The sequence below is a fragment of the Temnothorax nylanderi genome, unplaced genomic scaffold (genome assembly GCF_030848795.1).
Source record: "Temnothorax nylanderi isolate EJ_2023f unplaced genomic scaffold, tnyl_v1.0 TNYL_tig0850_pilon, whole genome shotgun sequence".
NCBI lineage: Eukaryota > Metazoa > Arthropoda > Insecta > Hymenoptera > Formicidae > Temnothorax > Temnothorax nylanderi.
Window position 1 is genome coordinate 1 of NW_027249912.1, and position 60,541 is coordinate 60,541.

The following is a 60,541-nucleotide window of genomic DNA, read 5'->3' on the forward strand; positions in this document are numbered from 1 at the left end:
TAAATTTATTAATAAAAAATTAATAACAATTAAAGGAAACCGCGTCCCCTCGCAAATACTTGCTGAATCGTTTTGTTATCGCAAGAACGTAATTCCATAAAATTTGGAGAGAATCGTTCTTTGCTATCGACCGCCAGATGAATAAATTATCAATAAAAATTTATAACAATTAAAGGAACCGCGTCCCCTCGCAAATACTTGCTGAATCGTTTTGTTATCGCAAGAACGTAATTCCATAAAAATTTGGAGAGAATCGTTCTTTGCTATCGACCGCCAGAGAATAAATTATCAATAAAAATTTATAACAATTAAAGAAACCGCGTTCCCCTCACAAATACTTGCTGAATCGTTTTGTTATCGCAAGAACGTAATTCCATAAAAATTTGGAGAGAATCGTCTTTGCTATCGGTCGCTACTGAATAAATTATTAATAAAAAATTTATAACAATTAAAGGAAACCGCGTCCCCTCCCAAATACTTGCTGAATTGTTTTGTTATCGCAAGAACGTAATTCCATAAAATTTGGAGAGAATCGTTTCTTTGCGATCGGTCGCCGCTGAATAAATTATTTAAAAAAATTAATAACATTAAGGGAAACCGCGTCCCCTCGCAAATACTTGCTGAATCGTTTTGTTATTGCAAGAACGTAATTCCATAAAAATTTGGAGAGAATCGTTCTTTGCTATCGGTCGCTGCTGGATAAATTTATTAATAAAAAATTAATAACAATTAAAGGAAACCGCGTCCCCTCCCAAATACTTGCTGAATCGTTTTGTTATCGCAAGAACGTAATTCCATAAAAATTTGGAGAGAATCGTTCTTTGCTATCGGTCGCTACTGAATAAATTATTAATAAAAAATTTATAACAATTAAAGGAAACCGCGTCCCCTCGCAAATACTTGCTGAATCGTTTTGTTATCGCAAGAACGTAATTCCATAAAAATTTGGAGAGAAACGTTCTTTGCGATCGGTCGCCGCTGAATAAATTATTAATAAAAAATTAATAACATTTAAGGGAAACCGCGTCCCCTCGCAAATACTTGCTGAATCGTTTTGTTATTGCAAGAACGTAATTCCATAAAAATTTGGAGAGAATCGTTCTTTGCTATCGGTCGCTGCTGGATAAATTTATTAATAAAAAATTAATAACAATTAAAGGAAACCGCGTCCCCTCCCAAATACTTGCTGAATCGTTTTGTTATCGCAAGAACGTAATTCCATAAAAATTTGGAGAGAATCGTTCTTTGCGATCGGTCGCCGCTGAATAAATTATTAATAAAAAATTAATAACATTTAAGGGAAACCGCGTCCCCTCGCAAATACTTGCTGAATCGTTTTGTTATTGCAAGAACGTAATTCCATAAAAATTTGGAGAGAATCGTTCTTTGCTATCGGTCGCTGCTGGATAAATTTATTAATAAAAAATTAATAACAATTAAAGGAAACCGCGTCCCCTCCCAAATACTTGCTGAATCGTTTTGTTATCGCAAGAACGTAATTCCATAAAAATTTGGAGAGAATCGTTCTTTGCGATCGGTCGCCGCTGAATAAATTATTAATAAAAAATTAATAACATTAAGGGAAACCGCGTCCCCTCGCAAATACTTGCTGAATCGTTTTGTTATTGCAAGAACGTAATTCCATAAAAATTTGGAGAGAATCGTTCTTTGCTATCGGTCGCTGCTGGATAAATTTATTAATAAAAAATTAATAACAATTAAAGGAAACCGCGTCCCCTCCCAAATACTTGCTGAATCGTTTTGTTATCGCAAGAACGTAATTCCATAAAAATTTGGAGAGAATCGTTCTTTGCGATCGGTCGCCGCTGAATAAATTATTAATAAAAAATTAATAACATTTAAGGGAAACCGCGTCCCCTCGCAAATACTTGCTGAATCGTTTTGTTATTGCAAGAACGTAATTCCATAAAAATTTGGAGAGAATCGTTCTTTGCTATCGGTCGCTGCTGGATAAATTTATTAATAAAAAATTAATAACAATTAAAGGAAACCGCGTCCCCTCCCAAATACTTGCTGAATCGTTTTGTTATCGCAAGAACGTAATTCCATAAAAATTTGGAGAGAATCGTTCTTTGCGATCAGTCGCCGCTGAATAAATTAGTAATAAAAAATTAATAACAATTAAAGGAAACCGCGTCCCCTCGGAAATACTTGCTGAATCGTTTTGTTATTGCAAGAACGTGATTCCCTAAAATTTGGAGAGAATCGCTCTTTGCTATGTTCTACAGTTATTTATCGAATAATCTATAACAATTAAAACATATTTTTATATCAATCCGATGAAAAAACAGTTTGAATATTGTCCAAAAATATATATATAGATATATTTAATCTTCATTAATTAATTATATCTAAGAAAAGCCCAGCGGCCGATAGTAATTAACCTACGATACGTTCGTACCCCCCGAGGAACCCACATGATATTCGGCCCTGTCCGCGAGACGTTCCGCTGCTAGCGCCCGCTGCTAGCTTCAGCGACATTCTCTCTTATTGTTAGTTCCTAAAATCCGCGTCAATTTCACAACGGAGATCGGAATTGCATCTCGCTTGTGCAATGGAAATTGCAGCGGTGTATCGAGATATGAAAGTAAACAAATATTTTCCTGTTTGTTTATACTATGTATGTGCAAAAGAATCGTTAACATTGGAGCAGCAAAATCAATCACTTACCAAGGAAACACTATATACGTAGATAAGACTATATACGTTCATTTTATATGCCTCTTTATCTACATTCAAGGCTTCGAGCATCATCTTTCCGGTTGTGTGCTCTGTGACTATAATTATAATGACATTATGAGTCATAATGGGGTTCACGACGCACCCCATGTAACGTGTGAAGATTGGGTGAAATCAAGAGTGAAAAAAACACCATCGAGCGGCGCGATAAAAACACCGTTGAGAGTCGCTGTACGGTTTTCGGTGGGGTGACCAGCGTGCGCCGCGCGATTAAAAATCATCGCGGCCGATGCCCTCTTCACGGCACGCTGGTCATCGCGTTGGGGCGCGGTACGTGTGTATACCGGGGCAGCGCATTACGTCGCGCGCGCGTTACGTTCTGCCGCCAGGAAGCAGGCGCAGCCGGTGACGATCTGCCCGTGCGCTTCCGCGCCGCTCGTTTGCTCGCGCCGGGAGCCGGGAGAACGTGCCCCTCGCGCGCGGGCGACGGAAGCGCGGGGGAGGATGCGGAACGACGGAAGGGATGTTCGAGAGGAACGGGGTGGCGCGGGTGGCGAGAGGGAAGCGGGCCGGTTATATACCGGCGGACACGTTCGTCGCGCTGAAGCAGCCTCTCTCATTTCGGGGGGGTGAATCCCGAATCCAACCCCCGCGAATATGTCTGCACGTGCCGTGGGGGGAGGGGACGGGGGAGGCGGCGGGGATCAGGACGACGAGCGGGGAAATGGAGTCAATGCGCAGTTTGTATTCCGCTCGGCAGAAAAGACTCGTTCGTTACACGCCGTAGCAGGCCGACGCACTCGCCGAAACTCACTCCTCGTCGCCGACGTCCGCGTCGTCGTCGTCGTCGTCGTCGTCGTCCTCGTTGGATTCACCCTCGCCGGCTTTATATTCATGACGACGCCGAGCGCGGAGAAATACGAACTGCGAGCGCGATGTATTAATTTCCCGTTAGAATCGCGACGATTTCTGAACCCGCCGTTTTATATATAAGTTCTTTCGGCTTCTCCTTTTTCATCGCTACGCTCTTCTCGTTACCGTCAGAGATTCTCCTTAATCACTTTTACGTTTACTTATCTGTTACCTTCGAGGTTATCCTGATGGTGGTTATTTCCGCTATTTTTATTGAGGTGGAAGAAATATGTATTAAGAGCGCTAAATGATTTTCGTTTTGAAGTTTACAAAGAACTGCGATCGCCGAAACAAATATTCCCCTTTGAAAATCAATGAAAAGCACAGATCGTCACGTGTTTGCGGCGTTATCGGAATTCACCCTTCGTTATTTAACACGGTCGTTCGGTTGTCATTTTACAACGTTGCGCGCGTTAAATGCCGGGCACGCGCTCTTCACGATTGGACGCATCGGCATAGGGGTTCGTTCTTTTTACCTTTTTCCCGTCGTTTTTCATTCGCTTCTCAGTCAATGAGCCACATGGGACAGAAAATAAAACACGACGGCGAAATACATACGGCACATCTCGACCGAGACAAGGTGGCACAAAAGCAGGGAAACGGGATTTCAATCGCTTCATTTGATTTTACGACGACGCCGACGACGTCGATCGCCACGTCGACGTCGTGGACGACGCGTGATTGCGGACCTGACGACGCGGTATCACGAATGCCAGAGAAGAAATGCAATTTCGTGTTTGATAGCTGAGTTTCCGCGAGTCAGCACTAGCTAGTATAATCCTTTCGATGGTGAATGTCATATCGGGAAGTGATAAAATGACGAGAGAATAGATTAGAAACAGATAGAAAAATATGTTATTAAATAATTCTCCGAGAAAGAGAGAGAGAGAGAGAGAGAGAGAAATTATTGATTTACATAATATATTTTTACTCTCTGGTTTTAATACACTGTTGCACTTTAATATTTTACTTTAACATTTACGTTGGTTTCGACGATAAAAGGACTTATCGATAACTTTTATCGTCGAAAATATCTGCACAAAGTGACAATGTTTTAAATTCATTGCTTTGTGACGCCAGTACGAATAATATGTAAAAATGTATTTGCATACGCTGGATACGGATAAGACAACACGTATGAAATCGTACGCTGTATTATTGCATCTAAATTTCCACAGTATGAAAATAATGCTAATGCGAGGATGTCCATGTATTTATTAGCAGAGGGCTTTATACACACAGAAGGGTTTTATCTCTTTTTCATTTCCTTCTTCAACAGAAGAATAAAAATGAGGAAGGAACGGGAGGAGGCGGAAGGAAGATTCTCTCGGATCATACACAGCTCTCTCCGACGCGGCGCGAACAGCACGATTGTTTATTTTCGTGCGAACGATAGGCGGCGGGCGATGCGGCTAATGTTAGGGTGACAGGACAAGTGGATACTTCCCTCTCCGTACGACCGGTCGCGGATGAAGAGGCGCAACGAGGGGTCTCGTCATCGTTATTGGCTGGACAAGGAGCGTGTGCGCACGGCGGCGACTTGGTGCTTCCGAACTCGGATCGACGAGAGAGAGAGAGAGAGAGACCAGACGCTTCCTGGATAAAGGCCCGGAGGGACGAGGATAAGCGAATAGCCCCCTTGGAATACCAATGGCGTACTCGCCAGAATCGAGTTTTCGAGAAAAACGGCTTTAAAGTTGAATGCGGTGGAACGAGGCGAGAGGAGTATCCCTCTCGACGGAAACTCCACACCCTCGGGGCATAGCGAGTCCCGATTTCTTCACAGACGGCATGGTCATGTTGTTAGAGGTAAAAAAACGTAATATACCAGAACTTCCTGTATTTGGAGCCCCCATATCATTCCTTGATATTTCACATCTGCCCGATTTTAATTCAAAAAGAAATTGGCCCTTGCAACAGTGGATCGCGCTACCTATGTAGTCAGGGATTTTCTATTGCTTTCCAAGAGACAGTTTCGCTTTTATTTTATTCTTTCTTTCTTTGATCGCGTCAAGTGTAAAGCATTACCGGCGGAACATTACAACAAGGAGAATAAACCGATGTAACGTGACGCGCACGCCATTGCCATTCTAATTTATTTCAACGAAATCGTATTTCTCACTATTTCTCCTTCTTTTCTCTCGCCGTTCGTTCGTCGAGAGGCAATCTTAGAAACAGCTGACGGCGGTTACGAAATTAAAGGAGATTACCATCGGCACGTCCCGAATACTTCACTCCGTCGTGTTCGTTCCACGGATTACCGGGGCGCTCGCTTCTTTTCCGGTCGTCGACCGAGTCATCGAAACGATCGGTCATCAAAATGATAGATGTTGCTCAACATTAGATATTCAAGATGCTTCGCGGAAACTTCACGGAAACTGAGATCGTGGTTCCCTTCCACGAGCACGCGCGCTTTATTATCAGAACTTTACTGTTACGGGTCAGAAAACGGATACCACGAACTACGAAGCAATTTACGATAATTAGGTGCTTCTCTCTCACCCCTTCTCGAGTTCGCTAAAGTCGTAATTGTCCCGCTCCAGTTGTTTTCACCACAAAGGTGTCCCAGATAGCATAATTCTGCACGTTTATATTATTTGAGAAACTTGAGATTGAATTTTCTTTGGCGAAAACTGCGCAAGAGATTAATTAATTCTGACTGTTTTTAATATACCGATATACATGTTTTTAACGGTGCTATACCGCTATGCTTGCTATTAACAAATTTCTCTTTTTCGTCAGCTTTCTTCTTTTTGTGCGACGCTTCTTGCTCGTGCGATTAAAGTCACCTTAAGATTAAGACTTCATTTATTCCAGGATCCACGCACACACCGTTAAGGCTCTATTCCGTTCGACCGTAATTTCCAATCGCTGACAGCTCGAGGACTATTCATTCCACGACTGTCGAACAACCGCCATTCTTTTTACCTCGAACTCCATTATCTACCGCTTGGAAATTTGCGCGATTGGTCGAAGGGGCATCCTGTACAATGCGAGCTTTCTATTGCTCTCGCTCCGGAATTTATCGTGTCGAGAACGTCTCGAAAGCGTTCGCGAAAAAGGGGGCAAGTGAAATAAACAGCCATTCGAACGAGAAGTCTGTCGGCGTGGTCCGTGGCCGACTCGTGGGCAAGTCGAAGTGCCTGTCGATTTGGGTCAAGCACCCGGTCCGCTTGACGAAGCCACTCTCGTAAACATCTGCGAGATATCGTCTTCCGAACGATAATGCTACACCCTGATCCGTCGCGGCGAGAAAGACGTCGGGCTTACGTCTGGCGTCGAAACAATAATCAAAGCGTCACTCTCATATTTGCTACGATAATAATCGAGATATCGCCCGTTTACGATTATTCCCTCGTAACTAGACAACGGATGTGTTTGATGATGAAATTCTTACCGAATGATTTTTTGTTGTCATTTGATTTTTTATCTCTCTATAAGAAACGGCTTAGTCATGCGATACGACACACCTCATTCTGTATTCATATGCTATTAAAACTTTCATTCGGTAATAAGAGAATATTTCGTACGGAAAATCGAATTCTTTATTCGAAATTGGAGACCCTTGACCGTCAAATTCTAGATAATATAGACGTTTTAGATCTATATTAATGTTCTTAGTTTTAATAATATAATTGATACTCTTCGATCAATTTTTCCTTGGAAAAAGTTAATAATAAATATCTAACTGATTTAAAGTTTAATTAAAAGTCTGAAATACAAAGCCGATTTTAATTTAAATGTGAATTATAAAATGAGATTTTATGCTCTGTAATTAAACACTTTGGAGTCTTTAACAAAAGTTTGATAAAAATTCTTGTCAGTTATTATCCATTGTCACTATCATATATTGATTTTTGTAGCAGTAATATAATTACACTGCGTCGTAACTATACGCTGTAATTCCATGTCTCTCTCTTGCTTGTAATTTCCAAAAGATAATTTAACATGCCGTAAGCTGTGAAGCTTCCTCGAACTGCTGCGACATGTCGCGGGGAAAGGTTTAAATATAAACGTGAGAGCTCTTCACGGAAGTTTCTTGAAAATGACGCGGACTTCGTGCGAGGAACAATTTCCCGAGTTTAGAAACGTGTCGGAACCAAAGGCGTATGTTGCATAGACATGCACACCCCGCGAGAGGATGTATAAGGGAATGCTCTTACACCTTGTTACATCTTGATAGGAGAAGAAAATTCGTTTTAAAACAATTTTGTGCTAAGGAGTCAGAAGGTCGAGAAGTTGATATAAAATATAAATTACATAAAAATTCTAAATTTACATTAATACAATTTAGTAACGTTCACGACGCGCGGTAAACATAAGAAACCGAAGCCAACTTTTCCGATATAAGAGACATATGTATAACAGTAGCTAGGATTTTCTCGCTCGCAAGCGAGCGAAGGTAGAAAGTAGAAAAATCGCGAGTCGCCGCCTCTGGTACGTCGTCAGAAGGGGTGAAAAGTTGTGCAGCTTTTTCGCATTATACGCGTTGCGCATAGTTTGTCGCGTCTCGCGCCAGGAATAGAAACTCGCGTGGCCTGGTCAGGCTCTATCTGGACGTCACGTTGCCGTATAACGTCGTCGCCTTTCGTCGCACGTTATCGCGAACGCGGGATCTGTGTTTCCCGTTGACGAGCGCGACCAGCCGTTATTCCGCCTATTAGTCACCACTCACCACCGCCTGTGTGCCACCTACTCGACGACGGGGTTAAATCGTCCAACGGGCAGTTTCTCTACGCAGACGTCGACGCGGTCACGATATAGAATTTTAGGCCGGAGAATTTAGATGAGAATTTTAGATAAGACTGAATGAATAGCTGTCGATGAGTTATCGGGCTTGCTAAATGGATGACTAAGAAAAATAATTAGTGGCAACATATGAATTAATGAATGATGACAGCTCCTAACGACGAGCGAGTAGATTGAGAATTATTATTAAATGTAACTATGAAGATTTTGCAAGAAATATTTGCCTGGAATATGGAGATTCCAGAGACACGGAAAAATGTAGAGAGATTTTTTTTCCTGTCTCATCTCCAATGAGAAATAATTTACGAGTCGCATTGCTTTAAATATCGCGTCGCGCGACATAAGGAATTCACGTTCTCTGCATTGGTGTCACATATCTGACATTTACCAGAAAGAATGACTTAAAAACATTCTGCACGAGAAAATACTGAGAGCATGTATGTATCGTTCGAACGTCATATTTCACGAGGATTTTAGAAAACGCATTTTCGTAGCTGCACGTCCGTCGCTTCGCAAGAACACGTACAGCTCGCATAAAAGTATCGTCGGCATGCGATTAATGCTCTTCCGCAAATTGCCGCGCACGGTGAAATTGCGACAAATAGGTCAATTTAACGTATATTACAATCCAGGCGATTCATCCATTACCGCAATTTATCACGCCAATTATTGATACAAGATTATTAATGCCAGAATTAACAATGTAACAGATTGGTTCTCAACCTCAGCCTTTTATTATTCTCCCGACACAATTATGTATATTGTGTTATGTCTGAACATTTATGTTCAAATATTACGGGTATTCTCATGAAATAGCGGTGTTCTTGCGTCTCTAAAAAATAAATAAAAGTAATGTCTTCATGTCTCTTGCTTTCTCTCGTCTGTCTTACGTATTTATTAACGTATTTGTATATACGGATATATACAAATATGATATATATATATTATGTTGTTTTACTTGATTAAAGTCGATGAAAAATGTTACGACTGTTTTCACTTCTCTTTACGAGCATTTCTCCCGGAGAATTATTTTTAGCACACGGCTTCTCCAAAAGTTCACGTCGACCCTGATCGAACTCCAGTAAAACTTTTAAAGATAGAATTTATTACAAATAATGTACTAACGATTGAACTAACTTTTTTTAGACGTAAAATCTCGTGATAAAATTTACTAGCGACCGAGCCAATCGCCTTTTCCGATTCTTCTCAACCGCGAGCATCGCCAAAGTATCTTTTTACATAAAAGTGCGTTACATCATAGTCGTGTAACGTGATGGTGAACATCAAAATATGACGGAACGAGCGTTGTCGATTTACTGCCAAACGAGAGAAACAAGAGAGAGAGAGAGAGAGAGAGTGAGAGAGAGAGAGGGGGGAGGGGGAGGGAGGGAGACTGGTTATCGCTTGTACCGTATCCGCGCGTTATCGATTCCGGTGCGAATTGGGTACCATATGGCGGCGCTTTGAAGACGACTTTATATCGGCACGTCGTCGTCCGTACGGTATGTTACACGTATGCACGTTGTGCACGATGCATCGCCTTTCCACATCGCCGCAGTGCCATTAGCCGGGAATTGCCGTGGCGATCGTTCGCCGCTGCACATCGGACGGCCGCGCGACGCTTTAAGTGGGTGGCACAGACGGCTCCGGCCTGAGTACTTTGTGCGAGAGCAAGGCGGAATTGGTTTAAGCCCCATTACACGTGGACATGTACGCGAGGCCGCGAGAGCATCGTGTACGACGACGCATCGGGTGAATCGAGCGTTTCTCTCTATCTCTTTCTCTCCGTCGCTTCTTCCCTGAGATATTTCGTTCTGTGTTCGACTCTCCATTAACGATTCTTGTCAGCATCTTAAACACCGTCGCAAAATCATCGTCTGCGATAGCTATAGTGGCAGATTAACGTAGTACTTCGAATATGTAATTGGAAGCCATGATATTTCATCAACTTATCGCTATATGGCGGTTATCTTGCGCAATGCGTTTCAATTAGATACTGACAAATATGGCTAACACGACAAGGAATTTGTCTTTGCTTCTTCGTATCCTACATCTCCGAGAAACCGCAATTGCGAAAACATCTTAAAGTATTCATTCTCTAATCTTTGAAGTTTGTTCGTTTTCCTTTTTATTTAGCATACTCGTTATTTATTCTATCTCTTGATTACCTCATACGCAGTCCAACATTCGTATTTATTGCGATATACAGAGTATATGATGACAGTTTAGTTATCGAAATTAATTTAAAAGGAATGGAATATTCAGCGTACGTAAATTTATTTCATAATGCATTGAATATTTTGTGATCTCTTGGTATTTATTTCCATGTTGTTTACAGCGCATAAGGCCGCTGTATTATCATTCAAAGTCGAGTTGACAGATAATAACGAAAGCCGCATCGTGTGTCATTGCATTGCATCTCAATCGATAATCGCGACAAGTACTCGAAAATAATAAACATGTTATACCTCGATAATTACAGCAAGCAATTAAGCTCGCGCAATTAAGAATTCGCATATCGATGATTATTATTTATTGAAACAGTTATTTCGCGTGATTTATTTATGTAAGATTCGGAACGATAAAGGACGAGAATTATAAATTATTGTTTCACGGTATTTACAGGTGATAATTTTTATCTCTTTAGCAATGCTTAAATTTCGAAACTGTCAAGTAAAACCCAACACCTGCGAATCTACCCTCTCTGCTACACGGGAAGAAAAATTGGGAATTATCTCCTGATCTGGCGAGGGATGCTGTCCCCTTCCGACGACGAAACGTTAAATTTGAATATATCTCGTACCGTGCTTTAAATTTTCATTTCGGATGTAATTTGATTATTATTATGAGATCGATAATGCGGTATAATAATACATGAATCACCGGATCGGGTAATGAGAAACCATGTATTATATCGATCATTGATAATTAGTTCGAAATGAAAGAGAAAGAATACTTCGCTTATATTTGCTTCGTTACACATAAAATATTTCGTGCAAGGCTAGACAATCTGAACCTGGTATTCCTTTTGTTACAAGGTCGCTGCGCGCCGAAACTCGAGTAGACAGGTAACGACACGAGCCATTCCATGTAATATCGTGTATTAAGTCTCGAAACACAATCGCGACAAATACTAGAAGATACTTTCGATTATTTCCTACTTCTTAAGAACAACAAGCTAGTATCAACCCGATTAATTGACGCTCGTGATGGACGTTGTAAATGTATCAGTTACAAAACCATCAGTATCTCGTTGCAATTTATCCATTTCCCGTAAAAATCGAAGCAGTAGGGAATAAAAACTGTAAATTATTGTTTTATTTATATGGATGACATGGTTTCTCTCGCGATACCTATGCTAATTTGAAAAATTCACAATTGTCAAGCAGAGTGTTGTATTTTTTTCGCGTTATTCTTCCCTCGCAATATACGATAATAAAGTGCGCGTTGCATACGGTTAACGAGTGTCGTGCAAAGTGCCGTGCAATTGTTTTATTCCGATGATTAGTACGCGCGATCGTAATTAACAGTGTTTTTGCGAGTGTTATGTTATACGAGTGTGACGAACGAATCCGAACAAGAGGAGGAGGAGGAGGCTTGGGAAAAATCAGGCGATGGCGGAGCAATACCATGGTATGAGTAAATTATTATTTTAAAATTTATCAAGGTAATAGATCCGCGTGAAAATTAATATCGGATATGTTTCGTGTTACAAGTATATAAGAGAGAGAATAAATAAATGTAACATCTCATAAAGATCTATTATCTTGGAATGGATGAGTTAGAACAATTAGTTAATCTTGGAATTGATAGAGCAACTTATTGAACATAATATACACGAACTGACAAATAAGATTTTCGGGAAATGCAATTGAAAAGACTGTGAGACATATAGGAATATAGGTATGTATTAATAACTTTATTGGATTAATCTGTTATTATGAATTTTATTCCAAGATTATAATAAGTTTTATTTTTTATTTATTTATTAAATTATTGAAAACAAGGAAAAAGAGAAAAAGAGTTAAATTAAATTGCATTAAGTATAGAATATACTGACATTTTTTAAATATAAAATTTTTACTTTAATTCCCTTCATCTCTCATGGATGGAATAAATGTTTACGTACCTTATATTTCGCAATTTTATTATTTATAGAAAATAAATTTAAATTACCTATATAACGTAATTTCATTATTTATGCAAAAAATAAATATAAATTATAGTAGAAAAAATTGTTAATTTAGTTGGGTTACACTTTGCTTTCTCCTTTATTTTTTAAATAGAATGTGTGACCTCCATATTTTTGCAAAATTAAGTGTTAATTATTATGTAAGTTGATACACAAGAAAGCTAATTAAAAGACGAACAGAAAAATTGTAATATTAGATAATATATATTGAATCATTTATTTAATAAAAATACGCTAATGAATATTAATTATTATTTTTATAATAAAAATGGTTATTTTAATCTAATTTTTCATAATCTATCCATTCTTATTTATTGATAACTGGACTTTATATTGTTTGAAACAAAGACATTTAATAATATAAAATCCATCTTGTTACGTAATTGTTCCGCTTTTTACAATCTACTGTGAATACACGCTCTGTTGATCTGTAATTAAATTCTGATCACATTGAACCGTCTATGTTTCAAGATATGAAACTTTATTCTGAATATCTCGTTTGATACGCTTTTATATATATTATTTATTTTAATAATTATAATGAGTCTAATTGTGATTTTATTTCAAATATATATTTAATATAATTTTGTTCGTGTTTACTAACGTTATATATTGTACGCTTTCTTCGTTCTATAAAGAGATTTTTTCGAGAAACGCAATAAATCTATCTTTTTCTGACCCATTTCCTCTCGGATAGTTGACCATAGAATGACCGTGGAGAACGGAGGCGGAAGCGTGAGTTTAAAAGATCCCGACACGGAGGTCTCGGATAGCCGACATGTAATGCTCGACAATAATACGATTGTTCCAAGTGGCTTTAATGCGCGCTTCGCGTGATGCTGTGAACGACTCTCGAACGTGAAAGTGTATGGTCGGAGGGATTCTCAATATTATATTACGGTGTAAAATGGGCATTGGCATTTAAGCAGGACTCAGCAAACACATAATTCATGGGAGATAATCGATGAAAATATAACGCAATATGGTATAACGGGTTACTCTCCGACATATATTTTATAACTCAACCGCCGCGGTATTCTCGAGTTGTCTATTGTTATGCAGATCGGACTTAGTGAGAATGTATGTAACATCGTAGAAACACACAGCAACATATGCAAATAGGGTTTAGCGAGGTCTCTCTGAGTTTATAAGGCAGCCTTTCCTTTACACTCTGTAGTACGTATGACTCAGAAATGATAATTTCCAACTCGGCAACTTTCGTTTCAACGTCGAGCATAAACTATCGTCACTTCTTTCTCTAGTTTCTTTCTTCATACCCTTCTTACTAGTATTTTCTGAAATAGATTTTAATATGGCATAGCCGAATCATAAAATGAATATCACAAACATTCGCATCTCTCTCTGTCATTCTTTATGCAAAAAACTTATGAAAACTACATATGTTAATCGCGAGATCTATATTCCACTGTAAATCTTATTTTTATCTAGATAATTATATTTCAAGATTTAATACGTGAAAAAAATAATGTAAATCTTTTTTAAATTATTTTATTTAGTTTTCTTCACGCCATTTATCTTTGCGATTAAAATAAGTTCTATGATTTGCGCTGATATTTCAGCAGGAACCTCGCGGGGTGCGTATTCCTTGGATCGATTCATTTTTCCCGATGAATAAAAGACATCGTTTGCTCGCGAGGCATACGTACGAGAAACGGTTGCATTCGTTTCGCGCATTGGTTACCTACACGCCACACAATGTCGAACAACGGTCGATCAATGAAACCTATGGTTACGCGTAGGATCACGTACGCGTTGTCGCGGGCACGTGACGACGACGACGACGTTTACCGGTCGCATCGAGTTACAAGTCCCCGAGGTAATGGCTCGTACGTTATCCAACACCTCGCACTTGGTTCTCTCCTCTATAGTCAGGGAATTTCTCCTTCGTCAGTTGTGCGACAGTCGATGTAACCGGTGGCGATTATTGCGAAATTCGATTGCGCGACTTGCCCTAAAATATCTGGCGTGGTGCAACACGACTGACTAAATTTTCGATTTTTGAAAATTATATTGTCTTGTTTCCACCTAAATAATTATTTTGAAACTATTCACACGAAGAATAAAAATGTCATTGTTTTTTAATTCTCTTTTTTATTCTTATTTATTTCCTTTAATAGTATAATTTTACGAATTTCGCTTAACTTGGAAAGATGGGGAAAGGTCGAAGGTTGGCTACCAGACGCATCGGTGTTCGCGATAACTTTAAATTGCGGTAGATTAGAATGCGACGGAGAACAACGGAATACAGCTGGAGCTACGAAAATACAGGCAGATTGCAGTGTATTCATAGAGCGGATTTTCCGCGACACTTTGGTGCGGCATCCGCGCCATAAACGTGGTAACAAGATCATCAACAAGATCCTAGAAATGACGTGCGAAGCTGAAGTTTCTCCGCCTCGGAATACACGGAACACCTCACTCCCAGCGAGAAACGCATTATCTCAGTTTTAACGAGTCTGTCGTGTAAATGCGAAACGCTACGGAAGATAGTTCACAAAATTGCGCGAGACTTGGTGGCAGTCTACATCCTACATCGTGTGCCGACCGCATCTTCGGTATCTCGACTAGAGTTAATAAGTTTCAGTTTGTTTTACTATACGTACGCTGCGCGTAGAGTTGGCGGTAGTTAAATTAAAGCTGTAAGATATAGATTACGTTGCCAAATTATAATTAGTCCTATAACAAACACTGTATAAATTTGAGTTAACTATTAACTATCGGCAGAATACGGAAGTAGTGGGTAATGACACAAAATTTAATTCGATGCGCTCCCCCGGATTTTATTGTAATTAACGGGCTGCGATTCGCCCAGGGTAATAATAAACTCGCGAACCTCTCATTAACATGTTTACAGCGCGCACGATGCCGCATCCATAACACAGAGGAGAAGTTGGAAATTTAATTCTAATAGAGCGTGCCTCCCCATCGTATTAACGTAGCGATTTTTTTCCACGATTGTGAATATTCGCACGGCGTTCGTGTGAATATTCAGCATTCGGAATCGACCGTGCTGTAAAAACGCGGAAATGTAAACGCGTCGCTGTAAACGTGGATCACGAGCCGTGGTGCCGCGTATATACGTCTCTCTTTCTCGAAACGAAAATACAAATCGCGCCAGTTCGACCGTGTGCTCTGACCCACTTTCGCGAAACGCGAAATATCGTCTTTGCGTTCGCGGACCCAACGGGGCAACGGAATCGAGAATCTCCCGCGATTCGATTATCGCGAACTGTCGGGCACGGTAACGATAACTGAACGAGCTACGATTACAACGATTTACGGCTCGGCAGTGCCGGAGGTGCGGACTGCGGAGGGATTTATTGCGATTTATTGCGGACACCTGCGAAATAGCCTATGGCATTCTCCGCCGTACGGCCGGTAAATGGAAAGGATGGAATTTTGCGTTGCGCGCCCACATAAAGCTGACGAGCGGTCCGCGCGTAAACCTGTCGTCTCTCAGCTCCGGAGTCACCTCTTTCGCGGATTCGCGCGAAAGCGAACAGCAAACGCGCCGTGTTTCATTGATACGCAAACGCGCCGTTCAATATTGACGATGATAAAATATTACGATGCTCTCGTATCGGGTATCTCAGATACCCTCAACGATACCGTCAGCCGCGCGTGCCGTATTTGCGGAGCGTCTTCCGTCGCTTTTTCAATATTTGCATTTCCGCCGTTTGTACATCCGCTCGCGCGTGCAATGCGCCCGTGCCTTTAATTCCCCGCAAAACTCTTTCGCGACATTAACACAAAGTATATATTTTCATTCCCAACAAAGGGCGAGCTATTTGAAGTATAAATAGATCGGGGAAAATATCCGCGAGAGCCAGGCCCCGCAAATGGTGAAATGCGCGTGGAGTTATCTCAAAATCAAATGGATCGTCGGGCCATCCGCGCCGTGTGGACGCGCATAATGCACAAACAGCGGACAGATTTAGACGGCTTCGTCGCGATATCTATCGAGGGGCTATTGAGAATTCAATTTCCACTCGAATCTCGAATCCGCGGTAGCATTAATCCTGGTAATAGGGTGCCATTTTTCATAACGCGGATTAGCAGGGGGATGGAGGATGCTTTATGTTCACTTTACACTCGTCCCTTTAAATTCGCGGATTACGATGTCTTTTATTCGCGCAAATGGAACTGAATATTTAAATAAGTTTTTATATTTTGATGAGAGATATTGCACGAGAAGATGAAAATTACAAATTATTACGTCCATAATTTCCTGCCTTTTTAAAAAAAATTGTTGAAACTGTAAAACAAATAACGTACGAATTATGAAAGTTTATAAATCTAAAAATTTGGACATATACCGAGAATAATTTTATATGCGATAAGTATCTATGTAAAAGAGAATGTAGAGTTATTATCATATAAAGAGAAAAATGTTTTAACGGAGTCGACACACACCGAGTTAGTTGTGTCTTTATATTCCGCTTTACACTTGGCGCAAATTACTCTTTTACAGCCACGTTCCCCTCATATGCATCTCATACAACCGCGCTGTAGATTTTGTCGTTTTATTGTAGCTTGAAGGAACTATCAAGCGACGGGCTAGCAACGTTAATTACTACTTTCTTTATTAAAGTGGAGATTAAAAGCGCGCGGGGTACGAGCGTAGCGCGTCAAAAGGATTAATAAACAATTTCCTCGAATTTTTAACAGACGCGCGTAATGAGAACACGTGAAAAAGGAAGATCCAGAATTTAAAATGTCTTGTCGGCTCCTTTAATCTACGCGGTAAAATCCCGAAGTGCGACCTCGCGAACGGAAATTACGACGCGCGGAGCATCCTTTTTGTTGCCGAGCGCGAACGTTGGTTGTCGCCCGGGATAAAGGGAAATTCGTTGAACCGAGAGCGAACTATTTTCTAGCGCGAGGAAACTGGAGGAAAGAGTTCAACGCCCGCGGTGAGAATGAAAAAGGGGATGAAAGTCGACGAATCGTTCCCAAGAAGTGATTAAATTGTATTGCAACGTCGCGCCCGTCCGCACCCCGCCGGAGGATTCATTCTTCGCGGATAATCGGTCGCGCTATTAAGAAGTTAACGTCGATTATGCCGATTTTGCGGAGTCGCGAATGAGCGGCGAGTCCGTCGCGTCACGATGCATTAGCATAATCGAATCCCGAGCGCCGCGATTGGCCATTGCGAGGCGACGACCTCTTTTCCTCGCGCTCAACGCAGCATCCAATCCGCGATATCGAACGAAGTGTCGTCCTATTATCGCGGAAGAGATGCGATTTACCGGAAGACGAAATTTATTAAGCTTCTCAAATGGAATAATAATTATTAACTCCAGACATAATTGACCGAAGCGTAGGCGAGCGAATGTACGCCGCGCGTTTCTCGCTTAAAACCCTCGCCGAAACTAAAGCCCGTAATTATCCGTGTAAAATCAGATTGGTGCAAAACTGTTGAGTTAAGCGTGTGTGCCGGGGGGAGAAAAGTTTTCGAGCGGTAATCCGACGAATGGTAATTCGTTCCATTCGTAAGCGCGTTTGAGCAGGAACGTGATTAGAGTCTCGGAAATTTATTCGCCCAGCACGATTTCGTTTACTCGTTTAGAGCAGGTCCTCCCCTCGTGTACGAGAGAGTGAGGAACGAAGACGCGCGGATGGCTCGCGTTCCGCGTGGAAAGTATAACGGACGCTTTAAATTCGCGCGCGCATCCCTCAGTCTCTTGCCAGCGGATACCGAGAAAAAGTTGCGATTCCCGGCACGTTTCGGCCGTCCGGAGCTACCCCCCCCCCTCCTCTTCCCACCGCCCACCCCTCTGAGAATTCACGTCGAGGTTGTAAAGTCCTAATGACGAGAGCCAACAGTCTCTCGAGTGGAAGCGGGATGAAAAGAGAGACGCGAGAGTGCCGACTCATCGGAGGAATCGGCGGACGTGGGTCAAACGGCGAGCCTCCGACATAATTTCTTCGTAGAGACTCGGTCGTTCATAGAAATCGCATTTTCGAGCCCCGCGAGACACGGCTCCACACGGTGTTCCGTCGCGTCGCGCTGCGCAGTTCGATGTGTAATATCCGTGTAATTTCTGCCAGCTCAATTTTCATTGCCATTTGTGTGCGGAAATGAGTCTCGCGGCTAGTCACACGTGACGATTGACACGGGCCGCTGCCGCTGATGATGCTTCTCGCGCTGCCTTGCTAATATCGATGATATCGCTGAAACCGGACGTCCGCGCGCGCTGCATCGCAGTGTTATAAATGCGAAAAAAAGGGATCTGAAAAAGTGAGAGATGTTATTTGCAATAGCAATAACATTCTTTCGAAGAAAGCAATCTTGTTTCGTCTAGTTATACTAGTTTCTCTTTTAGCGTTACGTTATAGAAGTCGGGCGACAACGAATTGCATAGAGCGCTCCAGAGCACTTGATTCTAATTTTAACACTAGAACTACCAAAGATTAACCTATTTCTATCAAAGGGGTCAAAATAAAAAGAAATAAAAAAGAAAAAAATTAAATAAAATTAATTGTCTGTGTATTTGATAAAAATCGGAGAAAATTCAGATGTTTTAAAAATAAATATCTAATAATTTATTTTAAAAAAATGTCAAACGAGTCATTTTGACTACCTCCTTGGTAGTTCTAGTGTTAATGATACATTCTTTAACAAATTAATCTTTTGGTATTAATTAATTTGTTCTTACGTAGGATTTTTAAAAAGATCCTTATAAATTGTGACTTTTAAATAATTTCGCGATTAAAGTTTAAATTTCTAGAATTAATGTCTTCATCAACGTAAATGTGAAGAGGTATGTACATATTTGAAGTAAGAAAACTCTAAAATTTTCTCTGACGGTTTTTGCGGAAGAAAACTGTTCTTTTTATCGCGGTTGAAATGTTATGATATTAACGTTTGAGCTTTTCGAGAAATATGCTTCTTTACATTCAACTCTTTTACTATTCTGTCAGAGATCCTTTTTGCTGTTTGAGCGTATTAGTCTTTTCTACACACCGAATTACGAGCGCGACATTAATTTTACATTCTCAACAAGAAGCGTGTACCAACGGACAGAGAATTATACTTAAACGTCGCACCCCTAGGCATCGTCACCTCATCTAAACGAGCCGAAGGATAAGACAAGAACAGGCGTCTGATAATTAGACGCTTCTACCCGGCTGCGAAGTAATTAAGTAGCGATTAAACCGTCGACTGTCAATTAATAGCGCGAAGCGACACCGAGGCCGAGGATTCGAAGCAAAAGGACGCGACTGAGCAAGCCGACGTTAGACGGGGGGTCGAGGGAGAAGCGGAGAACGACAGTGAGAAAGGGGGAGAGCGGAGTCTTGTTCCTGCTGCGTGCAATCCGAGCGGAAGATCTCGTTACGTCGGTTTTGCCCGTTTTTGCAGCAGCAGAACAGGCTGGGCCGAGTCTCGCGCGTGCGAATGGAACGGAATGGGCGCGAATTTCCTCGCGAGAGCACGTTCCACGAGGTCACGCTCTCTCCTCTCTCTCTTTCTCTCTTCGGTAACTGGTATAACTGGCCGACCACGCGGCTCTTGTACAATGCAATGCCATCGCCATAGCCGCCGCGCGGAATGACAATACACGTCGCTCTTTCGGTTTAATTAAAGGCATAGTTCGCCAAATGTTGCCGTCGCTGCCACCGCCGTCGACCACCCCAGTTACCCGGCCCCCTGTATCGCTGACTCCCGTTCCTATCTCGAAGCAACATATACGTGAGCGAGGAACGTATGCGTTGCTTAATGGAGCGGCGCGTCCGCGTTCTGTAATGGTACGACACTTTGCACTCGCGACGGTACGGCATGCTAAATAGCATTATCGTCGGGTCCAGGAGTCGAATACAGCCGGGGACCAGAGGGTAAATCGGTGATGGAAGTTAAAATCTCCCGTCCCTTAGGAAGTATAGTAACCGGGGTGCGGGGGTGAGAATAATGATGACACTTTCCGGCTTACTAAGAGAGTTACTGCAGAGTACAGAAATAATTAACAGAGAAGTAAGCGGCGGAAGCGAGCCTAGTACTGCACCAGCAACGTGACGTCGAAGAGGATCCCATCATTCTCATTTATATTGTACCTAAATCGAAAATTTTTAGGAGCAGCAAAAAGTGACTTGATACCCTTTGTCGTGATGAATCGATCTAATGAAGCTACAAAAGATTTCGTTCTCTACTTGTATAATTTCTGAGTTTCGAAGTTAAGCTTCTGGTTCATAATCTCATTCAATTGTTGTTAATACAGCCATTATTATGCGAATATGGCATGACCGCCGCGGATCTGGACAATCCTACGCCGAGCCACGCCTTAGGTGAAAATTACACCAAGTCCCCGTGGCGCAATGCTAGCGGGCCTGGCGAGGCTGTTATATGAGAAGCTATTACAAGTGCACAAGTTGCTTGCCCCGGAAGTAAAATGAAGACCATGATTTAGCCGGAGAGCACCTCTCGGATCCTTTCACGAGATTCTCGCGCCACAGGAGACACTAAGCGGTCGTCTAATTCGAAAATGAGCGGTCTACGCACGAGGTCCTCATACGCGCGAGAGATCTTTACATTCCCCAGATGCCGGAAGATTATCTAATTATCAATTTAGCGAGGCGTCTGCATGCGCGAGCGCGCAGACAACCGTCTAATTTCTACGATAGTAAAACAGTTCTATCTCGGGGAGGTTCTTGTCGACTCTCGCATATGCGGTGCTATTGAATACCAGTCGTAAACAATTGTCTCACGGCGCAGTCAGTCTCTGGACGCGTACAGTAAAATGAGTAGCCGTACGTCGTGACAGGAAATGATGATGGTACGACTTTGCTATTTTCCTTTTCACGAATTCACGCGATTCGATCTCTCTTGGAAATGCATTTACATCTGAAAGAAGAAGGCGGAACCGCGCCGGGGCCAACGAAGCGGTAGATTACCAAGACCGTGCGACGCCGTTTCACGCCCGTTGCCGTATATCTGTAAAGAAGTCGCCTTTACGTATTACTGCAAGAGCCTTTGACGTTATACTGTAGAGAGAGATATCAAGCGACACTGCAATCGAGTTCTCGAATTTTGATGAAAGATTTGTATTGGACTTAGCCTCACGGAAGGAAACGAAAAAGAGTGGAGGAATATTTTACAATATTACTCTCTCTCTCTCTGATATTGCATTTTTATTATCTTATTAAGTACAGATTTACAGAAAAGAGAAATATACGAAAATTTGAGTCAATTCTCTGTTACGACTATATTTTAAATAAAAAGGAATGTGACGTATATTTAAGAAATCTTCCAATATATTTTAATGCATCAGAGATAGATAGGTATTCTGTGTAACGTCACGTGCTTCGACAGCGCTCGTCTCTCACTGAATCGCAACACGATGGAAGTTACCGGGCGTTTCGAAAAAGATGTTCCCAGTCGAATGAAATGAAAGCACAAAAAGTTACGATGGAAGCGGAAGAAGGCGATGGAGGGGCTGGGCGAAAAGAGCGGCCGATCGTTCTTATGCAAAGTGCGAATCGAGCGACGAATTTGCAGCTCGCCATCTGCGGTTCCGCCCTCTGTTCCTCCATGTACATTTTCTCGTCCGGCGGAAGTCAGCCTGGCGTTTTTCATTCGGCGACATCGACTTTCGCCCACTTTCTTTTGAACGCGGCGCTCTTCTTCTTAGTGCTCGAGTCAAAGGCAAGTCGGTATCGGAGCTCTCGGAGCGAATTTTCGAGGCCGCGTATAAAGCGGAGGATAGAGCTTTACGACCAGCGAAAAGAGAGACAGGGGGAGGAGGATGAGGGTGAAGAGGAAGCGGCGGAAGACCGAGAGAGGAAGTGAGGAAGAGAACCAATGCGCGGAGATCCACTCGGCTCTATTCAAAAGGGGGGATTCACTGCCACCATCGCCGCCGCCGCCGCCGCCGCCGTCGCGTCTGTGGGATGCGATGATGAAGTTATTCCGTCCTCCCTCCCTCAGGAAATGACGTCAGATCTCGATGTAATAAACACGAATATAAGTGGTTCCTGCGGCCAGTTCCGACAGTAATGCAGGCCGACTTGATCGAATCGCGACGGAACAGGAAACTCGAGGTGAACGGCAACAAGGCGGCCGGCGTCGGCCTTACCGAATAAATAGGCGTCGACGTCCGACGTCTTCGAAAGTCCCCCGGCACGACGCCGTTATAAATCTTGATGTAACTCACTGCGTCGCGCGCGTCGAGACAGATAAATTCGCGCTCGTCGCAAATTCCACGGGAGTACCATTAATTCCATGGCAGATCTGAGAAGAGGACTGCGAAGTATTCTACTCTTGTAGCTTTTATTGAACTGTGGTTTTTGCTTATAATAATTTTTATTAATTAATTAATTATTTTATTTTATAGAAGAATAATTTAATAACTTTTATTAATCTCTAAGCAACATTTATTGAAGTTTTACGATCGTTGATGAAATATCTACTTCTATTTATAATTACAACTTTATAAATCATTAACAGGATTTTTAGATTTAAGTATGAACTCGTTATAAGCCTGCGAGAGAAGAAATGATTAAAATACAGATCTAATGGATTTCCGCGGCAGTAATTTTCACCGTGCGTTCGTAGCCACGCAAGAAAGAGCGAGCGCCGGTCTTGAGAGGCACGAAATACTGCAAAAAGGGAATAAAGTGCTGGTGCACACTTCTCCCTCGGGACGACTTTTTCGTCGGCGCTAAACCACCTCGTAGAGGGACGAGGGTACAGACCACCGTTTACTATATCCGCGGACTAATTTTCCGTCTTGCATCGTGTCTCGCGAACACATAGCTCAAGCTGCTCAAGGGGTGGCTTCAGCTACGCTGGCGGTGCGCGTGAGAGCGACCGGAAGAAGGAGCGGCAAACCTCGAGAGCCGTTCTTCACAAAGGGACGAAGAAGGAGAGCGCAACAATTATAAACACGGTAGCAATTACGGAGAGCTCGGGGTGCGTGTGTGCGCTCTCTCTCTCCCTCTCTCTCTCTCCCTCTCTCTCTCTCCCTCTCTCTCTCTCTCTCTCTCTCTCTCTCTCTCTCTCTCTCTCTCTCTCTTTCTCTCTCGGTGAACCACGACACAGTTGTCGTGACCGCAACCACGGAAGAAGCCGACGATGCTCTTCACCGCTACTAGCGAACCTCGAACACCTACCCTCTCGCGGCACCTCCGGCGCGCGGAGTACTTTTCACCACCCTCGCAATTGAGCTGGCGTGCACGAGTGTGTCCGCGCTAAAACCGTGAGTGGCTTCCCGGCCGCATCACGTGTGGAACTCGAGAGTTTATTTCCACCCTCTTCCGCGTCGTGCCATTATGCCCACTTGGGAGTTACATCCTGCGAGGAAGGCAGAGTCGCGGGAATAAAGGTCGCGGATGGCGATCGAACGCGTAAACTTTAATGCGACGTTCTCGCGACGACTGCAGCGTAATTTGTACCCACCACGTCGCGGATGTGAGGAACAAACGAATTTGTCACTCGTTGCTCTTGTCAGGTATATACGTTACGGTCTAGTTTCGTTACGGTTACGTCACGGTCGCAATACAGTTTGATGAGATTTATGTAAAAGTATATTTTAGTGTCGGGATTTCATAATTTCTTTATCGCAATTACTGTTGGCATATTGTTGCACATTGCGTATAAAGTACACATCTGTCATATTTGTGTACTTTATATCGTTCACAATACATTATATTTACGATTTAATGATACTTTGTGTAATGATAATTATATATGTATTGTCTCGCGCTTGAGGGAATCCGTTTCAGAGCATGCAATAACTATGTACCATTACATTATGATGTAATACCTGTTTTATCGTACTTTATTGCAGTATTAACGGACGCGTTATAAATGAAGGGTTTTATAGTTTCAAAACTTATTTTAAAGCTAAATTATTTCGGTGCAATGATTATTTGAATCAATTGAAAATCATCCCGAATAATGATTACCTGCGTCAATTTCACGTATCGATTGCTATTTTAGAAACAAATGCTATCTCGCACAGCTCTACTTAACACACTTCAAGCCCTTCAGTTCGAAAGACAGCCACAATATCGACAAATGGACAGTCGAAAAATTCTGTGGAAAAAACGAGGAATGTTTCGGCTGTTTTTCATCGGAAAAAGCGAACATCGTCGCGCTATTTAGACAGATTTGTTATTCTCGGTGCACCGATTGGCTGCACGTCAATGCGTCGAGTAAGCCGATGCGAATTGTCGATCAGATACCTATGCGTCGACGATCAATGTTAAAAAATCGTGGGTTTCATTCGAGTCACTTTTTATTCCTCGCGTATGGTCACTTCAGTTTCTCAACGTGCGCAGGCTAATATAAATGCGAGTACACATCGGAAATGATCGAGATCATTTTGAAGCCCCTTGCGGAACAAGACTTGAAAAATTTCTGTGTAGACACATGTCTCAGAGCTATGGGACCATCTACAAATTTCTATCACATTCGCTGTCAATTTAAAGTTTGTCTTTCTTTGACAGAAATATCGAGACAATAAATATCTCTGAGTTATAAATGGTTATAGAGATAGAGAAAAGATAACTTATTTTTCTATACTTTAGATTACCTTTTCTAGAATCGTATCTTATCTGGTGTCTTAATTCGAAGTGTCACAAGAAAAGGTAACTTGTAAAAGGAAAAAGTAACTTGTAAAAATTATATCTAATTAAGATATTGTTAAGGAAACTTGAATTTCTATTTGCCAGAAAACTTGTACTTAAAAAGAACGATGGAAGTTTTGGAATATGTTGTACAGTAGACAATTTGCATAAACTGAGAATAACAAGAAGCACGTGGAAGAATGATTCCGCGTCAAACTTTAAGCGGTTAAACTTCTTCGCGCTCTCTTCCCCTTTGTCCGTGATTCTTTGTGGTCGCGGTGATGAAGATAGTCTTAAATCGGCTCCGATGGAACCACCGCATCACATAGACACGCGATGCGGTCACATCACATTCGTACACGGTAAACAGCGTGGAAAACGAGAAAAATGAAATGCGCGACTCGGAGACAAATCGGACGTCAATTCCCCACGGACATCGAAAAGCCGCCGAATGCATCGAAGCCTTTCGATCGAAATTTCAATGATCACCGTTCTTCCAATGACAGAGTCAGGGGAAGGGAAGGAGAAGGCAAGCCAATGCGAAATTGATCGGTATTGACAACAAGTAGGTAGTACGTATGGATACGCTGTACGTACATACAATGTATCTCGTTCGGCTCTTTGTGCTCCGTCATTCCTCGCCATTCCCCGGAGCTTCGTATGAGAATTTGATAAGGCGCCAACACGATGGTGATACTCGAAACACAGCCTGTGCTCACGAGTTCACCGTTAAAGTATCGTTGTTCGCGAGATAAGGGAAGACCGAGATTCGACGATGAAATACAGTGATGTTACTTTACAACGTTGAAAAATGCATGTTCTATTTTACTTAGGAAGATTATTATATTAACATTTTTGCATAATATGTAATCGAGTAGCGAGTAACATTATAATATCTAATTTGATAAGTATCCGTATAAAACCACAGAGATTATAACGTTAAATGTTAATTGTATTACGACTGGCTGTGATTTAACGTAGCGCTGAGAGAACTAGATAGATCTAGGCTACGAAGAGAGAAAGTTTCAGAGAACAAAAAGAGAATTTAACGTGACGGGTTAATACTACATGCCTTAATACTCAAGCCTCTTTCTCTTTTCTCGCAACTCGTTTCGTTTTCTTTCCCGCAGCCGCGCGAAAGCAAGACAGGATTGGTAAAATGAATCGTATCGCCTCGAGGAAACGTATTTCTCATATTTTATTCCTGCTGCTTTTTACCGTCGCCCTTTTTTCATCACGGTTTGATTTGAACCTCCCCCCCCCCCCCCGAAGTTGCGGGTGGGGCACGCATATAGCCTGTAGCTGTTCTAACGGAGAGAGCGCTTTAGGAGAGCAGGGGAATTACAGGGGAGAGAAAGAAACGTGAGAAAATTTGCGCGTCTCCCGTCTCCGGAATGATGAATGAGCCGCTTTATCCATTCTGCTCTCAGATATCGTTCTGGCTATTAAAAGAAAAGAGACACGCGAAATTCAACGCGCGGAACGTGACGAAGCCCTCCTTTCGTTTGCGATTCCGCTCGTACGCCCGCGCGTGTCTGCCGCTGTTGTTTGTTGCTGACTCTCGGCTTAAAATATTCATCGTCGCTGTATGATTTAAATAATGCAAGGACGCGTTTGTGGTGAAGGCGAGCCTTGGGCAGGCTGCGTTTCGGTCTCTCGCTGTCGCGAATCGTTTGCATGGAAATACAGATTTGTTATAGAATTTTTCACGTCTGTCCTCGCTAACAATATCTCTTCTTAGGGTTCGACGACCTCGTTCGGTCTCTTTTGCGGTAGGTATCGAATCGATAACGGACGGATAATCCAATACGGATACAAGCTACCCTCGAAGAGAATGGAAAGGTATCACGGAGAAAAGTCTGTGTACGGCTAATTTCGAGTGGCCGTGTATGTACCGGTATCCGGCCAAAGTTATTAAGGCTCACCGATCTCGCCGCCGTAAATCTCGAAGAAACGGACGGCGAACCCCGACACGGAAAACACAATTTTCCGACAATATGCTTTTCTAGCGGACGAGAGGCAATCAAGCGTCACTTAAGAGCACGATCGTCCGTTTTATGATCTCGCGGCGAGTTCCACTTCGGACGGTGAGATTGAACGAATCTGCGAAAACCTGGCCACCGCCTACCAATTCGCGATATTTCCCTTCGACATCCCGCCACGGGATCATGTTTTCTTCGAAACGCATTTCGTAATTTCGTTCCACGTTTACAACGCTTGTCGAACGCGTTATAGTTGAGCGATTCCCGTATATCCCCGCATCCGAATTTATTACCTGTATCAGCAATGCAAATGTAGACATACGTGGCGGCTGTACACATACATACATGTAACATATATATATATATATATATATATATATAATATGTAATACGCGTTATACAATATATGTATTTATATTTATTGACTAAAACTCGCCAATGCAAATGGAGACTCACATGCATCCGGTTAACGTATGTCTGTACATACATGTATATCATATTCACGGTCTAATTCAAAATTTATTCATAGGATAATCTTGTGGAAACGGATAGATACGTATCCGGGCGTAATGTATATTTGAATATTTATATACAATGGGTCTAGAATATTAATTGCAATGTGTGTTTTAGCTGAGTTTGCACAGTTACGCCCGCGTCAAGGGTGAAATTTGACGTGCGGGTTGAGATCTCTCTGCGCGGGAATCATCTATTTATCTTCATATGCTTGTAAATTTCGCTTCCACGTTATTTCGGTGAAAGTCACTTTTGCAACTAATCATCTCGTTACCGCCGACGTGTACCCGGCGAGTTATTGAATCAGGAATAAATCGATAATTGTTTTATAATTGCGAGTCTATCTCGCCGAGGAAGGACGATCCGCGGTACGCGGTTTAGATAAATGAAGAGCCCGAACGCAGGAGCACCTATTCTGAAACCGGCAAGTGAGACAGAAAGGTGTAACGAGAGTAGTTTACTGCTTAATCGGAGTTTCTCTCGAGCGGATTCTCCAACTACTCCAATTAACCCGCCGTAAAATCCGATTGTGAATAGGATTTGTGAATGATTTCAAGGATAAATTCGGTTGCGTTATCGATTAACCGTCAAGAACGCGACAGTGAGTTAAGGAGCCCTTTAATAGCGCTTTCTAAAGATTCATGCTGTTAATTACAGCGCAGCCACCGTACGAAGAAGACAATTGTAACACTAACTGTGGAATCGTTCCTACAGATAGTTTAAATGTGACCAGACTTAAATTCCCACAAAGATATCGATTCCGCCGATCGCGAGCAAATAAAATGTAATGTACGGATACGATAGGTACGTACCATCCGTGTTTAAGCACGGTCAGCAAACGTTTAATGTGAGATTGATCGACGGGACGCAGTTTGCGCTGCGGAGAGAAGTGCTACGGTCGTTCAGGGTCCCGCGCAGGAAGCGGCCGAGGGCCTTGATGGGCGTCGTTATGCCTTTGTGAATGGCTATGAGACAAATTACATTGTGGGCGGCACGGGGAATAGGTGCGGGGAATATTTTTATAAGTGCGAGAGCTCTTAACTGAGGAGAAAAACAAAGGCCTGAACGCCGACCCACGCCTAGAAGACGCGAGTATTTAGAATCGTTGTATTAATTTATTTATTTCCCTTTTTCAACTTTTTTTCGCGGATATAATCAATCGTTTATCTGTTGCAATTAAAATTGATTCTTCCTCCTTATATACTTTGCCTTTCTCTGCAAAAGAATTGGGATAACATCGGATTTATATGGCTCGAGATAAAGTCGGAAGTCGGGAATGTTATGAATTAGGTGCGACAGCCTGAAGGCAATAGCAATCTTCGACTATATATCATCTAATATTTCATCACGAGCAAACTATGAGAAATTCTCGTAAAGCGTATTCCAAGATCTCGGAGCATGACGACAATTTATGTAAGAAATATTTCGCTCGCCTGTCAATCATCTTACTATATTTTCTGACAGACACACTCAAATAAATGCTCCGAGAACGAATTTTTCCAAATAAAGTGTACAAGCTATTGTCATTTTATTGTTATACGTTTTCTTACATTATCATGTTTTCAAGTGCATTAATAACATTTCTTACATTCGCTATCTTCTTGCCGTGTAAATTGGCTCCTCGTCGAACTCGTATTTGTACTTGCCGAAGGGTTGATGGTTGTGGATATTGTTCGCCGCCAAATAAGCGTATACGCGAGGGTTTCGCGGTCCAGGCACGTAACGCCCGTATCGGGACAGAACGAGGGCTAGAACGGGATTGGGCGGCGGATGTACCTTGCTATTGTAGCCATCGTCGTTTAGAGTATGGCTCAGGAAGCGATCGAGGGCCTTGATGATTGCCGTTATGTCTTGCGGCCCTCGACGGTAATACGACGCTGTCTCAATTTTTCCACGATACGGCAGTTTATCGTCATACGGCTCGTCCGTCAGGTATCTGTCGAGTACATCGACATCCTGATACGCCAATCGTCGAGGTACGTGGCGATGATAGTCCCGGATACCTCGAGGTCCCGATAACGTCGTCGTCGTCATCGTCGTCGTCGCCATCGTCGTCGGCGCTTGCGGCAGAGGCGACGGAGATGCGTTTGGCACTTTCGCCGAAAGCCAAACGTCGTCCTGGTGAATTTCCGTAGGGAACCTTCGAGTATCGAAGAAGAAGATATAGTATGCGCATTTTTTTGCGAGAGAGATACCACCGCAAGATTCTTCGTTCTCAAAATGAGAATAGTCGACATGTATTTTAAAATTTTGTCCATAGATGTTTTAGAATCGAAATAATTTTTAGTTATATTTTTCAGTACGATATTCAAATTTATAAATTTTACTTAAGGTTTCCTCCTTAAGAAACTCATTGTTGAAAATTGGAGCTTCCTGATAAATAATCTTCGACTTTTTTGCTGAGAGAGAATCGATGATAGAGTAATCAAAGAATTCTGTTGAAGTTTTACGCAAGATTTTCAAAGTGCCATCCATATAAATGACGAGTATCTTTTGTATAAATATATTCATTACTTTTTTTCCTTCTTTCACACATTTTCGTAATTTAAAAAGCGAAATGACAATTTTAATACCTTTGAGGACCCGTTTGCGATTTCTGCCTGTGATTACTTGAAGTCGACGCGGATTGAAGTCCCATTGGACGTGCTATCGGTAGATCTTTGGAGGATGCTAATTTCTCCAGATCGTTGCCGATCGCGCGATGATCATCGTATTGATGATTTGGATGTTTCGGAAATGGAGCGCTCGTAACCGACAAATAACTGTGCCACAAATGCGGTACGTTCGTCGGATCCGAAGATACCTTAGTCACCAATATGGCATTCGTCAGGCAGACGTGTATCACCTACATTCAGGCAAGGGTATGTCTGTTAGCCGTATTCGCGTCTGTCTTTCGGAAAGGCATTCCTATCGTGCCGCTCCCGCTATACAGCGGCACAACGCCAGATTCGTTTTAGGACCAGGGTCGATGCACCTAAGCACCCTGAGCGAAAATGTACGAGCCGACAGCCAAGTTCACGGCACCGATAGCAAATTTCGTGACTGTCCAATCTTCTACTTCGAGATTCTTATTTCGCGATAAGGGGAACATAGTAAACGTAGTTGGTGTTAGCTTCACATCTCGATTAGCATTATATTAAAACGTATACCATAAAAATTGTATGTAAAATTACATTAACAATAAGTGTAAAAATCACTCATTTATAACGAAAATGTATATAATTATTATTTATATATAATTATCACAAAACGGAAGATACACATCATCATAATGGGAGATATACATTTTCGTTAAATCACATGATTTTTATTTGCTGTTCATCTAACTTCACATACTTTACAATGTATTTTACGGCGCACAACATTGTTACTTTATTTTATTTAAGACAATTATATATTTACTCTTGTATATTATCACTACGCAGTTTCGTGAACTAAACGGATCGCGAAACGCGACAACTTTGGATGTTTCGGAACTCTCGTTACCAGACAGACAATGCCGATTTTCTTGGCAACCGCCATCCTCCTCCTATTTCGTAAAAAGGACTAAAACGGCGGCACGCACTTCGCGTGCCATTTATACAGCGTGCCGTCGCGTCTGCTTAAGAGCCAAGTCTTGTCCTGGCCAGGAAATGCGTAGAGCGATGTTATTCCCGTCTCTGTTCTTTACACGGTGATTTCTACACTTTCCCCCCTTTTCTGTGTCAAGACCGGTATACGCGCCATTCACGCGAATTGCGAAGCATTATTAGGAACTTTCCTTTTGTCTCCGAGAAGACACAGTCGCGAGTCGAATTCTGCGTGACGAATAACTCCTGTTTTATTTAAATTTCTTTTGTCGGTTCGTTTTATATTGTCGAACAGCTTTTGTCATGCGGATTGCGGATGCACTTTCGAATTTAGAGTCGAAAGTATTTTTCATAGCTGGAGGAATACGTTTTTTTATGCAGAAGAAGAAAACTAAAATTAGAATCAATATCGAAGCATTAATGATTGTTAATAAACGCTGATTTTAGTCGAAAAAGTCAACAGAACGAAATATTCGCTGCGAGAAAAATTACATGAGTCAGTCGTCGAATAATTTATCCATATAATTTTGCAATAATCGTGCGACAAATAAAAAATAATCATAAAGATATTAATTTCTGTCTCGTTTAAACGATAAATGGGACCGACAAAATGGCGACTCATTTGATGGTTTCATTTTATTTCATACTCTTCCTCCAGAGTGCACAACGTTACGGTCGATATCTTCTTGTGCTCTCTGAACAGGCAAATGAATGCTGAAGAGACTTCAGAGATCACAAGTGACCCTTGTACGATATGCGATTCCTTGTAACTTCTTCGATCGACTGCTGGTACTACATGATTCAGAAAGAAGTCTGAGAGTGGATAATGTGGATATGCCCATGATATTGATTTTTTTGTCTGATAATTGTTAGATCAAAAATATATTGCCCTTAGAGAGAGACACTACGATTAATAAAGTGGGCAGACAGAATGTTTGCTCATTGCTTTGTCGCACATTGGAATACGATTAGCAGGAGTGCACAATTAGCGATTTAGCAAATCCACTTAATTAATTAAATAACTATTCGCAATGATATCACGATGACGTCTATCTCGCGAATCGACTTCTTTACGCGACACTCTCTTATTAAATGCAAATGATAAACGGAAATTATGAAATATTTAAATAAAAAATTTCTGTGCAATTGTTAATTTACCGTGAAGGTTATAAATAGAATAAATCTTATATCGCAATTTCCTTTTTTCTATATTTCAGCTGTCTCATTATAACTTGCAAATCAACTTCAAATTCCGAGCTCGGAGTAAGGTACATCGTCAAAAGAAGTCAACGAAATTTAACGCATATTGTATACATATTTTAATTAAAAACTAGAAAATATATTCGATTTAAGACTATTTTACATAGTGTTCAATATTTCATGATCATAGAAATACAAGGCCGGCCTTGGCATTTGTTTTTCGTCAGACAAGTTGTTACGTTTCTGTCGATAGCTGCAAAAATTATAATTAAAAATTATAATTAAAAATCTGATGCTTCGATAGTATATATGGGATTTCATTCAGAACGTTAAACACAACGCTTTGTATTGGACAAATGGCTCGGCTCTAATCAATATAATTAAGAATTTAATCAATCGACTAAATCAATCGTCTCTTCTCTCGTCATGTCTACCAGCCGTACATTCACCAGCCTAAAAAGCGGACTCGAGGCGTAAATCCCTTTCTAATTGTGAGATGATTAGGCAGAGCTTGGTATCGATTTTGCGCGAGTTGAGAGGTTGCCTTCCATTGCCTAGATTGTTAAACATCGGCAATTGCAATAAAGTGCTTGATTATCGTGCCATGCAAAGTTCCACATAATCATCGCATTTGGTTAATTATATACGCAATTGTATAAAAGTATGCATTTTATACATTCAAAAGAACAGAGAAATGAAAGAAATGAGAGAAGGAGATGATATTAGGTGAAAATTATTTTATAAAGCACTAAATATCTTAAGACCCTAATAGCTTATATGTTTTATAACGAGTATATATTTTATTCTTTAATTTTTGGTTTTTGATAAAAAATTATTTCAGGGCGCTGTGGGACAGAAGACTGTGTTACCCGTTGGAAAAATTTGTTGCATGGCTACGTAAATCAAAGCACATGGTTCGTGCACATAGAGGCGCTAGTGGATAAGTTCCATCAGAGAGAAACTGATCTGAGAACGGCCACGCCGCGCCGGCGCGTTTTGCTGGACTGCTTGATACGACACTCGCATCCATTTTCAACGTTGAAACTATTTGGCATACACATTTTTTGACACTACCGATAAAGTCCCTCTTATTCTTTCTGCTCATTTTGATTCCTCATTAACAATTCTTTAAAATTGTTTTCCATCAATCTATCGTCGGTGCTGATTGATTTTTTTTTATGTTGCTTATACCTCGTTTGTATGTCCCATCCTTTTCTGTCGTTGTTTCTTCTTCTTATTTCAATTCTTTATTAACAAAATCTTCATAGTTTTTCTTATCCATCGTCGATGCTGTTAATTCTTTCTTGATGCTGCTTGTAATTTATTCTTCTATCGTTGTTTTGCCCTGTTTTCCTTGATCCTTCTTCAACAAATTTTTTCTTATTCTTGTTCGATTTTCCATTTATCTCTTCAATCTTCGTTCTCGTATCATTATTATTATGTCATCTCTTCTTTGTTATCTGGTCAATATATTCTCCGTAATCCTTTTTTCCCAATGTTTTTCTTCAATTCTGCATCTCCTAACCCAATAGTATTTTATTTCTAGATACTTCTCTTCATTAATTTAATCATTTATAATATATTAGATTATATGTCACTAACTTGTTGATATTATTAATTGTATTACTGTATATTTTCTGAAACTTTATACGGACAAAAGAGGACCCGCTTTTACCGAACATCGTTGTAATTGAATGTACTTTGGCTAAACTCGACCTAGATTTTTCTAATGAAATTGAGTTACACTTTCAATTTTTTGCTAAAATTCCGTCCGATAAAAATGGGCCAATCTGTAGAGGCCCTCCACCACCCCCGCCGATTCCAACCAGCAGCGGTCCTCATTTCCTGGGATATAAGCTTTGTTTTTTGTTTTTTACTCTTTTATACTATTTAGTCTACGCCAAAATCTAATACGTAATAAAGCAATAAAACAACACAATAAAGCAATACAATACATAATAAACTAATAAAACAACACAAAATTATATAGTCTCACAAAGATAAAATTGTATATAACATATCTTATTAATTCCGGTTACACGATTACACGAAAACGTAAATGCGTATACTAACACATCGTCCATAATTTATAGTAATATAACTTCACAGAGTATTGATAATCAACATCTAATTAACCGATATTTAATATCAATTACAAACTTAAAATTACGAAGCTTACTCTCTAAATCTGAATCAGTGAATAGTACTGCTGAATTAGTGACTATTCACTGATTCAGATTTAGAAAGTACATATGACATATACGCGTTCCGATTTTGTGTAATCCAGTTCACACAAAAATTAGATATATACAATTTAATTATACATATACAAATTATACATATACAATTTTATACAATTGACAATTTTCGCGCGACAGATTATATTGTTTTATACATACATAATTCTTAGCGTTATATTATTACAATTTTACACAGATAAATTTAAATGTCTTAAAATTATAAAAGAAATTAATTTTTGTTTATTGTTGAATCACACCCTCCCGCTTTATCCCTACCTACCCGTATGCTTACTTATTCCTACTTAAGTTCCTTACAATTATAATATTAATGAAGTTTCTTTTAATTGTCGAAAATTACACCCCCATATCCCTACCTACCCGTATCCTTGCTTATTTCGTCTTCCTACCTATCCGATTTTCATCTAATTTTTACCCGTATTCCTACCTACCCGTATCTCTACGTATTATAGTACACCTATAGTTACAACCGCGATTACCCGTAATCAGACAAGCGCTAGCAAATTTTAAATCGGGTTTTTAATCGGTTTTAAATCACTTAAAAGGACCATTTAAAAGTATTATTGAGAGTTTTATTTATGCGGAATAGAAATTTAATACAAGACGACACACACAGAAAAATAATCATTCTACAGCCAAGTAAAGCACTTTACTTATTTTATTTTATTTCTTTTAAGTAAGTTTTCTTTCAACTAAGAATATTTTCTTACTAATAATTTTTAAATATCTTGACACAAGTAAAGAATATTGTTTTGAGTAAATGTAATTCTTACAATGACTTTATGGTAGATTTGCGGATTAAGTAAATGGTAAACTTGTATATCCGCAAATCTACCACAAATAAAGTCATTGTAAAAATTACATTTACTCAAAATAATATTCTTAAAATTCGACTTGTGTCGAATTGTGTATGAGATATTTGAAAACTATTACTAAGAAAATATTCTTGGTTGAAAGAAAACTTACTTAAAAGAAGTAAAATAATATAAGTAAGTGCATTTCTTGGCTGCAGAATGATTATTTTTCTGTGTGAATATTTCCGTCTCTCTGATTATGTGTACCTACAATCGAACGTATATAGATAGCCTTACAAGCTTACCTTTACCTGTATTTCTTATACTTTGATTAATGTGGTACACCAACCTACCTCGATCCTCTTCGTTTTCATTTTTCTGGCCAGAGTATAGACTCACCGTTTATAGCACCTGGCCGTATTCTGGCTATAGCTAGAGGTCGGCAGCAAGGAGAAATACTCCTGCTGCTACAGCCAACAAGCGTAAGATTTCACGCTTTCGTATGATGCGCGAGACACGAACGCGTCGCGAAGAGGCCATCACATTAATTAAATTAATTAAGTACATAGAAAAAAAGAAGTGTCAAATCAACACTTATATACTTATATATACGCAAGAATATTTAATCTTGAAACGAGAGAGATTATATTACATTAAATGAAGAAAATTTGCTTGAATAAAGTCATTTATATAATTAAATAAAGTTTTATATACATAGTTTATTCAAGAAAAAAAACTTTAATTTAAAAATAAATGAATAAAAATTGCTAGACGCGCTATTCGATAGAATCTAAGGCCCATATGCGTATTTTCATCGATTCGAACGGTTTGTTGCTGAATCTCATCTCAAAAGCATGCAGAAATGAGAAATTCAGATAAATGACGTAAGATCCGAAAGGGATAATAAATTTCCCACACAATTGGAATTTATTAAAATTATTTTTTTATATTTTGCAAATTATTAAAATTATTTTTAAATAATATAAAACTAATTGATTGTAAAATAATTATCTAGATTATTAACTAAGGAAAAATCTTCTATTTCATAACAATAAATATATGTATGTATTAGATCTTACGTCATATTACTACTTTAACTGGTAAAATCCAGTTATCAATTATCTCAATTGATATGTTAATTTATCACTCACCAATCCCGATGCGCAACAGCGGAATTATATCTGCCACATAGCTATGTTGATTCTGTAACAAACAAATATAAAATTTGTATTAAAACAGTGCTCAAAAAACTCAATATTTTAAAACATAATTTATATAGCATCGAACGTTTTATTCATTATTTAATTGGATATTTATTTAAATAATTACATATTTCCGAAAATGATATTTACAAGAATCACAATTTTTATAAAAAATACTAAATTACTTCTTTTTTTCAAACTATTATTTCTAAATCACGATAAAATAAAAAGGCTCAAGAATAAACAAAAAAAATTACTCTTGCACAAAATAAAAATTAATATTTACCGCAAAGTTGTTCCGCTGGCGCCCGATGCCTCTCCCAGGCCTCCTCCTCCTCTCAAGCTATCCTCCGGGTTGTCAGCTCTCTCGATGCGACACTTTATGCGTCATTTTCTTCTGAAGCATATAAATAAATGATTTAATATTAAATAATTTTTACGCACATCAAACTTCTTATTCATCATTTAATTAAATATTTATTTAAGTAATTATACATTTTCCGAAAAAGATCTTTACAAAAGGCTGAACTTTTATAAAATTTCACAAAGTACTTCTCTCTAATTATTTTTAAATCATGATGAAATAAAACAAGTCAAGAATAAAAGGAAAAGAACTAATTATACACAACATAAAAAATAATATTTACTGTAAAGTTGGTACGTTGGCGCCCGATGCCTCTCCCAGGCCTCTTCCTCCTCTCAGGCTGTCCTCTCGGGTTGTCAGTTTGAATTCCATCGATGCAACGATGCGACTTCCCGCGTCATTATTTTCTAAAACATATAAATAAACGATTAAATAATTCTTACACGCATCAAACTTCTTATTCATCATTCAATTAAATATTTATTTAAATAATTATAGGTACATTCTCCGAAAAAGATCTTTACAAGGCTGAACTTTTTATTTGTAAACCAAGTCCACTTCTTGGCTATGTAGCTGAAGTTAATAATAAATATATACAAGGCTGAACTTTTATAAAATTTCAAATTACTTCTTTTTAATTATTATTTCTAAATCATTGTGAAATAAAACAACTCAAGAATAAAAACAAAAGAACTACTTTTACACAAAATAAAAAATAATATTTACTGTAAAGTTGGTACGTTGGCGCCCGATGCCTCTCCCAAGCCTCCTCCTCCTCTCAGGCTGTCCTCTCGAGTTATCACGTTGAATCGATGCAACGTTTTCCGCGTTATTTTCTGAAACATTTAAATAAGCGATTCGATTAAAGAAAAACAAGTGAAGTTTTCGTATATAACGTAATATATATAAATCAATTATACTCACCACTTTCTCAGACTGTGTGTGTGTGTTCGGGTTGCTAATTCCATAGAACTCCTTCGAGACTCACGCGACGGTATCTCGAAAAATCCGACGACTTCGAACGGCACTTTCGAAAATGCGACGTTTTTTCTCCTCTTCCTCAATCTACCTTCGATAAACTTTTCTTTTCTTCTTACTCCATTTTTTCTCTGCAGTTTTCTATCGTTGCATTCTATCATCTCCTCTACCGCTTCTTCAAAATATTCATCTTTATTCCTTTTTAACAATGTCCTATAATCCTTGTTTCTCCGTCATAATTTTTCACTTCTTCCTCGACAATTTTTTGTAAATCACCGCAATTTCCATCTTCGATACTCCTTTCAGCTTGGTTCTCCGTTTATCTATTTTACATAACTGTTTCCTTTCTTCTTTCATTTTTGCAGCAACAGTTAGATCTCGATCCTCCTTCGATAAACTTCTCTTTCTTTTTGCTCTATTTCGTCTCCGGTTTTCGTTCTTCAATCGTTCCATTGTTTCCTCTACCATAATGCTTTGCTGGAAGATTCCTCTTGATTCGTTTTTTAACAACGGTTTTTTATGATTCTTCTTCCTCTATCGTTGTTTTTTCTGCTCTTTTTTATACTTCCTAGATAAACTTTTCGTAATTTCTCCATCGCAAAATTTCCATTTTCAATATTCTTCTCACCTTGGTCCTCTTATTATCCCTTTTACACGGCCGTGTCTTTTCCGCTTCCTTGATCTACCTTTGACAAATTTCTCTTTCTTCTTATTCCATTTTCTTCTTCGATCTTCGTTCCTTTATCGTTACGATATATATCATTTATCGTGATGCTTTGTCAACAAATTTTTCTTGATTCCTTTTCATGTAATTTTACGATTTTTCTTCCTCCGTCGTTATTTTTCTTGAACTCTTCGACTCATCCTGAACAAACTTCTCGTAATTTCTCCACTGCAATTTCGATCTCCAATACTTCTTTCTCCGTGATCCTCCTATCTTCCTTGCATGGCCGTTTCTTCTTAGCACTTTCCTGATCCTCCTACGACAAACTTTCTTCTTGTTCCATTCTTTCCTTTAGTTTTCCGTTGGTTACATTGTCTCTTCTATCAAGATGTATAGTCGACAGATTCTTCTTGATTCCTTTTTATGTCCTTTTATGATTCTTTTTCTTCTGTCGTTAATTTCTGCACTCTTCGATTCTTCATGGATAAACTTTTCGTAATATTTCTACCGCAATTTCATCTTTAATACTTCTTTCACCTTGGTTCCTTGTTTATCATTTTTATATGGCCCTCTCTTCTTCCCTCTCTTGATTTACCTTCGACAAACTTCTTCCTTTTCTTGTTCCATTCTTTCCTTCAGTTTTCCGTTAGTTACGTTGTTTCCTTTATCACGATGTACAGTCGACAGATTCTTCTTGATTCCTTTTAATGTCCTTTTACGATCCTTCTTGTTCCGTCGTTACTTTCTGCACTTTTCGATTCTTCCTGGATAAACTTTTCGTAATTTTTCTATCGCAATTTCATCTTCAATACTTCTTTCATCTTGGTCCTTCGTTATGATTTTTACATGGCCCTTTCTTCTTCCCTCCCTTGATCTTTCTTCAACAAACTTCTTCCTTTTCTTGTTCCATTCTTTCCTTCAGTTTTCCGTTCGTTACGTTGTCTCCTTTATCACGATGTATAGTCGACAGATTCTTCTTGATTCCTTTTAATGTCCTTTTACGATCCTTCTTGTTCCGTCGTTACTTTCTGCACTTTTCGATTCTTCCTGGATAAACTTTTCGTAATTTTTCTACCTCAATTTCATCTTCAATACTTCATTCACCTTGGTCCTTCGTTATGATTCTTACATGGCCCTTTCTTCTTCCTTCCCTTGATATTCCTCCGACAAACTTCTTTCTCTTCTAGTTTCATCCTTTTCTTCAGTCTTTGGTCTGTCTTGCGTCATCTCCTCTATCGCGTCGATGCACCGACAGATCTCTTGATTTCTTTTAAAGTCTGTACACTATCCTTCTTCTTTTCGCGGATAATTACGATCGCGCGATATTTTATACATCACTTATGAGAGTAAAACGTAAAGTAACACCCGATTTTATCCATTTTAAAATCGCCCGCGATAACCGCGTTATCTCGACGCGTTCAGAGCCGGACAACTGACTCGATTTGCCCGATTAAAGTCTTAGCCCCGTGTGGTCGGTATGAAGTGTTCTACAGAGAGAAGAGAGATCCTCGAAAAGTAGAAAGCGAGATCTACAATGAGGATCATTCCCCTCGCCACCGGCACGTCCGGTTGCATCCCTCCAGGCACAGTTAGGTCAGATTATCAAGGCAGTTCTTGTTATGCGATCCAGGTCGTCCCCGCTCAAGGACCACGCACGAGACAGCCGTCACGTCTGAGAACGTGGAAATTGACGCAGTTATATACTAATTATTAAAATCGCGCGACGGCATTCCGGAAAGTCTGACAACTTCGGACGGCACTCCTGATAATGCAACAATTACGGTTGATGTATCCAAAAATGTGTCTCTTCTTTTCTTCCTCGAGCCTCGTTCAATAATCCTTTCTTTCTTCTTGTTCCATTCTTTCCTTCGGTCTTCCGTTCATCCATCGTTGCACCGTCTTCTCTATCACGACGCTTCGCTGACAGATTCTTCTTGATTTTTCTTCATGTCCTTTTAAGATCCTCCTTCTTCCATCGTTATTTTCTGCACTCTTCGATTCTTTCTGGATAAACTTTTTGTAATTTCTTTACCGCAACTTCATCTTCTTCATACTTCTTTCTTCTTTCATCTTGGTCCTTTATCATTTTTACATGGCCCTTTCTTCTTCCCTCCCTTGATCTTTCTTCGACAAACTTCTTCCTTTTCTTGTTTTATTCTTTCCGTTCCGTTTAGTCTTTGGTCTGTCTTGCGTCATCTCCTCTATCGCGTCGATGCACCGACAGATTCCTCTTGATTTCTTTTAAAGTCTGTTCACTATTCTTCTTCTTTTCGCGGATAATTACGATCGCGCGATATTTTATACATCACTCATGAGAGTAAAACGTAAAGTAACACCCGATTTTATCCATTTTAAAATCGCCCGCGATAACTGCGTTATCTCAACGCGTTCAGAGCCGGACTAAGCTGACTCGATTTGCCCGATTAAGGACTTAGCCCCGCGTGGCCAGTTGAATAGTGTTCGACAGAGAGAAGAGAGATCCTCGAAAAGTAGAAAGCGAGCTCTCTACAATGAGGATCATCTCCCCTCGCCACCGACACGTCTGGTAGCCACCCTTCCACGCACAGTGAAGTCAAATGATCTGGGCAGTTCTTGATATGCGATCCAGGCCCATACCACTCAAGACCACGCACGAGACAGCCGTCACGTCTGAGAACGTGGAAATTGACGCAGTTATATGCTAATTATTAAAAACCGATATTTTACGCGACGATCCCGAAACGCGAATTAACGCCCGATTATTTCCGCGATGACCGCGTTATCTCGACGCGTTCAGAGCCGGACAACTGACTCGGTTTGCCCGATTAAGGACTTAGCCCCGCGTGGCCAGTTGAATAGTGTTCGACAGAGAGAAGAGAGATCCTCGAAAAGTAGAAAGCGAGCTCTCTACAATGTGGATTATCTCCCCTCGCCACCGACACGTCTGGTAGCCACCCTTCCACGCACAGTGAAGTCAAATGATCTGGGCAGTTCTTGTTATGCGATCCCGGCACCTTTCCGCTCAAGGACCACGCACGAGACAGCCGTCACGTCTGAGAACGTGGAAATTGACGCAGTTATGTGCTAATTATTAAAATCGCGCGACGGAATTCCGGATAAGCCGACGACGTCGAACGGCACTCCCGAAAATGCGACGATTTTAATGTTCGAAAATGCAACGATTTCGAGCGGCAATCCTGAAAATGCGACGTTCCTTTTCCTCTTCTTCGATCCTCCTTCGATAAATTTCTCTTTTCTTCTTACGTCATTTTCTTTCTTCAGTCTTTGTTCGTCTTTGCATTGTGTCCTCTATCACGATGTTTCGTTGAGATGTTCCTCTTTATTCCTTTTTAACAATGTTCTTCTTGTCAATCCTCTTTCTCCGTCATTATTTTAATTTTTCCTCGAGAAACGTAATGTTTTGTCATGTTTCCATCGCAATTTCCGTCTTCAATACTCCTTTCACTTTGGTTCTTTGTTTCTCCTCTTACATTGTCTCGTTGCTCTCGTTGGTCATGTCATCCTTCTGTTATCCTCTTTCTCCGCCGTTATTTTTTTAATTCTTCTTCGGGAAATTTTTCATAAGTCCTCCTTTCTTGATTTTTCTTTGATAAGCTTTTCTTTCTTCTTGTTCCATTCCTTTCTTCGGTCTTCGTTCTTCTATCGTTGCGTTGTTTCCTCTATCGCGATGCTTCACCGACGTATTCCTCTTGATTCCTTTTTATGTCTTTCTACGATCTTTCTTCTTTTGTTATATTCTTTCTGTCCTCTTCGATTCTGCCTGAACAATTACTTTTCGTAATTTCTCCATCGCAATTTCCATCTTCAATACTTCTTTTATTTTAGTTTTCTATTTATCCTTTTTGCATGGAGATTTCTTCTTCGCTTCCTTGGTCTTCCTTCAACAATCTTCTCTTTCTTCTTATTCCATTTCTTTCTTCGATCTTCGTTCCTCTATCGTTGTATTGTCTCCTCTATCGCGACGCTTCGCCGACAAATTCCTCCTGATTCCTTTTCATGTCTTTCTACGATTTTTCTGCCTCTGGTGTTATGCTTTCTGCTTTATTTAATTCTTTCTCGACAAATTTTTTAATTGTTCGATTTCTATTTATCTCTCGAGCCTTCGTTCTTCTATCATTATTATGTCGTCTCTTCTTTGTCATCTTGCCAGTAAATTCTTCTTAATCCTTTTATTTACAATTTTTTCTTCGATCTTGTATCTCCTAACCCAATAGTATTTTATTTGTAACATTTCAAACATTTCTCTTCTGGAATGTAAAGTACATTTTTTTATTTTCTTCTCCTTGAGTTTGCTTTCTCTTATTTCTTCGACAAATAATAATCCAAAGGCTGAAAATAAAGGCTGAAAATAATGAGACGCCTCCCTTTTTTCCGGGGGCATCTCTCTCATTATTTTAATCATATATATTATTTTATATTATATATTACCAACTTATTAATATTATTAATTGTACAATTGTATTAATGTGTATTTTATAAACTTTATACTTATAAAAGAGGACCCGTTTTTACCGGACATCGTTGCAATTGAATGTACTTTGGCTAAACTCGGCCTAGATTTTTTAAATAAAATTAAGTTACACTTTTAATTTCAGCTAAAATTCTGTCCGATAAAAATGGGCCAACTTGTAGAGGCCCTCCACCACCCCCGCCGATTCCAATCAGCGGTCCTCATTTTCTGGGATATAAGCTTCATATTTTTTTTGTTTTTTTTACACACACACACACACACACACATCCCTACTTACCCGATTTTTATCTAGGTTTTACCCATATTCCTACCTACCTACATGAATAATATTCCTACCTACCCGTGTTTTTATCTAGTATTTCTATAGTTATGATCGCGATCACCCGAAATTAGAAAAATGCGCATGACATTGGTTTTAAATCGGAACCGTTTACGAGTTTTTATGGGGGGTTTATTTTACGCGGAATTAATTCGGATTTAATTCAGATTTAATTCGAGACGGCATCTGTCCGTCTCTGATTACGTGCAATCGCACGTATACGAGAAAATCTTAGGCTTACCATTATGTACCTTTTACAAATTGATTGGTGTTATACACCAACCTACCTTGATCCTCTTCGTCTTCTTTCTTCTGGCCAGAGTGGACTCACCTTTTGCACTTGGCCGTATTCTGACTTCATACGATCAGAGATCGACAGCAAGGAGAAATACTCCTGCTGCCAGCAATAAGCGTAAAAGATTTTACGCTTTTGTACGATGCGCGAAACACGAACGCGTCGCGAAGGGGCCATCACATTAATTAAATCAATTATGGAATTAACCAATTAACAATAATAATAATAACTCCATTAGTATCTATACAAATTAATTGCGCATTTATTGTTTACACGCGTTATTTATTTGTATTAAAATATATTCAATAATTAAAATACATATCCGATTGGAAACAAATCTGAATTTGAAAAAAAATCTCTATGTCGACAGCGTTTTTATTCAAAGAGATTCGATCGCGATTATGAAATTTATATTAAATTTTAAATATAAACTTTATAATATAAACAATAAAACTAATTAGAAAATAAACAGATCCGCCATTTGATAAAATCTAAAGCCCATATATGCGTATTTTCATCGATTCGAACGATTTAATATTGCTGAATCTCATCAAGAAGCATATATGCAAAGATGAGAAATTCAGATAAATGACGTAAGACCCGAAAAGAATAATTTTCCCACAACACACGATTAGAATTAATATAATAATAATCATAAATAAATTTTTATTTCGCCAGTCAAATAATAAACAACAATGGGAATATTAATCGACTCTACTGGCCATTATAATCGCCAAGACAATACGACCACAATTTGGTTCGATTATCATCAAGACGCTCTTTTAACCAATATAAGCTACTCTAATCTTTGATACTTATATATAAGCATCTCATTTAAGTAATTAAATTTATTGCGAAAAATATTACCTCAGCCAGGGTTCGAACCTGGAACCTCCCTCATTCCGTGATGGGTGACGACACCAGATTCGAACCCTGGCTGAGGTAATATCTTTCGCAATAAATTTAATTATTTAAATGAGATGCTTATATATAGGTATCAAAGATTAGAGCAGCTTATATTGGTTAAAAGAACGTCTTGACGATAATCGAACCAAATTGTGGTCGTATTGTCTTGGCAATTATAATGGCCAGTAGAGTCGATTAATATTTCTATTGTTGATAATAATAATCACTTTGTACTTTGCAAATTATTAAAATTACTTTTTATACAATATATTGTTTCAAAATAATTTTTAAGCGAGATGAAACTGATAGATTCTATACATAAGATAATTATTTTAAAAATCTTTTATTTTATAATAAAAAAGATATCGGATCTCACGTCACTTTACTACTTTAACTGGTATAAAATCCAGTTATCAATCACTACATATAAATAAGCTATAACAGATTAGGCTAAAGTCAATGCATAAAAAAAGGTAATAATAATTAATAACTGGAAGCATGTCTTTTATATAAAAAAGCGAGATCAATAACTTATATAAAATGTTACGTGATATGTATACATATATGTATCGCTCCTTTGCACTAACTTATATAAAGTTTAATCTTGGATAAATATTTAATAGGATATAATAGGAAAGAGGTAGTTGAGAAAAGGAATAATACAATATTACACTTTTATAATACAATATTTGTAATAAATATTTTTCAATATTATGATTACAATATTGTTTACTTTAAGTATTTTTTATTTTATTATATTTTTTCATTTTTCTTATTGCATGTATGAAACAATATAAATATTTTATTCTTTCTATTTGTTGATCCCGAGATATGAATATCATGAGTAAACTTAAATAAGAGCATTAAATTAAAAAGATTTTAATTTTTAAATCTTTATTTGTATTCTACTTTACTTTCTTTATTTTTTATATTTGTTAAAAAAATTATGTTATGTACATATATATATAATTAAAAATTATATTATTTGATTCTAAATATTAACCAAATAATATTATTAATTAATATAATTATTAATAAATAATATTTGGTCCTCATGGTATTCTCAAAATTTTCCGAAAAATTCTGTCTTTATACACAGTGTATGCATACGAGTACATTCTCGTATACATCCTAAATTAATCAATAAATATAATAATAAAAAGACATCCAAGATTAAACTTATCCTAATCTGTTTTAACTGATTCATTTTAAGGCAACAGATGTATGGAATGCTATAAACTTATGTTATCATCAAATTGCATACGTTTATCTAGATATATGGTATACATTTAAGGTATACATTTATGTAGAATACATTTTTCGTGGTATATATTTCATAGGTTGCCACACATCCCCGTTACCTAAAAAAATATGTTAATTCATTACTCACCGACCGCGATGCGCAACAGCGGAATTACATCTGCCACGTAGCTATGTTGTATCTGTAATATACAAACATAAAATTCATATTAAAATGGTGTTCAAAAAACCTAATGTTTTGAAACATAATTCCTATGTGGATCAAACTTTTTATTATTCAATTAGATATTAATTTAAATAAGGAAACATTTTACGAAAAGGATCTTTACAAGGATAAATTTCTACAATATTAAATTACTTCTTTTCTTCTAATTATTATTTCTAAATCACGGGGAAATAAAACAACTCGAGAATAAACAGGAAAAATTTTACACGAAATAAAAAATAATATTTACCGCAAAGTTGTTCCGCTGACGCCCGATGCCTCTCCCAGGCCTCCTCCTCCTCTCAGGCTGCTCGGGATGTCAGCTGCGCAGGATTCCCTCGCTGCTCCGATGTCACCTTCTACGTCGTTATTTTCTGAAATATTCAAATGAACGATTCGATTAAGTAAAGACAGAAGAGATAGAACATTTTTGGACATAAGTAACATAGTACGTAAAAATCAATTACACTCACCACTTTCTTTCCTGCTGTTCCGGCCGCAAAATCCACCTCCACATCCGGGTCAGATAGGAGTCTCGAGCCACATTGAAACTTGTGGCAATGCAGTGTGACTTCATCCATTAAGCAAGAAAAATCAAGAAGCCATTTCGGCTATATTGCATTAATTTTACGACGTTGTTGCAATATAGTCGAAATGTTTCTTGACCTTTCTCGCTTAATGGGAATGTAATTACTGAAAATAATTAAAAATTATTCCCTACCTACGTTTTAACTAAGTCCCTACCTACGCTTATTTCTCCACACTTCCCTACGCTAAAACTCACCGACACCGATGCGCAGCAGCGGAGCTGTATCTGCAACGTCGCTACGATGATTCTGTAACAATCAAACATATAATCCAGATTAGAGCAGGGAAGAAAAGAGACAGTCTTTATTTCGAAAAATAATTACCGAAGGTAAAACACGGAATTCTATATTTCTTTTAATTAAATAAATTTAATAAAAAAACACGTTTAATTTCTTGAAAGTATACTCTATTTACTGAACACAAGAATTCAAAATAGAATTTAAAAAATTAAACTCTTTTTTAATTTCTACTCTCTGACTATCTTTACTATTCGATTGAAAAACCGATTGGTTAAACTTTCCGCGAAAGACACAATATGTATAAACCAATTATATATACCGCATGTTGTTCCGCCGGCGCCTGATGCCTCTTCCAGGCCTCCACCTCCTCTCAGGCTGCTCGGGATGTCACTCGTGTTCCCTCGATGCGAAGATGATGCTCCTTCCCGCGCGGATATTTTCTGTAACATAAAAATAATCGAATCGATTAAATACGTGTCACGCGCATCGAACATCTTATTCGTTATTCAGATTAATATTATATTTTGAATTACTTCTTCGAAAAAGGTTTCTACGTTAGAATAAACTTGAATCAAATTTTTCAAAATATTTTTTTTTACTAATTTAAATTCCGAAACACGGAATGTTTAATGTAGGTACTGAATAAGCACAAAGAGGGATTTTATAATATCTTTAAAAAAAATGAAAAGTAACACTTACCAGAAGTGTTGGTACGCCGATGCCCGATGCCTATCCTAGGCCTCCTCCTCCTCTCAGGCTGCTCGGGATGTCAGCTTCGCAGGATTCCCTCGCTGCTCCGATGTCATCTTCTGCGTCGTTATTTTCTGAAACATTCAAATGAACTATTCGATTAAGTAACTTTGTAAGCGTGGTGTCGTTCCGCAGACAACGCGACGCGATAACTTACACGCCTAACTTTCTAAGGCGCGGCAGACACGCGGCGAACCGTATAAGCGAAGCGTATTAAAGTCTCGCGGCGCGGAGAGACCCGCGACGACGCGTATGAGGGAGGGAAGCCGACGATATAGTCTCGCGGCGCGGAGAGACCCGCGACGACGCGTATGAGGGAGGGAAGCCGTACGATATAGTCTCGCGGCGCGGAGAGACCCGCGACGGACCGTATAACCGAGCGAAGCGTACGATATAGTCTCGCGGCGCGGAGAGACCCGCGACGGACCGTATAACCGAGCGAAGCGTACGATATAGTCTCGCGGCGCGGAGAGACCCGCGACGGACCGTATAACCGAGCGAAGCGTACGATATAGTCTCGCGGCGCGGAGAGACCCGCGACGGACCGTATAACCGAGCGAAGCGTACGATATAGTCTCGCGGCGCGGAGAGACCCGCGACGGACCGTATAACCGAGCGAAGCGTACGATATAGTCTCGCGGCGCGGAGAGACCCGCGACGGACCGTATAACCGAGCGAAGCGTACGATATAGTCTCGCGGCGCGGAGAGACCCGCGACGGACCGTATAACCGAGCGAAGCGTACGATATAGTCTCGCGGCGCGGAGAGACCCGCGACGGACCGTATAACCGAGCGAAGCGTACGATATAGTCTCGCGGCGCGGAGAGACCCGCGACGGACCGTATAACCGAGCGAAGCGTACGATATAGTCTCGCGGCGCGGAGAGACCCGCGACGACGCGTATAAGGGAGGGAAGCCGACGACATAGTCTCGCGGCGCGGAGAGACCCGCGACGACGCGTATAAGGGAGGGAAGCCGACGACATAGTCTCGCGGCGCGGAGAGACCCGCGACGACGCGTATGAGGGAGGGAAGCCGACGATATAGTCTCGCGGCGCGGAGAGACCCGCGACGACGCGTATGAGGGAGGGAAGCCGACGATATAGTCTCGCGGCGCGGAGAGACCCGCGACGACGCGTATGAGGGAGGGAAGCCGACGATATAGTCTCGCGGCGCGGAGAGACCCGCGACGACGCGTATGAGGGAGGGAAGCCGACGATATAGTCTCGCGGCGCGGAGAGACCCGCGACGACGCGTATGAGGGAGGGAAGCCGACGATATAGTCTCGCGGCGCGGAGAGACCCGCGACGACGCGTATGAGGGAGGGAAGCCGACGATATAGTCTCGCGGCGCGGAGAGACCCGCGACGACGCGTATGAGGGAGGGAAGCCGACGATATAGTCTCGCGGCGCGGAGAGACCCGCGACGACGCGTATGAGGGAGGGAAGCCGACGATATAGTCTCGCGGCGCGGAGAGACCCGCGACGACGCGTATGAGGGAGGGAAGCCGACGATATAGTCTCGCGGCGCGGAGAGACCCGCGACGACGCGTATGAGGGAGGGAAGCCGACGATATAGTCTCGCGGCGCGGAGAGACCCGCGACGACGCGTATGAGGGAGGGAAGCCGACGATATAGTCTCGCGGCGCGGAGAGACCCGCGACGACGCGTATGAGGGAGGGAAGCCGACGATATAGTCTCGCGGCGCGGAGAGACCCGCGACGACGCGTATGAGGGAGGGAAGCCGACGATATAGTCTCGCGGCGCGGAGAGACCCGCGACGACGCGTATGAGGGAGGGAAGCCGACGATATAGTCTCGCGGCGCGGAGAGACCCGCGACGACGCGTATGAGGGAGGGAAGCCGACGATATAGTCTCGCGGCGCGGAGAGACCCGCGACGACGCGTATGAGGGAGGGAAGCCGACGATATAGTCTCGCGGCGCGGAGAGACCCGCGACGACGCGTATGAGGGAGGGAAGCCGACGATATAGTCTCGCGGCGCGGAGAGACCCGCGACGACGCGTATGAGGGAGGGAAGCCGACGATATAGTCTCGCGGCGCGGAGAGACCCGCGACGACGCGTATGAGGGAGGGAAGCCGACGATATAGTCTCGCGGCGCGGAGAGACCCGCGACGACGCGTATGAGGGAGGGAAGCCGACGATATAGTCTCGCGGCGCGGAGAGACCCGCGACGACGCGTATGAGGGAGGGAAGCCGACGATATAGTCTCGCGGCGCGGAGAGACCCGCGACGACGCGTATGAGGGAGGGAAGCCGACGATATAGTCTCGCGGCGCGGAGAGACCCGCGACGACGCGTATGAGGGAGGGAAGCCGACGATATAGTCTCGCGGCGCGGAGAGACCCGCGACGACGCGTATGAGGGAGGGAAGCCGACGATATAGTCTCGCGGCGCGGAGAGACCCGCGACGACGCGTATGAGGGAGGGAAGCCGACGATATAGTCTCGCGGCGCGGAGAGACCCGCGACGACGCGTATGAGGGAGGGAAGCCGACGATATAGTCTCGCGGCGCGGAGAGACCCGCGACGACGCGTATGAGGGAGGGAAGCCGACGATATAGTCTCGCGGCGCGGAGAGACCCGCGACGACGCGTATGAGGGAGGGAAGCCGACGATATAGTCTCGCGGCGCGGAGAGACCCGCGACGACGCGTATGAGGGAGGGAAGCCGACGATATAGTCTCGCGGCGCGGAGAGACCCGCGACGACGCGTATGAGGGAGGGAAGCCGACGATATAGTCTCGCGGCGCGGAGAGACCCGCGACGACGCGTATGAGGGAGGGAAGCCGACGATATAGTCTCGCGGCGCGGAGAGACCCGCGACGACGCGTATGAGGGAGGGAAGCCGACGATATAGTCTCGCGGCGCGGAGAGACCCGCGACGACGCGTATGAGGGAGGGAAGCCGACGATATAGTCTCGCGGCGCGGAGAGACCCGCGACGACGCGTATGAGGGAGGGAAGCCGACGATATAGTCTCGCGGCGCGGAGAGACCCGCGACGACGCGTATGAGGGAGGGAAGCCGACGATATAGTCTCGCGGCGCGGAGAGACCCGCGACGACGCGTATGAGGGAGGGAAGCCGACGATATAGTCTCGCGGCGCGGAGAGACCCGCGACGACGCGTATAAGGGAGGGAAGCCGACGATATAGTCTCGCGGCGCGGAGAGACCCGCGACGACGCGTATGAGGGAGGGAAGCCGACGATATAGTCTCGCGGCGCGGAGAGACCCGCGACGACGCGTATGAGGGAGGGAAGCCGACGATATAGTCTCGCGGCGCGGAGAGACCCGCGACGACGCGTATGAGGGAGGGAAGCCGACGATATAGTCTCGCGGCGCGGAGAGACCCGCGACGACGCGTATGAGGGAGGGAAGCCGACGATATAGTCTCGCGGCGCGGAGAGACCCGCGACGACGCGTATGAGGGAGGGAAGCCGACGATATAGTCTCGCGGCGCGGAGAGACCCGCGACGACGCGTATGAGGGAGGGAAGCCGACGATATAGTCTCGCGGCGCGGAGAGACCCGCGACGACGCGTATGAGGGAGGGAAGCCGACGATATAGTCTCGCGGCGCGGAGAGACCCGCGACGACGCGTATGAGGGAGGGAAGCCGACGATATAGTCTCGCGGCGCGGAGAGACCCGCGACGACGCGTATGAGGGAGGGAAGCCGACGATATAGTCTCGCGGCGCGGAGAGACCCGCGACGACGCGTATGAGGGAGGGAAGCCGACGATATAGTCTCGCGGCGCGGAGAGACCCGCGACGACGCGTATGAGGGAGGGAAGCCGACGATATAGTCTCGCGGCGCGGAGAGACCCGCGACGACGCGTATGAGGGAGGGAAGCCGACGATATAGTCTCGCGGCGCGGAGAGACCCGCGACGACGCGTATGAGGGAGGGAAGCCGACGATATAGTCTCGCGGCGCGGTGAGACCCGCGACGACGCGTATAAGGGAGGGAAGCCGACGATATAGTCTCGCGGCGCGGCGAGACCCGCGACGACGCGTATAAGGGAGGGAAGCCGACGATATAGTCTCGCGGCGCGGAGAGACCCGCGACGACGCGTATAAGGGAGGGAAGCCGACGATATAGTCTCGCGGCGCGGAGAGACCCGCGACGACGCGTATGAGGGAGGGAAGCCGACGATATAGTCTCGCGGCGCGGAGAGACCCGCGACGACGCGTATAGGGAGGGAAGCCGACGATATAGTCTCGCGGCGCGGAGAGACCCGCGACGACGCGTATAGGGAGGGAAGCCGACGATATAGTCTCGCGGCGCGGAGAGACCCGCGACGACGCGTATAGGGAGGGAAGCCGACGATATAGTCTCGCGGCGCGGAGAGACCCGCGACGACGCGTATGAGGGAGGGAAGCCGACGATATAGTCTCGCGGCGCGGAGAGACCCGCGACGACGCGTATGAGGGAGGGAAGCCGACGATATAGTCTCGCGGCGCGGAGAGACCCGCGACGACGCGTATGAGGGAGGGAAGCCGACGATATAGTCTCGCGGCGCGGAGAGACCCGCGACGACGCGTATAGGGAGGGAAGCCGACGATATAGTCTCGCGGCGCGGAGAGACCCGCGACGACGCGTATGAGGGAGGGAAGCCGACGATATAGTCTCGCGGCGCGGAGAGACCCGCGACGACGCGTATGAGGGAGGGAAGCCGACGATATAGTCTCGCGGCGCGGAGAGACCCGCGACGACGCGTATGAGGGAGGGAAGCCGACGATATAGTCTCGCGGCGCGGAGAGACCCGCGACGACGCGTATGAGGGAGGGAAGCCGACGATATAGTCTCGCGGCGCGGAGAGACCCGCGACGACGCGTATGAGGGAGGGAAGCCGACGATATAGTCTCGCGGCGCGGAGAGACCCGCGACGACGCGTATGAGGGAGGGAAGCCGACGATATAGTCTCGCGGCGCGGAGAGACCCGCGACGACGCGTATGAGGGAGGGAAGCCGACGATATAGTCTCGCGGCGCGGAGAGACCCGCGACGACGCGTATGAGGGAGGGAAGCCGACGATATAGTCTCGCGGCGCGGAGAGACCCGCGACGACGCGTATGAGGGAGGGAAGCCGACGATATAGTCTCGCGGCGCGGAGAGACCCGCGACGACGCGTATGAGGGAGGGAAGCCGACGATATAGTCTCGCGGCGCGGAGAGACCCGCGACGACGCGTATGAGGGAGGGAAGCCGACGATATAGTCTCGCGGCGCGGAGAGACCCGCGACGACGCGTATGAGGGAGGGAAGCCGACGATATAGTCTCGCGGCGCGGAGAGACCCGCGACGACGCGTATGAGGGAGGGAAGCCGACGATATAGTCTCGCGGCGCGGAGAGACCCGCGACGACGCGTATGAGGGAGGGAAGCCGACGATATAGTCTCGCGGCGCGGAGAGACCCGCGACGACGCGTATGAGGGAGGGAAGCCGACGATATAGTCTCGCGGCGCGGAGAGACCCGCGACGACGCGTATGAGGGAGGGAAGCCGACGATATAGTCTCGCGGCGCGGAGAGACCCGCGACGACGCGTATGAGGGAGGGAAGCCGACGATATAGTCTCGCGGCGCGGAGAGACCCGCGACGACGCGTATGAGGGAGGGAAGCCGACGATATAGTCTCGCGGCGCGGAGAGACCCGCGACGACGCGTATGAGGGAGGGAAGCCGACGATATAGTCTCGCGGCGCGGAGAGACCCGCGACGACGCGTATGAGGGAGGGAAGCCGACGATATAGTCTCGCGGCGCGGAGAGACCCGCGACGACGCGTATGAGGGAGGGAAGCCGACGATATAGTCTCGCGGCGCGGAGAGACCCGCGACGACGCGTATGAGGGAGGGAAGCCGACGATATAGTCTCGCGGCGCGGAGAGACCCGCGACGACGCGTATGAGGGAGGGAAGCCGACGATATAGTCTCGCGGCGCGGAGAGACCCGCGACGACGCGTATGAGGGAGGGAAGCCGACGATATAGTCTCGCGGCGCGGAGAGACCCGCGACGACGCGTATGAGGGAGGGAAGCCGACGATATAGTCTCGCGGCGCGGAGAGACCCGCGACGACGCGTATGAGGGAGGGAAGCCGACGATATAGTCTCGCGGCGCGGAGAGACCCGCGACGACGCGTATGAGGGAGGGAAGCCGACGATATAGTCTCGCGGCGCGGAGAGACCCGCGACGACGCGTATGAGGGAGGGAAGCCGACGATATAGTCTCGCGGCGCGGAGAGACCCGCGACGACGCGTATGAGGGAGGGAAGCCGACGATATAGTCTCGCGGCGCGGAGAGACCCGCGACGACGCGTATGAGGGAGGGAAGCCGACGATATAGTCTCGCGGCGCGAGAGACCCGCGACGACGCGTATGAGGGAGGGAAGCCGACGATATAGTCTCGCGGCGCGGAGAGACCCGCGACGACGCGTATGAGGGAGGGAAGCCGACGATATAGTCTCGCGGCGCGGAGAGACCCGCGACGACGCGTATGAGGGAGGGAAGCCGACGATATAGTCTCGCGGCGCGGAGAGACCCGCGACGACGCGTATGAGGGAGGGAAGCCGACGATATAGTCTCGCGGCGCGGAGAGACCCGCGACGACGCGTATGAGGGAGGGAAGCCGACGATATAGTCTCGCGGCGCGGAGAGACCCGCGACGACGCGTATGAGGGAGGGAAGCCGACGATATAGTCTCGCGGCGCGGAGAGACCCGCGACGACGCGTATGAGGAGGGAAGCCGACGATATAGTCTCGCGGCGCGGAGAGACCCGCGACGACGCGTATGAGGGAGGGAAGCCGACGATAGTCCTCGCGGCGCGGAGAGACCCGCGACGACGCGTATGAGGGAGGGAAGCCGACGATATAGTCTCGCGGCGCGGAGAGACCCGCGACGACGCGTATGAGGGAGGGAAGCCGACGATATAGTCTCGCGGCGCGGAGAGACCCGCGACGACGCGTATAAGGGAGGGAAGCCGACGACTATAGTCTCGCGGCGCGGAGAGACCCGCGACGACGCGTATAAGGGAGGGAAGCCGACGGACATAGTCTCGCGGCGCGGAGAGACCCGCGACGACGCGTATAAGGGAGGGAAGCCGACGACATAGTCTCGCGGCGCGGAGAGACCCGCGACGACGCGTATAAGGGAGGGAAGCCGACGACATAGTCTCGCGGCGCGGAGAGACCCGCGACCGACGCGTATAAGGGAGGGAAGCCGACGACATAGTCTCGCGGCGCGGAGAGACCCGCGACGACGCGTATAAGGGAGGGAAGCCGACGGCAGAGTCTCGCGGCGCGGAGAGACCCGCGACGACGCGTATAAGGGAGGGAAGCCGACGACATAGTCTCGCGGCGCGGAGAGACCCGCGACGACGCGTATAAGGGAGGGAAGCCGACGACATAGTCTCGCGGCGCGGAGAGACCCGCGACGAGCGCGTATAAGGGAGGGAAGCCGACGACTAGTCCTCGCTCCGGCGGAGAGACCCGCGACGACGCGTATAAGGGAGGGAAGCCGACTACATAGTCTCGCGGCGCGGAGAGACCCGCGACGACGCGTATAAGGGAGGGAGCCCGACGACATAGTCTCGCGGCGCGGAGAGACCCCTGCGACGACGCGTATAAGGGAGGGAAGGCCGACGACATAGTCTCGCGGCGCGGAGAGACCCGCGACGACGCGTATAAGGGAGGGAAGCCGACGACATAGTCTCGCGGCGCGGAAGAGCCCGCGGACGACGCGTAATAAGGGAGGGAAGCGACGACATAGTCTCGCGGCGCGGAGAGACCCGCGACGAGCGTATAAGGGAGGGAAGCCGACGACATAGTCTCGCGGCGCGGAGAGACCCGCGACGACGCGTATAAGGGAGGGAAGCCGACGACATAGTCTCGCGGCGCGGAGAGACCCGCGACGACGCGTATAAGGGAGGGAAGCCGACGACATAGTCTCGCGGCGCGGAGAGACCCGCGACGACGCGTATAAGGGAGGGAAGCCGACGACATAGTCTCGCGGCGCGGAGAGACCCGCGACGACGCGTATAAGGGAGGGAAGCCGACGACATAGTCTCGCGGCGCGGAGAGACCCGCGACGACGCGTATAAGGGAGGGAAGCCGACGACATAGTCTCGCGGCGCGGAGAGACCCGCGACGACGCGTATAAGGGAGGGAAGCCGACGACATAGTCTCGCGGCGCGGAGAGACCCGCGACGACGCGTATAAGGGAGGGAAGCCGACGACATAGTCTCGCGGCGCGGAGAGACCCGCGACGACGCGTATAAGGGAGGGAAGCCGACGACATAGTCTCGCGGCGCGGAGAGACCCGCGACGACGCGTATAAGGGAGGGAAGCCGACGACATAGTCTCGCGGCGCGGAGAGACCCGCGACGACGCGTATAAGGGAGGGAAGCCGACGACATAGTCTCGCGGCGCGGAGAGACCCGCGACGACGCGTATAAGGGAGGGAAGCCGACGACATAGTCTCGCGGCGCGGAGAGACCCGCGACGACGCGTATAAGGGAGGGAAGCCGACGACATAGTCTCGCGGCGCGGAGAGACCCGCGACGGACCGTATACGCGAAGCGTAATGCCTCGCGGCGGCAGACAACGCGACGGGAGCGCCGGACCCCATTGTACCCTTCACTCCCAGCGAACTGGGAGGAGGGTACGGTGTGCTCGTAGACCCTGTACCTCCCCACCGGGCCCTCCCTTCGGTAAAGCCGAAGGTACTGCCCCAGTGGATCGTTGATACAGGGAGCCCTCTCACCACGGCAAGGTGGCACACCACGAGAGGGACATTTTTTACACGCTTAACTTTATCCGTTGTCCTACCTACCCGTATTACAATTTAGTATTTGTTAATCCATACCTCAAAGTGATCACTTGAGATTTGGGAAACGTAGAATTGAGAGTTTTAACGTGCGCGATTGGAATTTAATTGGGGATGGGGATTTTCCAATCTCGCACATATGCGAGAAAATATAAAGAAAATAGTCCTACTTTGGGCAAATAAACAGATCAAATTATTTTGTATGTTAACTACTTTACAAACCTTCAATTCTGGTCATTAATATAGACCTTACCTTATGAGATGTTTCCGTCGTTTCTTCTGACCAAGATTGAACTCACCTATTGAGTTGTTACTGGCCAAATCCATTTTGGTTCTATGTCAGCCAGAAAATGAGAAGGCGATAAATTCCTTCAATGCCGGCTGATTAACAGCGCCGGTAGACGATTATAATGTTGCGGTCGATTACGAATCGTTGCGATCGTTAATAAGCGCGCGTTAATCATATCGGAAAAAAATAAACAACCACGTTGGATCGTTAATAAAATCTTAATTAAGTGACTTAATTTTGCTTTTAATTTTACAATGATACGCGTAATTAATGTATTCGTCCAAGAATTAATACACAGCAGCAATGGAAAGTAAAACAGAATTATATTATCAAGAAATGAAAGAATTTTATGTTAATCGCGTTCTAATAAAAATCGTCGTGATTATATCTCACAATTAGTCACAAATATCTGGATTTCAATAGTACAATGTAGAAACACGAGACAACAGAAATTTAAAAATTAATCGATGACTCGATCAATCAATTATTTATTAATGAATGGACAAACAATGTTTGGTATAAAAGTATAAACCGAATCGCGAACCGAACCGCGAACCGAATCACGAATCGTTACTTAATCTCACTTTAGATATCAAGTGAGATATTCAGACTAAATGACGTGAGATCCAAAGGGATTAATAATTTCTCCATATAATTAATATCGCAATCAATATAATGAATTCATCAAGTTCTTACGCTGTAACATTTGTCTTTACAAATTCTTATATACATATTTATATAAATATTTCGTTATTATAACGCAAATTGTTATCAAATTTATATTTATAATATGACATATCAAAAATACATATATCTACGATTATATTATATATTTTAATGTAATGTAATTGATATGAAAACTATCAATTCTGAGATAATTCTACATGAAAAATGATTCTGTCCCGCAATAAAATATTCACTGGATCTCACGTTATTTTATTTTGTTTTTTTTATACAAAGCCAAGCTACATATGGATAGACTATAAATATCGTCCAAGACTATAAATACGATTAACACTTTTTAGTGTGATCTATATATGTATGTACAATAAGGTTCATGTGGAATATATGCAACGTGAATCAAAATATCTTTTGGTCTTTTTCATTTGTAATGCATGCACATTGAATTTATTAATACATTTTGCTTCTTTGCACCAATTTATGTAATATTTAATCCTGGAGGAATATTTGGAATAGAGAGAAAGAAAGAGAGAGAAAAAAAAATGAAGAAACACATTTAAATTTTCTTATCTATATAATCAATTAATTTATTTTATTTTATTAAACCTATCTGTACTCCATCTACAGATACTTATAGCTTTTATTATTTCTTAATTCCATAATTGTAATTAAACTATCTATTGTCTATCTATAAAAAATTATTTTCTATTTATTTCAATTGTATATAAAAAATATAAATATTTTTAAAATTTTTATTCTACACGAAAAATAAAAGTCACAAAAAACTTAAATAAAATCTTATATTCGAAAAACGTTATAAAACTTTATTTTAGTTCTTTGTCTTTTTCTGTATTTCTTAATAATTTTAAAAATAAATTTAAAAAATGTAATTAATGTAATAAATCTAAATAATTGATTTTAATATTGCACAAGAAACTAATATCTTTATATATAATAAAATATACATCACCATCATCGTTACTTATTACTCGTGTCCGAGCGTGGTGACTTCTCTTCATATACATGTGTTGCACACGTAGATTATACACATTGTATATGGGACCTACAGTTTAACGCCGATTCCGAACGGCTATGTTTTTTTCAGAGAAGTGTTCGTGGCAAGAATACTCTTCGGTGGTTTGCCATTGCCTTCCGAGAGGAGAACGAGCGAATATAATTTTTCTAGCTTTACCGGGAATCGAACCGGGACCTTTGGCTCAATAGACCAGTGCGCTGTCTACTAGGCCATGCTCGTCCTCAATAAAATATACACAGAGAAAAAATAATGTTGTATCAACAGCATTAGTCTAATTGGAAATAATCTTGTTTTATTTTATTAAAACAAAAGCATAATGTATTGAATTAACAAGATTATTTCCAATTAGACTCAGGCTGTTGATACAACATTATTTTTTTCTCCGTGTATATTTGCCAAATTTAAATAATTGCCTATAAATTTCAGGCGACTGGTATACTTCGCCTGTTCTGCGATACAAATAACATTAGATGCATTAATAAATAATGCATCGACATAACGTATGTGCTTATGGATGCATTCTCCCGTAAGCACAATAAATCGATAAATAATGATGATGCTCCAGGATTAATTATTTAGCCTAGTCTGATCTAGTCTATCCATTTTAGAGCAACGAATTTGTAAGAAGTCGCATTTATCTATAGTACTATTATATGGATACAATACATAAATATATCTAATATAGGTCTCACAAATTTGTTACCCCATACTATTGTAAAAAATTCGTCACTCACCGATCCGATGCGCAACGGGCGGAGTAATTCGGCCACGTAACTACGATGATACTGTAACAAAAACGAAAGTATAAATTAAAGAGGCGCTGAAAATGTAAATGTTTCAAAAAATACACATAATTTTTACGCGCATCTAAATTCGTCTTTCAATTAGATTCACTGATATAATTATCTATTTTCCGGAAAAAAATATTTACAAAAATAAATTTTTATAAATTTTTAAATAATTTCTTTTTTTCTAATTAGTTTTAGCTTATCGAAATAAAACTCCGAGTAAATGAGGAAAACTCTTAATTTTATGCAGATAAAAGATGATACTTACCCCAGGTTGCTCCGCCGGGACCCGATGTCTCTCTCAGACCTCCTCCTCCTCTCAGGACGTCAGGCCTCCTTCTTTCACCGCACAGGACACTCGCGAGAAAAACTCGCGGATAATAAACTACAATCGCGCGCGGACTAATTTTAGTAAAAGTCTTTCTCGCGCGATACTGTACGGCACTCCCGTTTAAAAAAGTCCTTTAGTCCGATTACTTGAACGGCACTCCCGAAGCAAACGCGACGAACCGGCTGCGGTTCGTTCATTCAATTAAATCGGCGGACGAGGGTACGTTAGCTTCCCCGTCTTTAGATTTTTATCCAAGCAGAACGAGAGTTTTGTTTGGGTAAAATCCTCGTACTGGGTACTGGGCCTTCCCACCTCGCCAAGGTTGTACCCATGGGAAGGAAGTACTTTACTCTGTAACATAAAAGCAGGTAACATAGATTTTTCGCGCAAATTTGAAGGAGTCGCGACGCCGATTGCCCCGATTCGTTCCGCGTTTCATCACTGCGTTGCAGTCGCGTTAATGGCGACGAAATGTTCGAAGATCTTGACGCGAGATACTGCGCGAATCAAGTGGACAGTTAGTAAAGACACACGCAGTTGATTAAACCACAATAAGATTAAATATCGTACGCACATTTTACGGGATCGAGCACGTAAATCTCGCGAATGTAAGTAGTGTAAGAGTACTATTAATGCATGCTTTGCACAACGAGGAGTCGCGATTACGCGGCACGAAATACACGAGTCACGAAAATAAGAAATATATTCATGAACGAGCGTTGTATGTTGCATCACAGTGGTGCCATTACTTGAATCACTTTTACTTGAATCACGATACGCGGATTTCACGTTGTCACTCGGCCCTCTTTCCGCTCTTCGAAAAGAATCGGATATAATCGCACGACAATTCCGGCACAGCACGTTCAAAACACGACACGATTCGAGGTAATG

The 60,541-nt window shown here is 42.7% G+C and overlaps 1 protein-coding gene and 2 long non-coding RNA genes across 3 annotated transcripts; all 3 read right to left on the bottom strand.

The window, feature by feature from the left end:
- Nucleotides 1–29,226: 29,226 nt before the first annotated feature.
- On the bottom strand, nt 29,227–31,155 carry LOC139785629 (uncharacterized). Its single transcript, XM_071724800.1, has 3 exons — nt 31,120–31,155; nt 30,207–30,478; nt 29,227–29,773 (listed from the first exon to the last, which is right to left on the bottom strand). Exons 1-3 carry the CDS (start codon nt 31,153–31,155, stop codon nt 29,227–29,229), a joined length of 855 nt encoding a protein of 284 aa, XP_071580901.1.
- Nucleotides 31,156–36,602: 5,447 nt separating this feature from the next.
- LOC139785630 (uncharacterized) lies at nt 36,603–44,714 on the bottom strand. Its single transcript, XR_011722013.1, has 5 exons — nt 37,945–44,714; nt 37,747–37,856; nt 37,304–37,427; nt 36,943–37,053; nt 36,603–36,657 (listed from the first exon to the last, which is right to left on the bottom strand). It is a non-coding gene; the product is annotated as an uncharacterized lncRNA (long non-coding RNA).
- Nucleotides 44,715–45,990: 1,276 nt separating this feature from the next.
- LOC139785631 (uncharacterized) lies at nt 45,991–47,959 on the bottom strand. Its single transcript, XR_011722014.1, has 5 exons — nt 47,645–47,959; nt 47,265–47,385; nt 46,592–46,954; nt 46,369–46,492; nt 45,991–46,095 (listed from the first exon to the last, which is right to left on the bottom strand). It is a non-coding gene; the product is annotated as an uncharacterized lncRNA (long non-coding RNA).
- Nucleotides 47,960–60,541: the final 12,582 nt, after the last annotated feature.

Bases quoted from the DNA above. Each gene is read 5' to 3' on its own strand.
- LOC139785629 (XM_071724800.1), bottom strand. From the start codon at position 31,155: ATGGCGGTTGCCAAGAAAATCGGCATTGTCTGTCTG. The intron at 30,479-31,119 runs GTAACGAGAGTT...GCCTGAATGTAG, and splicing joins AAATCGGCATTGTCTGTCTG to GTGATACACGTCTGCCTGAC. The intron at 29,774-30,206 runs GTATTAAAATTG...CGATACTCGAAG, and splicing joins TCGCAAACGGGTCCTCAAAG to GTTCCCTACGGAAATTCACC.